General features: G+C 39.4%; 1 protein-coding gene across 1 annotated transcript; it reads right to left on the minus strand.

Moving 5' to 3' along the window:
• Window positions 1–31640: 31640 nt before the first annotated feature.
• On the minus strand, window positions 31641–58792 carry LOC114456626 (SLIT and NTRK-like protein 3). Its single transcript, XM_028438515.1, has 7 exons — window positions 58363–58792; window positions 54373–54646; window positions 53942–54193; window positions 53396–53511; window positions 52206–53135; window positions 49716–49935; window positions 31641–34163 (listed from the first exon to the last, which is right to left on the minus strand). The coding sequence occupies exons 2-7, from the start codon at window positions 54586–54588 to the stop codon at window positions 33027–33029; spliced, it is 2871 nt and encodes a 956-aa protein (XP_028294316.1). The 5' UTR covers window positions 54589–54646; window positions 58363–58792; the 3' UTR covers window positions 31641–33026.
• Window positions 58793–66652: the final 7860 nt, after the last annotated feature.

Here is a 66652-nt window from a genome sequence, read left to right on the forward strand (position 1 = left end):
TAGTGCAGCAGTTTGCAGGAGATTGTATTAAGTCTCCTGAGATTTCTCCCAAGACAGTATACTTGTATTATTTTAAAATAATTCTTCAATATACAATTTTATTTCATAGATAAAATCCCCCCTGCTGTATCTAGTGATTTATATAAAAAAAAAGAGTACATAATGGATGTACAAGACTGAAGCCGCTGGGCTGAATCCTCAAGCTCTATCCGTCCTCCAAATTTAATGAAAACCTTTTCATCACTTTTGAAGGTATTCATCCTTAGTGAGAACAGAAAAAAAATACGAGTGAATAAAAAACATTGGTCTTTTGAGGATTCATCATTCTAAACTAAATCATAATACAGTAATAATTCTAGCAGCTTAATATGTACACACTACTCGCACTGCTTGTTAGTTCAAAGTATACGTTTGGGTGAAACTATTGCAGATGGATTTCACTCCTAATGTTGTTCCTTTTAGAAAATAAATAGTTAGAAATTGTTTGCAGAGGACTGGCTGAGTTTGCAGCAATGAAAAGGATTTTTACTTTTTTAATCTTTGTCACGCTCTCGGTTATTTCATGCAAAATTAAAAGCTGAAGAGACCCACAGTGGCACTTTCATATCAGCTCCCACTGGGTTCTTAAAAGTATAGGCTTCCTCTTCATTGACTATTCACGACCTCACGCTGCAACAGAAACCTGAGAATTCGATTGAAAAAATAAAAGAAGAAAAAAAGAGCTACTCAACTTTAAAAGGCTTGTGGGAAAACAAACACTTTGAGACAGATTGGCGCTTTCCACTGGTTGCTCAAAGTCAGCCTTGAGCTAATATTACTGTGGCACTGTCAGACATGTTTGGTTGGCGTTAATGTTGTTCCGTAATGTACCTTTGACAGGCTGTGAAATGTTTAGTCATAAATATCTATTTATGAATAATGTCATGAATGGGTTTTCTCTATCTAACTGGCATCACCTGAAGATATTCTCCTGTGTATATATAGCGCTGACAACTCCGATGTTTCACAGGTTGGGTGTCAGAACGATGGCTCAGTGGAGATGTGACAGAAATACTTGTTTGAGTGGACAGGTTTCTGTGCAAAATTTAAGAGCTGATTTTTAGCAGCTTGAAACACGATACAGGTGTCATTTTCTAATTATTTAATAGCAACATGTTATTATCCCCCGTCACAAAGCGTGAAGGGAGATATAGGTTTGAGCTCTGTCCGTCCGAGTGAAAGGGGACAGCTTTTCTCAGAAACTGTTTAAGATAGGATAACCAAATTCGGTGTGTGGCTTCAGGGTATCAATACCTTGATGGAGTTTGAAAATGAGAAACGCGCCATTATTTTTTTTGGACTCTGTTCAAGGTATCTTCAAAGGGGACAGCTTTTGTTAGAAGTCATTTAAGATAGGATAACCAAATTTTGTGTGCGGCTTCAGGGTATCAATACCTTGATGGAGTTTGAAAATGAGAAGTGTGCAAATATTTTTTCCAGAGTTATTTCACTTGTGCCGTTTTTTTTTTTTACTCTGTTCAAGGTATCTTCAAAGGGGACAGCTTTTCTCAGAAACTGTTTAAGATAGGATATCCAAACTCGGCGTGTGGCTTCAGGGTATCAATACCTTGATGGAGTTCAAAAATGAGAAATGCGCAAATATTTTTTCCGGAGTTATTGCCCTTGTGCCGTTTTTTTTTTACTCTGTTCGAGATCTCTTCTAAGATGACAGCTATTCTCAGAAAGTGTTTAAGATAGTTAGTAATTTTATATTCATTTAGTAAAAGGCTGTGAGTTATAATGACAACCAATCTCACTGGTGATTGTGTGTTTATATTATCCCTGCCCTATACTGTGTTATCTCCTGTGTAGATGTGTAAGTAATAACTAAACACTTTTCTTTAATATTGTAATTTGGTTCTTCACTATTCATCCCAAGGTTACATTCAAAGCTCTGGACAGGCTCGTCTCCACTCCTCCACCTGCTCCCTCTCAGGTCTCCATTAAAATCACCTACAAACCAATCTTGCTGTTGTCTGTCAGTACCTCTGTTCCTTTGGAGATTGTGCTTTTAGTGTGAAAAATCTGTTCAAACTGACCTTTAATTTCTAATTTCACAACAGATTACATTACTGATACTGCCATTTACTGTATTTGTTTGTATGGGACAGAAATCTGTGAGTTTACAGAGAACAGCTGATCAGCTGCTATATTTGGTTAGTATGCCTGTGGTTGAGAACCCGAGTTTGCTTTCTAGAATATCACTAATGACCTGTTTGATTAAACTACAAACAAGAAAATAACACAAGTGCATTTTCAATCTCACTCAAAGGGAAAATTTGCTTGGTTATTATCTGCTTATTTTACCAGTTTGATCAGAAAATGGCCAACTGATGGCCCGGGAGCCACGTGCGTCCCTCGGCCTAATTTTGAATGACAGAAAATGCACAAAACAAAACAATAACACACTACATATACATTACAGAAAAAGACAAGAGAAAACTGAAAATACTACAGAAACACACAAAACCGTTACACAAATGAACAAAACGACAAAAGTAATACGCAAAAAATCCAAATAACACAAAAAGACAACTAAAACACACATAATGACTCAAAATACACACAAAATGACAGAAAAATACAGAAAGACATACACAAATTAACAAAACAAGAACAGTAATAACAGTAAATAACACAAAATGATAAAAGAAATACACAAAATACTTCAAATAACAAAAAAACACAAAATGACTCAAAAAATAAACACAATGACAGAAAATGACAACAAAAGAACACTAAAAGACTGCAAACCTGTACTAAAAACTAACAAAATGACAACACAAACACACAATATGACTCTAAAAGATGTACATTTTACAGTAAAATACACAAAAAAACAACAGAAATGCACCAAATGACTTATAACGAGCGAAACAATACTAAGCATACGCAGAATTACAGAGAAACACATAAAAGGTACTCTAAAAACTTTTGGTTCTGTCATGTTTTAATGCTCAGATCGGTTATTATTCTAAATGCTGAATGTACATAATGTGGCCCTTCCATCAAACCAACACATTATTGTGGCCCCCGCTGTGATTAAAGTTGCCCATCTCTGCGCTAGATTAATTGGTTCACTATCCTTAGTCTCTGTGTGTAATCTTAGTCATTAGTGTTTGTTGGCGCTGTGATTGACCTGTTTGTGTTCATTTGATAAACGCTGGGACCGACCCCGTCCCTCTGATCTCAGTCTGGTTGGCACAGAGGAAGAATTGTTGTCAGAAGTATCTTAGAGAATGTGCTGCAACCCTTCTGTGGTTTAGTCTGTCTCAGTTGCCTCCATTGTGCTTATTCATGTAATCCAGACAGACACCATGCTGTTGCGATCGGGGCCCTGTGGGGACCCAACCATCTGTTGCTGGGCTTATCGCCACTGGTGTGATGACAGACAGTCGTATATAAAACTACACCCCAGCTTTCTGTTCTGTTGTGGATTGAGCGTCTTATTAAAATAAAGGACCCTGCTTGAATCTCATTTAGTGGATGAATTGTGAGAAACACACCAGAGCTCATTACGGCGCCTTAGTTTACGGATATTAAATACAGTAATCTTGCAAATTTTCTTCAACTTTACTCATCTTTGTCCAAAGGATCATTGCTCTTCTCGTTTTCAGTTGATTACTTCTCATAATGCTGCTATAATTAATGTAAAACAGTGTTTTTTTGTGCACGTGCACTTTAACGTATACAGCATTGTTGAACATTTCCTGGTGGTGTAAGATCTGAACAATCGCTAAAACGTGACTTGGGTCCGTTTCAGTCGAATGAAACACATTCACCACTTGTGAAGTTTTGGTGCAGCAGAGACTAGAGTGCAGGGATGTAATGAAGTAGCTGCCAGTTAAACGCCAAATGGCTTCGTTTGGGCCTCTAAATAGCAAGAGCATCATTTCTGTGGCTAAACGGAGCAGAGAAGGAATGGTTTTTCCTAAAATAAAGCCGGTGTATTGTTGCCAAGGGGATTATGAACAACATTTAAAAGAAGATGAGTTCAGCCCTGCCAGCTAAGTGTGAACACTTCACCTTTAAATCAACAGCAGCCGTTGTGAGTCGAGCTCAGGTGTTTTATCTTTCTTTTCTGTTTGATCTAGAGTGAATGAAAGCTGGAGAATAAACCGGGGCCATAAAACATATAGTGAGCTGAATATAGTGAGGCAGATGGGGGTGGGGGGCGAGATGTGGGGTGGGGGGGGGAGTGTGTGCTTCAGTGTTTCTATGAGACTGAAATAAGAGAGGCAGAAGGCGAGCTGGGAGGCACTCAGGTGTAATAAAGCCATGATCGACTGAACAGAGAGACAGGTTGAATGGTAACAGCAGGAGAAAGAAACACTCTTATTTGACAACTGGTTAAACTAAAGCTCTGTGTGGGTAGGTTATATATACACTGTGTGCGTGAGCGTGTGTGTGTGTGTGTTTTGTGTCATCAGCCTATTATTTATAAATCAAAAAGCACAGACTCGGGGCTCTAAACGTGCTAATGCTGCATTTACATTGCAATAGAAAAAACCCTCGTGGGCAGGAAAGAGAAGCACAGCGCAGCATATTTTGCTTCACTGGGTCGGCTCAGCTGTGCAGTTTTTTTTTAATACAATTCAACATTTGGATAAGCGCAACCCTTCATTCATATTGTAACATTTGTCATTCAGTTACGATTTAAAGTAATCATTACTATTATTACAGTTATTAAAGCTGATATCCGTAGTTTCTGAGAAACGTCTCCATGTCCCGCCCGAAACAGCCTCACTTCCTCCCACTGCCTCTACCAATCTACCAGAAACCACGCCTCTACTTTTCTGCACGCGCATCGTGGAACATGACAAGGTTGCATTAATATAATATAGGTCTATGGGTCAGGTAAGAGACAAAAATATAATTACCTGTTTGCTGTTGTGACGCGCGGCCTTGTTTCAGTGCACAGTTCCTGGAACGCCAGGTCTCCTCAGGTTTTACATTTAGTTCTTGGGACCTTTAGGAGACCCTGACCTGAAGACCAAAGACTGCGCCCCGAAGTGTAGCGGCACAACAAGTCTGAGATATATTGAGGGGCCTGACCATGTAACGCTCAGAAAGTCAGAACTAAGATTTTACGGTTTATTCGAAATTTGACTGGAAGCCAGTGCAGAGTAGAAAGAATGGGGGTAATGTGGGATGTTCTGGGAGCACCAGTTAAAAGTCTGGCAGCAGCGTTCTGTACAATCTGGAGTCTGTTTAGGGTTGACTTATTAAAACGAGTGAAAACAGAATTACAATAGTCAATGAGAGACGTGCAGCCTTGTTTCCGTGCACAGTTCCACATTCACTTTGATTGACAGTCTCAAAAACAGGAAGTCGAAGCCTATTGGCTGTGCGTACTCGGCGATCTTTTCCATTTGTGTAGGGGTCCATAGGACGTAGGAGGGTCTTATATACATTAATGTATATGAATGACCACCAGCAGTAGACCATAGTAAAAGACTAGTTAGGTTTTTTTTCACATTTCAAAAGAATGATACATAAACATTGATTTCTCAGAAACTCCGGATATCAACTTTAAGTTGTCTATAATTCTCTTAAATGCCAGAGGAGCCTGATGAGCATAGCAAAACCATATCTTATGGTAATTGTAGGATTGTTTATACTCACGTTTCAGTCCATTATCAGAAATGGTTTGGACTTATGAGTCAAACCTTCTATAATTTTCTACACAGTACGTCCCATATTGCTAAACATAGTTACACAGCTTCAACAACGAACAAAGAGACACTAAACATGGAGTACGTACTGATGCTGTCCTTTATCTACACATTAATTACGGCAATATTTTCACCAGCATTTATTTATTTAGTTGTTTGTCTTTTAGTCAAATTACAGTTAGTTAAGTATCTTTAACCAAAGATAGACTTTACGCCATGGAAGATCCCATTAAACTTTGTAGGAGATCCTGGATCAGTTTAAAAAAAACTTAAAGTCCCTACTCTCATTATTGACGAAATATCACAAAGTCATGCCTTGGTTCGTAATTGACCAAGATAAATTTATCCATTTATTGAATTTATTTATTATCTGAGATGTATCTGATATTTGGCACTTGGTGGAGGTTTGCTCTCTCTGACTGTTCTTGCTGTGATGTGAAGTCTTTTTGCTATATGCATTCATCCAGAAGTGCTAATGTGGCAAACAACAGTGAGAAAGGGCAAAGATGTGGAACAAAAAGAGGCAAAATGTGGGGGAAAACGAAAACAAGTGGTATTTAATGGGCAAAAGTTAGCTTATTTGGATGAAAAGTGGACAAAAAATGGACAAAGATTGGTAACCTTGCCTGCAAGATGGATTCCCCTGATGTTTAAAAAAAACAGAATCCATCTTGTGCTGTACCCGCCTTTGCCTTTCGAAACCGAACTGGACCAATTAGAACCAATCATGAGGCAGTGTTGTGGTTTGGGGCGGGATATCCGGGTGTGACAAAGGCAGAAGCGCCGAAGCAAAACTGGCACATGTGCGGGGAGAGGAACTAGCTGGGCTACTGCTATTAGCATAGCGTTAACCATCCTCCTGCGTCATCTTTCTAATATAGAAAGATGACGCAGGAGGATGGTTAACGTGCCCTTAACTCGCATACTCGTGTTGCAAAAATGGAAAAAGTCACTCAACAACATAACAACTGCAGCATTACTATCACAAAAGAAAGCTTTCACCAGCGGAGCCTTGTTGTTGTTGTAGTAGCGTCTCTGCCGATGACGACATCATCATTTGTAACCGTGTGATTGGCGAAAACAAATCATGGTGAACAGGCGCTTCGCCCAATCAGCTTTAAGCATTCTGTTAACGTCCCTCCCTGGTTCTGAAAGGACTCGTCAGACACAAACCCAGATCGATGTGGAGAACTAGAGTTAGATGGAGGGCTACACATTAATCTGGCTCTTGCCAGGTTAAAAGATTGGATAAAAGTGTCACATTAACTTGCAAAAATTAGCAACAAAAAAGGTGTTTATTGGCAAAAGGAGATAAAATCTGAAAAAAGTGTCAGAACTTTTTTAAAGGGGCAAAATGGCCAAAGGAAAGAGGTTGAAAGGAGTTAAAAAGTTTCCCCTTTTAAGTTTTCTGGGGAATGATAATTGAAATTAGGACACAAAGAGCCACATGTTGAGCATCACTGACTTAATAACGGCTTCTACATGGTGTCACTGATAATGTAGTGAGCTGGTCTGGACAGAAAATACCAGAGATGAATTTTTGTCCCAGTCTACCCGTCATTAGCTAACTGTTACGTGTTAAAGTACATCCCATTGTGCTGTTAACATGATTAGTTGAATAGTACTTGGCATAGCGTTTGGTCCAAGCTGTACTTTCCTCACCACAACAGAGGAGGAATGTAATCTGTTTGAACGTATTCAGTCCCATGTGCACCAACCAAGCCTGTGTTAGCCACACCCCCTTCTTCTCTCTATCTTCCCAGGTTAATCTGCGTTCTGGTAAAGTAGAGAAGATGAAGTGCAGAACACTCATTCATGCAGCGTGCAGGTCAGAACACCTCCTGTGGAAAAGGAAGGCAAAAGCTTGCTTGATCTGGATTTTTACTCGAAACATGGACTATGAAAGCAGAGCAAAATGTAAATAGCGCAATAAAAACTGGTAATGGAAACTCTTGAAATTTGAAAAAACACTCAAATATCGCAAAAAGGTTTTTATGCTTTCATGAGGAGGAATGTCAGACTTTTCGATAATGAAATGTGTCGCAAAAGCACGTTGGAAACAATTTTTCCGCACATGCACGTCAGAGGACGTGACGTAGCTGGTGACATGACCACTTTTCTTTGGGAAAATATGGCGCGGCGCGTGTAAACAGAAGCGGAGACCGAGTCATTTCTCAGCATTATACTTTAAAATTATTACTGAAACATTAGACGTGAAACAACAAAATAATACAAGCTTATAAGTAGGTTTGGAGCATCCGTCTTCCTGCAGCGAAGTCTCGTGGGATAAGATTTCACACGAGTTACGAGGCTTCTGCCCAAAACAGCCATTAATGAAAATAGATTCAAAGCACAATTATGCTTTGTCGACATTTAGAAATATCACTTTTAATTTGCTAATATCTGTAATGGAAACCCAGCTAGTGATTGTGATTGGGGTTGATGTGAAACATAAACTGCAGTTCATCCATTCATATATTTTTTTACATCAGGTTTGCAGGTATTCATTCAAAAGGCAAACACATGAAGCCAATCGCTCGCACGTTCTTACTCCTAAGCAGGCGGCCATGTGTAATGTGTAGTGTGTAGTGTAGTGATTCCACTGCTTCACAGAGGAAAAGCATGGACTGTGTGAGATGCAGAGAAAAAGCAGAATGGTCCCTAAAGCAACACTGGGGACAAATTACTGAAATCATTAGAAGTACAGGGTCACACGGTAGAATAACAGCACAGACCTCTGTGTAACAGTGGGTACATGTACAGAAGAATAGTATCTCCCAAAAGCACGTTTTTAATACTTTTGCAAACATCCATCGTGTGTAAAACAATGGTAATAACGTTGCATTGGCTGCCTGGGAGATACGACCTGATAAGTGAACGTTTTTTTTCTTTTTTTCAAATGGAAATGAGGAAGAAAATAAAAACAATTAACCACTCACCATTAGCGTTTCTCTTTGATGGAGATAAAAGCACAGCTGCAGGTAAAGAGATGCGTTCATGGTCAAGTACTCTTCACCTCATTGACTGAAAAACTCAGTTTGTGAAAGGAAGCCCTTATTGCAATTGCATATGACTTACAAAAGAGTTCACTGAAATCACACGTAAACATCCATGCAGCTAACCAAAAAAACTAAAAAAGAGAGCATTTAAATACATTAAACACAGCGTAAAAGCATATTTATTCTTGAACATACGTATGTACAAATGTTTACTAAGAGTGGGACAATCGTGCATAAGATAGTTTTATATATTAAAGGATCATAGGGCAGGTTTTTTGAAAAAATAAACATTCATTTTAGGTCTTTTAATGCTAATGGGTGATGAAGCATTCGTAACCAAAAAGAATGAGCCCACACACATTGCCTTGAATAAACTGTGTGATGCATTTTGCACTGCAATTCCGGTCCCGAATTTCAGGCGCAGTCCTGCAGACGTGATGTCAAATGACGCTTATGCGCGTTCTTGACAGCTTGGAGAGGCGTCCACTCTGCCCGAAACAAAAGGAAAAAGAAGAAGAGGACGCCTTGGAGACTGAAAGATGACAAGCACGGTGGACCAAGCTACTGTTTGGTTCCATGAAGGCATGCAGAGGCATGAGTGGAGGTCTTGCAGTTAGTGCAGATCGCGATGCATTTTTTTGTCCGATTCCGACTCTAACTCAACAAAGCAAAATCTAACTTAACAGGCACTCTGTATATCCAAGCCTGATCTGAAACCGACAGTTAAATCTTATATTTTTCCTATACAATTTACATATTTACATTTGTTTTAGTGATAAGCCCACTTTTATTAACAAACGACTATGTCAACAGAACAGATCAGTGCACCTGGTAACAAGCAAATGTCATACACAAACACAGACCCATTATATATTTAAATTTGTCATGAAGTGCATTGCAAAGTCAGACTCAGAATGCAAACCAATCTCCTCTTTGCCAGTTATTGGCAGTTATCTGGATCAGTGATTCTGAGGCTGACCTGGGAGCCAGTGTAAAGACCTTAAAACTGGACTAATGTGTTCTGACCTCTTTGTTCTGGTTAAGACCCGAGCTGCAGCGTTCTGAACCAGCTGTAGCTGTTTGATGCTCTTTTGGGGGATTCCTGTCAGAAGACCATTACAATAGTCCAGTCTGCTTGGAGATAAAAGCATGGACCAGTTTCTACTTTCTGAGTCATTAATTATTTCACTCTGGATATGTTCTTTAGGTGGAAGAAAGCTGTTTTTGATCTGACTGCTGAATGTAAGATCTGAGTCAATCAGAACACCAAGGTTTTTGACTTGGTTTTTAGCTTTTAAAGATAGAGACTCAAGTTACTCACTGACAGCTGTCCTCTTTTCCTTGTTTCCAAAGACAATCACCTCCATCTTATCATGATTTAGTTAAAGGACGTTTTTACTCATCCAGAAGTTTACTTTTTCTAAACAGTCACACAACACCTCAATGGGACCATGGTCATCTGGGTTCAGGGATAAATTTAGTTGTGTCATCTGCGTAGCTCTGATAATCAACCTTACAGTTCTGTAAAATTTGTCCTACAGGAAGCATATTAAGGCTAAACAGAAGGAGTTCAAGAACAGAGCCCTGAGGAACCCCACAGGACATTGGTAATCTGTCAGATTCAAAGTTTCCAATGCTTACAAAATAACTTTGCCCCTCCAAGTAGGACTTGTAGAGATGCTAATATTGTTAAAACAAGAATGTGTCCATATCTTAAATCTGCACTGTGTAGACTGATTTAGTTTGATAAATAAAAAAACTTACTATGCAAAGTTCATGCATCGATACGATTTATTTTATTTTATTTGATTTTATTTAGAAAGACATGAATTGTCAGTCTCTGTTTTTTTCTTCTATTTGTAAGGTTGCACTTTTTGCACTTTAAATAGGGAAATAAAATGGTCTAATTTATGTTATTGGTTATTTTATTTTTTAAATTTACTTTGAGTTGAAAATGTTATACCCAGAGCATACTGTATGTAATGTTACCAGAGGTAAAGTCAAATGAAAGCATGGATGTTTTTCAAACTTTATTTTCATATTAATTTATTTTTCCAAATAATATCGCCCCGCATTGTTATCGTGAGCCTGGTATTGTATATTATGTGAACTTTGAATATCGTCCTACCGCTAATATATACTCTTTATTTCAGCCCAATATGACAGCTTGAACCGATAACATCACCCTTTTTTAAATAATAATAATAATAATAATAATAATAAAAAAAAAAAAAAAAAAAATAATAATAGTAATAATAATAATAATAATAATAATAATGATAATAATAATTATTATTACTATAATTATTATTATCATTATTATTATTATTATTATTATTATTATTAATAATGATGATGATAGTGATGATGATAATGCACTTTATTTATATAGCACTTTTCAAAACACATGTTACTAAGTGCTTTCCCAAGGCAGCATTGCTTTACCATGCTTAGCTAGCGCTGCTATCTGCTAAGCAAACCAAGCATGTTAGACTTACCTTCGTGTAACAGGGGAAGTTTACGCTGAAGCCAGAATCGCAATGTTTTAAGGATGTCCAATTTCCAGCAGACTTACAACCTCCCATTCCCAGGAGCCAAACTGGGCTCAGCTGTGGCAAGCCCTGACCTTCAAACTCTGAACACATGCCAAAAATGCATGAGCGAACAAAAAACGTGCAGGACTTGTTGCTGGTATAGAGTTCCTTTAACACTCTCAGAAAAAAGACACCACAAATCCTTCATAAGAGTCTTGTATTGACTTTTTTTACAGAATAAAAGAGGAAAAGTGACTTGTTAAAGCTTTGTTGCCTAATACGTTTTGAACTGATTTACAGGAGCATTGTCTAACAGTGCAGACAACATCAGCAGCGGGCCGGCCTCCCATCGTCTCTCATCATTGCTGGAATGAGTGAAATTCATTTTGCCATCAACTGTCCACATGTGGCTGAAGTAGACGGCAACTGTTCTTATACAGGCAGTAACAGCAGGAGAGAGACAGGAGAAGGATGTCCCGTGGAGTGAAGAAATGAAAGAGGAAACTAAAAAATGAGAGCAACCACAGCCAATTCAAAGATATTTTACACCTCCCCAAAGACACCTATGGCATCACTCGAACCCCTTCGTTCTAATCACTGTAATCAAGCCTTACATAATCCACTGTGCTTGACGGCACTGAAAGAGAAAGCTGATTAGATCATTAACAAAATGAGCAAATGTTTATTCCAACACCTGTTTTGATTGTGAGTTGAACGGTGTAATTAATTCCTAAAAATGGTTGATTTCCAGCTTTTTCGCTGTGCTAAATGTTGAGCTTTTTCCAAGGGACTGTTTTCAGGTTTTTATTGCTCCTAAATTGAACAATCTGTTTGATGACTTCACTCCGAGCCCCGAAAATTGTGACACTATTTTCAGACTTTTTATGGACTTGAACCAGCTGTTCTCAAACTGTGAGGATCGACGATAGAATGGAAGAGCGTGGCATGGATTAATCGGTTTCACTTTGAGAAATAAACAAACAAGAGAGCTGCACCGCAAGCAAATCACTCACCACTGAGACTCCACGGAGCACTTCTTAAGGAACTGTGGGAGAGATTTGCTGAACTTTGTTCTTTAGTCAAAACTGAGGTCAAGAGATTAGGGCAGAACCTGCCAGAATCAAAGATCTGGTTGGCTTTCAAGAGACAAGGAGGGAGATGCAACGCTGACTTGTTTATGTCAGAAATCTGCCTTTAGAGGAAAGTGCATCCACTCCAAACAAGGAAACACATTTCACTTTCAGTCTAAAATAGATTGGATTTTTTATTCATTTAGTTGTTTTTTTTAGTTATACATTTAAATTTGTCACAAAATGCAATGCGAAGTCCGACTCAGAATGCAAACCAATCTCCTCTTTGCCAGTTATTGGCAGTTATCTGGATCAGTGATCCTGATCATGGTACCATGGTCAGTCACACTTTAAAGGCTTGGAAGAAATGTCTATCTCCATTAATAACCATACAGTAATTCCAGATGTTTGATCTGGAGCTCCTCTAAAAATAATGGAATCCTCCATGGCCTAAAGTCCAATAGCGCATTCACACCAAATGCGTTGAAAGCGTCAAAAGCAGCAGGTTTACATTCACAATATATGGTGGACACACTTCTGGGAAGTGTCAGAGGTCCCGCTGCGCGTCCCGCGCCTCCTGTGTGGCGCGTTTTGAACCTTTTCGCGCGGCGGACACTTTTGACATGTGTCCGGAGCTACCAACGTGGCCGACGCTAGAGTTGGGATTGTTGAACTTTTGGGGCATATTGCAGCGCGTTGACCATTCAGGAGCGTTCCCTAACTGTGACGTATTCAGAATAATGACAACAAAAAAAACACTAACCAGAGGTGGAGCCAGATGGACAGGCGCTCTTCTGCTGTAATAGAGCGTCTGCAGTTGGTGTCCTGGTAGGAAATGAGAGCGATCATGCCGGTCAGCAGGTCGTCAAACTGGGTACGGGAGAGAAGGAAGTAGCGCAGCTCTGGTAAATTCAGAAATGGCGCCGAGGCCACTCTCTAGATCAGGGGTCCCCAATCCTGGTCCTCAAGGGCCACTATCCAGCATGTTTTAGATGTTTCCCTCTTCCAACATGATTGAAATGACCAGGATCGTTATGAGGCTTCTGCAGAGCTTGATGATGAGTTAATCATTTCAATCAGGTGCGTTGGAAGAGGGAGACATCTAAAACATGCTGGATAGTGGCCCTTGAGGACCAGGATTGGGGACCCCTGCTCTAGATAATGTAGAGCCGATGAACGGGGGTCGGAGGTGGCGTGTTCAGCAAGGAACTCCAAACTTTATACTCCACTCAACCACACTTCTCTAACATCACAGTGCACACACTGAGACACCAAAATACATCCGACCGGAAACACCGCCTCCTCAACACAATGTTCCCCACCATATCACAGTCACTGGGTCAATTATGAACGCAACTGATATCATCCATTGTATGAACACCACCGGCAACAGAAAAGCCCCTCCCCTCGACGCGCTCCCTTCCCTACGTGTGAGGACGCGCGTCTTTGACGCTGGTGACAAGCACCCGATTCAGTGAGCACAAGAGTCCAACTACGTGCGTGAGGCACGATTTTGACGCCCGAAACGCTTTTGGTCTGAACGCAGCATAACTTTGATTATAAATTTTGTCAGAATCCTTTCAGTACTTTTGATGTAATCCTGCTAAAAGATACAAACAACAAACAGATAAATAAATAAGCGCTGATGTTAACATTATACCTCCTTGGTGAATGTAATGAAGAGATTCAACTGTAATATTTTAATAATTATTCATAAAACTATTTAACTCCATAAAATATGCTAATCCCAAGTCTATTTGTCAACATTTAAGTAAAACAGAATGTGGTGTTTTTTCAACCTGCTTTACAGTGTTTCTCAAACTTTTTTGGCTTTCTCTTACTTTTGAATGCATCCCCCTTATGCCTGAATACTACATGTTGCTCAGTGAAAAGATTACTTTTGAGCATAATGGTGGAAACACACATTTTAAAGATTCTCATTTTGTAAATAAGTGAAACAGCATTCAGTGCCTCCTGAATAGATTTATTTCTATAGTTTTGTATCATTTACGGTAATCTCCCTCCTGAAGTGCGGGACCAAGACTGACCTTTGTATTTTCTGTTCATTATCTAATCATCATTGTGTGTGTTTTTGGTGTCATTTTGTGTACTTTTGTTGTTGTTGTTTGTCTGTTACTTTTATTATTCAGTATATTTCTCTTTTATTTGGTGTGTTTTTGTGTGTTGTTGGTATTATTTAAGTTAGTGTTTCCCAACCAGGGGTACGTGTACCCCTAGGGGTACGTGAGCACATTACAGGGGGCACGTGGGAAAATGAAGAATTTATTTCCAAGATATTGAAAAGTCCGTCAATAAAATGGTACATGTGCGCTATGGCTTGTTGTTAAAGTTTAAATGCCTGTTTAAAGTTGACATATTCAAACAAGCTCCTTTTGTGGTAAATGTCATAAACGTTATATATAATACAGGCAGGTTAATTATTTGTTTTATATTTATTTATTTATATTACTTATTTTTTATTTTTTTTATTTTTTTCCAATTTCAACTTCATTATTTTTCTTTAAAAACAATGTAATCATCATTAATTAGTATTAATAATACAAACGTTTACTATAATATTATTTCTAATATTTATCTCTTTTTTTATGTATCATTTTATGTTTAATTTGAGTTAAATAAGAAGATAATGCCTGAATATTACTTGTTCAATTTAAGAAGATGAAATAAAATGAAAATTTCTTATGTCGTTCTGTATGTTTCTCTGTTATTTTCTCTCATTTAGTGTGTGTCGTCGTTTTGTGTGTTGCTGGTACTATTTTAGTATGATCAGTTTTAACAAAAAATAAACATTATAAAACCCCATATTTGGAACGCTTTCATTAGTTAATTTTCTTCTCTCTCTCTCTTTCTCTCTCTCACTCTGTAGTGCCGTCACGTATCCTCATTTGAGAAACGCTGCTTAAGAAGAAACAAAATTTGCTACACGTTGCCTTCAATAAGCATGTTTTATTTTTCAAACAACCAGGGTCTCTTCACCAGCCATGGGCCGTGCTAAATCAGAGCCAACTCTACAAGCAGCACAACGTGCAGAGATTCAGGAGGTTTTCCTGTTTCTCCATGAAGATTCCCAACCGTTTGTGCATGCTTTGCCACTGCTGTGCTGCTTTGTACATTTGCGGTTGTAAAAGGGATTCAAGTGCAGTGAGTGCTCGCAGTGCATAATAAAATCCGCTGGAAGAAAACAATAACCTTTATTGCCCAAGGAACTAGCAGTCCAATGGAGCCGAATGAATCCATCAGAGTAGAAAAATGTGATTAGTTGACCCAGGTTCAGGATGCAGGTGCGTGTACAAGAATGATGGAAACATAGGACAAGATGATGACATTGACCGGATCCCATACAACCTCTTCAGCAAATGAAATTGAAGAGCAACTGGTCAAGCAGGTTAATGCTGCTTAATTAAGACCTTTATAATGACTTGATGTAGCAGTTTGTTAACTTCCTGAGGAACCTTCACCTATTGGCCTCTTATTCAACTCTGTCCTGCAAAACTAAATCCCTGCGCAAACAAAAAAAAAATTTTCAATGTCAAAAAACTTTGTAACACTAAGCTGAAAAAAGAAATCGGTTTCAGCTGATGCACTGCTGCACCGTACACGGTATCTAAACATCATCATTATAAGGACGCCCAAGATCATGTGGTCTGTCTGGCCACGATTGCCATTTCAAAAAATAACTCTGAATCAAAAACATTTTATTTGCTCTCAGTTATTTTAAAGTATTGTATGGAATTTTCCGATTGTAAAGTTGTGCATGCTAAACTTTTAGCAACAAACCATGTTTAAAAAAAGTATGTGAATTTTTTTCATGTTAGTTTTGACCAGATTTTCAGCAGTGTTTGTGAAATTTGTGATATTTAATTTATATTTTTACAGGAAAAGTAAATATCACAAATTTCACAAACATTGCTGTAAATCTGGTCAAAAGTAACAGACAAAAAATTCACGAAATCTACAAATCTGCGTTTTTGTTGTCAAATGTGGAAAGTTGCTGTTTATTTTATCATGCGCAACTTTACAATTGGCGCCTCGTAGAAATCGTCATTCCTCATTTCAGTTCACTAACCGGTTATGAAATGTAGAGGAAACACTAGGCATGAGACGTTTTTTGGAGACCAGTTTTTACCCTCATCTACCCTACCAGACTCCAGCATTTTTGACCGTCTTATGCTGCGTTCACACCGAATGCGTCAAGAAATGTCGATCCAGATTACATACAAAGTCAATGGATAGATGCGTCCCAGATGCTAAATCTTTCCTGGGCGCCGGTGCGGTCCGATCCGCACGTCAAGTGCGCTAGCCGTGCGAGCGTGCTCCCGATTTTACGCATATCCGCACATTTGCACATTCGCAAGAGTTGAAAATATTGAACTCTTGCGATCGCTTTGCATGACGAAAGCCAATCAGAGTCTTTGTTGACGATGACGTCAGGTTGTCAACACAGACACCAGTCTGTTCACCCATTCAACCATGGAGTAGAAGCTATGTGTGACCACCTGGAGCTGTATGACACGGCCTTTATAACCGGGACCAAACCAGGAAGGATTTGGCGTGGAGGAGAATCAGCGAGGAGGTGGTAGTAACAGGTAAAAGTTCTCTCTGTAGCACTGAGCTAGAATAGCATTAGCCGCTAACCACACCGGCTTTTTTCACTGGTGGTTTATGTTTATGAGAAGCGAAAAAGGAGCGCAGCTCCTCGCTTCAGCAGGCAGTGAAACTCACCGAGTTGGATGTGTCGCTGGTGGGCGGGGCTTCCCTTCAGATGTGCATATGAAGCAAATGGGGACATTTTTTGACCCTGCGGAACCTGCGGTATGTTTTGTGCGGCAGATGCGTCTGGTGCCGCAGAATACGCATTCGGTGTGAACGCAGCATTATGAAGGAAAACCAGTGTTTTCTGCATTTTTTTTTGTTTTTGAATTATAAAAATTTTATATCTGATTTCTTTTTGGACAAACAGCCAAACACACCTCTGCCCTCCGGCATGGTGAAACCTCTTCTGTTATAACGGGATACAACATCTTGTTATAACCCAAAGAAATATGGCGACAGCGTTGCTAGGCAGATAAATCACTACTTAGCTGCATGCCCCACTTCCCGAATGAAGAGATGTGACAAAAAAGTTTGACAGTCACTGCATAAACATTCAACTAATTGTAAAATAATTACCAGGAGAAGAGCCATGGTAAAATAAAATTAATCAGTTGTTGCTGCAGTACAATACATGATCAATGTGGAATGAACACGATTTCAATATTGTGATTCGGGGTGTAATCAACTCGTCAAATTAAATCAATCGCATATTTGTAAGTAAATTGGTAGGAAAGAGTTTGGAGCCTGAGGATGAGATCGGTCCCAGTAGCAGCATCAGCATCAGCATTAGCAGCATCAGCATCAGCTCAGTGTCGTGGAACAACATGAACCGTGCACACTCCTGGCCTCTGGGCTGTGTTTGCTATTTTGGCCTCTGATCCCATTGTCCCACAATTGTTAATGATAATGTCATTGGTGATTGGTGTGTCTCCACACCTGTGAGTATGCACGTGTGTGAGTGTGTGTGTGCACACAGAGGTGACCCAGGGGCGTCCCTGCTGGTCCGGAGCTGGGATAACACCCTCTGGAGGCGACACTCATTAATCATCCCATTCAAACTCTTTAGAAGACAATCCATCCTCCCATCCTCTCCTCTTTCTTCTCCTCCATCCTTCGCCTCCTCTTCCTCTCTGCAACACCAACGCTCCGTAATGGGGTCACTGCTCCCATTTAACAGAGACAGACAGAGGAGAGAGAGAGGAATAGTGGCAGAGATGGAGAGGGAATGTGGGGGCATTGTAAAAATGAAGTGAGATTAAATAAGAAGTAACGAAGATAGAAGGACGGCGAGGGAGGGAGAAATAATAAAAAAAAAAAAAAAGAGGAGGAGGGAGATGGGGTAAGGAGGAAAGAAATAATTACAGATGGAGGTTTTTGAAAGTAGGAGCGATTAAGAGTAATGGTAGGGGTAATAGAGTGTGGGAGGATGAGTTAAGAAGAAGCAAAGGGGGCAAAAAAAAATGCACTGAGAAACAGTAAAAAAAAGTCATTCGTCCTGATTAATGTCGTGCCACAGAGAAGCAAAACATTGTGTTCTTTGGAAATGTGAAGAGTGTCTGTGGAAAACGCTGCTGTGGGGACTCGGTGCTAATTATGTGACTGTGTGTGTGTGTGTGCGTGTGTGTGTGTGTGCGCGTGTGTGTGTGTGTGCGTGTGCGTGTGCGCGTGTGTGTGTGTGTGAATCATTCTAGTGCTGGAGGACAAGCATGTGTACATAACTAGCACGTAGAGGAGCACAAAAGCTGGCAGAGATACAAATACACACATACACACCAACGGGTGAGCGAGCGATGCCAGGGGACCTGTGTAGAACTGGGTTCCTCCTCCTGCTGCATTATTCTCTTTGGAATGTTGTTTTTATTTCCTGGTTTGAAACTGTGGTGCATCGCCTCCAGTTATCCAGCATAAACACACATTTACATGAACACACACACACACGCACACACACACACACACACACACACACACACACACACACACACACACACACACACACACACACACTAGATGGAGAGCATCACTCATCCTTGTCTCACTACAACTTTTCAATAAAACCGCCTCTGACAGTTGTCCTGAACAGAAAGAGGAACTGTGGGCCTAACCACATGAGAGCCTGTCAAAAAGAGTCGACTCTTCCGCTCGCGTGTCACCTCAAAAAAAATAACAAATTCATTCTGTTTCCTGGTGGATAACAGCTAGGCCACCCCTGCACAAGTCAAAGTCCTTCTGCACTTAAAGAGGCGGCGATTTAGGGAAGAAATTGTCTATTCGTACGGTTGTTGTACGGACAACCCCTGGTGCTATTGGTACGTTTACCGAAGTACTTGTACATAGCATCTTAGGGGTTAGGGTTAGGGTTAGGTTATGTTATGACCCTATATCGCAATCATTTTTAGGGTTAGGATTAGGTTTACGGTTAGGTTTAATTTTAGTCATGTGACCTAAACTGGCCAATGACTGACCTTTCATGGCCAATGACTGACCTACCACGTGACCTAAACTGGCCAATGACTGACCTATCACGGCCAATGACTGACCTACCACGTGACCTAAACTGGCCAATGACTGACCTACCACGTGACCTAAACTGGCCAATGACTGACCTATCACGGCCAATGACTGACCTACCACGTGACCTAAACTGGCCAATGACTGACCTACCACTTGACCTAAACTGGCCAATGACTGACCTATCACGGCCAATGACTGACCTACCACGTGACCTAAACTGGCCAATGAGGGGTGCTGCATACGGATGGAATGTCGGTGTATTGATACGTCAACCGTACGGATAGACACTGCCTTCAGGGAAATACTTCTAATCGTTTTCAGGCTGAGTGCGAGATGAGAGAAGTCATTCTACCTTCCTCTCCTGACGCAAAATGTGAAGCTCAGCCTGTACTCAGCTGAAAAGATGGCAAACTGCGGGAAATTCTAGCAGTGAGAAAATCTGCCCACCAGCATTTGTGACGCCTGAAAATTAACTTGGAATATTTTCTTTCTCGATTCATTTGTCAAACTGTGAGGAGAAAGGTCTGAGGAATAGATTCAGCGTGAGGTGAGAGGAACAATTGTCTGCTGCTGTGTCACGAATAACTACAAATGCACACATTTTCAGTCAGCAGCTGCTGCAGCATGAAGGCTACGGTAAGGTTTCTTTTACATGAAACCTTAACCTTATCATTGATATTTACATTTAGTTTTCTTTTCAACTTTATATCAGAACAATTCAGTCCATATAAGAGGTACAAACTACAATAAGTACAATACATTAACTTTGCATAAAACCAGAGGTGTAAAGAGTACTGATATATCCTACTGATTGAAATTGTACTCAAGTACAAGTGCAAGTAAGTCATACATAAAATATTCAAGTACAAGTAAAAAGTAGCTCAATTAAATAGTACTCAAAGTAAAAGTTACTAGTTACTTTCACCCTCACATTAATTGTTGGTTCCCTTGCATACAGTAAACATCTCATGTATAAACTTAAAAGAATGAAGAGATGAAATCTTGCACAATTGGAACTAAATGTATTTTCCACAAAGGCATCTGTAATAAAAGGTTTGTCAGAATGTTCAATTATTATTTTTTTATTTTTTTTAAACAAAATAAAACCAATGAATTGAATTCAAAATAATAAAAAAAAAAAAATAAAATTATCATGGTGTATAGCTACATTTAGGACAGAAAATAACTTCCATTCAATGTTGTTTTGGCGACGTACATTACGTTTAATCTGATTGGTCGACTATGATGTGATGCATTTGATTGTTGTCTGGTCACTGAATTTTTGTCTGTTGATCATTTTAAAACAAAAAGTAATAGGGATGCACCGAATTTTAGGTAACCAAATATATTTCGGCCGAATATTGCAAAAAAAAAGCCACATTCGGCCTTAGGCGGAGTGAGTTAAAAGCAAGGCCAAATAGTAGCGTGTGACGCAATAAAATTAATCAAACAATGTGCAGTGATTTTGAGTTTACTTTAAAAAAAAAAAAAAAAGAAAACATGTCTAAAAATGTTTTCTGGGCTATTTATGCACTATTAAAAAAAATAGTGAAAAACTTAACAACCGAAACTGATTGTGAGCAGATTATCTTTAAACTGATTGTAAATATATTAACTGATATAATAACTGTAATATCAACTTGCCTTCTCAATGTTTGTTTTACCTGTGAGGTAGTTTAAGAGGGAGGAGCCCAAAATCTTATGTAGGGTAGGGGGAGCCAGGATTGTCAGGAGGAGGATTTTCCCCATTATGATGTATTATTGGGGGAATAATCCAACTCGCCCATTTGAAGCTGACTTTTTATAAAATGTGGGAGCGAAGAAACATAATTTTTTCAACTTTGGCCCTCTGAATGAGGCTTAAAGAGTGTATGTCACTGTAGCAAAACCATTATAAAGTGATTTTTTTCACAATACTGCCCTTTAACGTCGTATCGTACATGAATTATTGGGTTATCTAACGCAGAGAAACAAACAACAGGCTGTGGACCATCACTGTGTTTCAGGACAACTCTTTGAGTGGGCTGTTTACACCAATGTTATATTGCTGAGAGTTTGGGATCCATCTGTCAGGCTCTGACAGGAAAGAAAATGAAGAATATTTCCTAAAAGGTTCATTCCAAAGCAGCAGTCAAAGGGAAAATGGTGGCGGTGGGATCTCGTAGCGGTGGTGATTTCTCCCAGCTGACGACAGGCAGGTCGGGGCCTTTAGCGGCGGCACAGAAAGCTCCGACTGTCACAGACGAAGAAGCTAATTTATTTAAGAATGGGATGAAGATTAAGACCTCTGAGGGTATTATGGATTTGGGGAATTTAGCATAATGAATTTCATGTAGGCTTTCTTTTACGAGTCCCCCGTTGGAGCGAGGTGCATTAATTCATTCCACAGATGGAAAATTGGCACACATCTGTGAATTAGTAAAACATATTCACACACATGCATTTGTTTTGTCCTCATTCACGTAAGCAGTACGGATGAGCTTATGGCTTCTGAACTGTGTGAACTAAATGAATTTGGTGATCACCAAGCGTGCATTCTTGAAGATTTGCCGCGTCTATTTTCCACTGCTGGGATTTTTGTTTGTAATCTTCAGCACTGTAAACAAATGAAACATACGACACAGCAGGCGCCTTGTTATGAGAGACAAAATAAAACTTTCAGATTCAAACATCAAGCAACACTTTGTGTAAAGTCTTCAAATGATCTCATGCCTCTAATAAAAAATGAACATGTTTAAATTCCAGCAAACATGCACTAAAACCATTATGAACATCAATGACAGCAGCCTAAATGACTTTGAAACTGTAAGTATTGGTAATTACTGTGGGCTGTGATAACAGGGACACTGTATTTATTATGGCTAATACATCTGATTAATGGGTCGGGACCTCGCTTTGTTGTTACAAGGACACTTAAACCATTAACTGTGCATTTAATTTGGTGTTCATTCATCCATCCATGCATCCATACTGTACATCCTCACAGCTTTGCTTTCTCATGGTTCCTACTTTATATATATAATATAATGCAATATATATTAGGGGTGTAACAACATACTCAACTGATGATATGATATAAAATACGATAGACCCTTTAGAGCTCATGATACGAAATACTCACGATACAATATAAAAAATGACAAAAATTCCCAATGAAGAGTAACAAACGTGTACCAAATCTTTGCTGATGAAAAACAATTTTAGATTATATATATATACTGTATATATAAGACTTTTGCCACCTCTGGGAAACACACTGTCGTAAGCAGGTGGATCCAAGTGTTTGCCACTTTGTTGATGTGAGTCTTCACTGTGACCTAGAAGTCAGGCGTTATACTTTTGGAGCCGCTTGAGGATAACTTGGCAGAGAAAAGAAGAAGCTTAACATCGACTTATCAGCTGCAGAGTTGAGCCATGTTTATGTCATTTTTCACAAGCAACAACTCCCCTAACATTGCACCTCGTCCTTTAATTGTAAATATAGAAATATTGACCAAGACGGATTTGGAGAGTGGTTTTCTACATGATGGTTTGTTAATTGATGTTTGGTGAGGGTTTCATAACTCTTGGCAACATCAATATTAGCAGTCGATTCACTTGCTACAACACAATGATGGATAGGTTAATGAAACAGCAGCAGCCCAAACAATGTTCTTCTTGCACTTTTGCACTGACTACATTTAAAACCTCATCAATCTAACGACTTTGAGTTTACATACATGTAACAGTGAGAGTGTTTGACATTTAATTACTGAGCTCAGTGCATCATAACATTCAAAGTCTCACAAAACTTCTCGTTGACAGCCTCCTATTTGTAACCGTGTCAAACTAAAAGCACAAAAAGAAAGAAGGCCTAGTTTCAGTTTAATATGGCATCAATAGTTGGATCTAAAACATGTCAAACTGTGAACAAAACTTTTATTTTCATTCATCTGCTGACCGTCGTGACCCTGAATATTAATAACACGGAAGATGAATGAAGGATTTCAAGAAAACAAAAGTGTCCATGTTATGCTGAATCAACTTTTCTGTGCTTTAAACATCATAAGGTGTTATATGGGCTTCATACACATGCCCAAAGTGTTTTTTTCATTGATTCCCTCAATCGTTAGTTAGAGGGTGATTTGCTCCTTTCTTACTACAGGGTGAGCCCAAACACCTCGCTCCAATTTGATGACGCGTTCCCACTTTGATGATGAATTTGATGCGTCACTGAGCTGGAGAAGCCACTCCTCGAGGAAGATCTCTGCCGTGATTGACATGTAACCAGACACGTTTACAAAGGTTAGCGTGTCAGCGTCCTGCGCGCAGTGCTATGTATGTATTTTCTACAGTCTATGTATGTACCAGCAAACGCCCCGCCCCCACGCTCTGTCTCGTGTTTATAAAGCAGTATGAGCTCGGCTACAGAGTGGGTGGGAGGAGGAAGTCAGCGACCTGTCTATAGACACGCCCACTCATGAATATGCATAAGTAGGCCGCAAATCAGCCTGTTTGTGTAGAGTTGCTCAGAAAGTGACTTTTCAGAGGCTAAAACTCTGGAAAACAGGTGAGTTTGGGAAAATAAACCACAAATACTTTTTTTGAGGTTCTTAGAACAAATGGAGATGGGTGAATAGCATGATATGGGAACAACATCCGGTAAAAGAATGCTTCCAAACTGCTGTTATTTTAACTCACACACTAAAGTTACAGTGACTGACACTCAGGCCTGAGCTTGTGTCTGAGTAGATTTGCCACTGAAAGGTTATCAAGTGGACACCACCTCCATTCTTTAGAGTTTTGTACAATTAGGCCTAAAGCACTTCCAGGATCGAGGATCAACAGTGAGCGCCTTCGTCCCAGAGCGACACCCCCACTAACTGCAGCTCCCACTGTCCATCACACTCAGTATCACACACTAACAGAAGGAAGAAAGGTGAAAGATGTGAGGAAAGTAAAGCCCAGGCTGGATTAGACTGTGTGCAGCCACCACAGACGCTCAAACTCTATCAAAAGACACTGTGACACCAGATTTTCTTAATGAGAACACTTCAATTTGAAAATCTAAAACCAGAATATCGAACAACATCAAAGAGGATAGAAGGTGACTCTAGGATGAGGAATTTCAGGCAAATCAGTAAAAGTGCCACTCGAGGTTTGAGTTCATATAACAAAAATATCTCTTCTCTGTGTTGGATGTGAAAAACAAATCAGGTTTAACAGACTTCTGTCTCTAATTGGTTTAACATTCTCTATCACAGTGGTCTTTTTTGACTCAAGTACCCCCTTTCTTTTGCTTTTGAATCCAAGTACCCTCTTTGTCTGGCTACAACTTTTTGCTCAGAATTCTGTGAAAAAACAACTATAACGTAAATAAGTGGAATGAAACAATGTTTAGTGCCTCCCGAATAGATTTATTTCTATAGTTTTTATCATATATGGTCATCTCCCTCCTGATGTGGGACGATGACTGGCTCTGGTATTTTCAGTTCATGTTCTAATCAAGATTTATCATCTATGATTTCTATCATAATTTTGTGTTTTTTTGTGTCATTTTGTGTATTTTGTTATTGTTTGTTGGTTTCATTATTCTGTATATTTTTCTTTTATTTTGTGTATTTTTCCAAATGATTCTCTCTCAGTGTGTGCGTTTTTGATGTCGTTTGATTGTTTCTTGTGTCGTTTTGTATGTTTCTTTGTTATTTTTGTTGTCGTTTTGTGTGTTGTTGGTAATAGTAAGTATTTTTCTCTCTTAATGTGTGTGTTTTTGGTGTAATTTTGTGTATTTTGTTGTTGTTTGTCTGTTCTCTGTATTATTCAGTGTATTTTTCTCTTTTATTGTTGTTGTTGTTTTGTGAGTTGCTGGTAATATTTAGTATGATTATCATTATTTTAACTAAAAATAAACATTATAAAACCTCATATTTTAATGCTTTCATTTGTTTAGTTTATCTCTATGCATTATCTCTATGCATGTTCTGTAGTGCCAGTGCGTACCCCCTTTTGAGAACCACTGCTCTATCGTATGTTGAAAAGCAGACCAAACCAACTGACACAGTTTAGCATCAATGGTTAATGCTCATGTTCTACAATTATAAAACTAGTAGTAACTATAATGAATGGTGCTAGGGAAAAAACTAACTATTTTTAAACTGTTCCTTTATTTCATGCAAAAGTTGTTCTTGTGCTGCGTTCTCACCGAATGCGTCTTCTGTGGCACCGGACGCCGTCTGCCGCACAAAATGTTCCGTAGGTTTCACAGGATCAAAAAATGTCCCCATTTGCTTAATATGCGCGTTTGAAGCGAAGCATCGTCCATTAGCGACACATCCAACTTCAAGGTCAATATTTTCAACTCTTGCGGATGTGCGAGTATGACAAAAAACTGGGAGCGCGCTCGCAAGGCCAACGCACTTGACATGCGGATCGGACCGCACCGAAGCACCGGAAAGATTTCGCATCTGGAACGCATCTATCCATTGACTTTGTATGTTATCTGGTCGCACGAACATTTCGTGACGCATCCGGTGTGAAGGCAGCGTTATCCACTAGTGATGCCATTGTCTCCACAAAAACACTGTTCAAAGGGACATTTCTGTGTTTTAATGAATTAAAAATAAAAACAACAACAGAATTGATGTTGATATAATTGTTAACACCCAAATACGATCAAAATGTAATGTCTTGCAGAGTCATGTAACATTTTGTAATGATCTGATGCAGCATTTTTATGCATTTATTCTTTTTACTTTCCACCTACAAAGATTCTGAAGGCCTCGAGGCAGGTTTATTTAAGTTCTTGTAAAGTAAAAAGTAGCTTCATTGTACAAAAAGGTAAACAAAACGTGCTTTATTTCCTAAATGAAATATGCAAACACTGAATAATCTTCTATCTTAAAGATTCTGTTTAATTCATGTTTTTATAATCATCTCTAAAGAGTGTAATTAGTCATTTGTAATGAGCTGATGCCACATTTGTAAACGTTGATTCTTTTTACTTTACAGATAAAAAGCTTCTGAAGGGCTCGAGGCAGGTTTATTTAACCCTGTCAAACACTCATAGACCAAATGAATGTATTAAAGTTCTTGTTAAGTCATGCCACTGCATTTGGCTGTGCTTCTTCCATGATGAACCACCTTTTGCTTCCAAGGAATGCAAATTTGGAAAATAAATATATCCCACAGCACCAGCAGCATATTCCCTTCAAACAATGCAAAACAATTGAAAACTTACCGCAACCAGGCTTCCTCTGACCTCCGGCATTAACAAGAGAGAACTGCTGCTCACTGGACAATATAATTTGCATTTTATGAAAATTTATGGCCGAAATGGAAAACCAAAAATGAGAAAACCAAGAAAGAACACCAAAAGAAATGATTCTGCCAAATATTAGTACTATTGCATTTATGGCTCTGAATATGTACTAATCTCACTAAAAATAAAGCATTGCAATTGCATGAATTAATGCAAATGCTTCAAAGAATACATTAATCAAAAACATATGAAAACATTTATTTAGCATTGACATCCCAAAAATGCACAATAAAAAAATAAAATAAAATACTAAATAAAATGTTTAACCTCACCACCTTAATGTACAGGCCTATAACTGACTGAGCTGCTAGAAGAGAGACAAATGATCTCACAGAAACACAAAGAGCGTTAAAGTTGTTGATGATCACAGTGAAATCTGTTCCTGACAGTCTCTCACTGCACATTTCTGTCTTCATGCATGTTCTCCACATCCATTGTGACGTGGATCATTTCGTGTGCGCGCAGCGTTGCTTTAATTCCACATCCAAGCAATGAATGATCTTTATAACGCAGACCGAGTACAATCGCAATGAAGTGCAGAAGATCTCAGTGAAACGTGTGCTGACAGACTCTAAAGCCCAACTCATGCTGCTGATGATGCGCAGTCAGGATTTTTCGGAGCCATGGTGTAGGAGTCCATGTCGACACAGAAGGCCACACGTAGCTACGGCGTTGACGTGACACAGAAACGTAAATCCTACTTGAGAGTGAACATTTCATTGTTTTCACTCCGTGCTCCGTCTCAACCTCTGCTTAGAAGATGCTTAAGCGCTCAGAGTTACGACCGCTCCACGGACACGGTGGCCCGTTTCCAGAAAAAGCGTGTACTGACCGCGGTGTTTAACATCCTGTTTCGGAAAGGATGTTATAACAAAGTATTGGGGTTGAAAAACCAAAAATACACATTTTGAAGGTTGAATTTTTGATACATCACTACTTTTGATGATTGTGAGTGAAAACACCAGCAGTTTCCAAAATAGACAAACTTGTCCATTTGGAACCATTAACCATTTTTCGGATCTTTGGTTCGAACTCCAGCACATCACATTGACCATGTGTGTATACGCTTATTGCTAATATAAGACTGGCTGATTAACTATTTGTGTTAACAAGCAGGTAATCAGGTGTACTTAGCAAAATAATTGGAGATTTTTGTATAATATCCTAATTCAAAAGCAAGGATGTCATTGGTGCGCCACAGATCATTCCATTATTGAATAAGAAGTCATTCTTATATTCTTAGATTTTTGTTGCATGAAATGGAATGTTTGTGCAGTTTACGAGATGAAAAAGTAAAAAAATAATCCAGAGTTCTTGTCACTGCATGGTCCCATAAATCTCCGTTACAGCCCTGCACCCCATCACAAAAAAAAACACAATTACGTTCCAGTTTTCGAGCAACACTCAGAAAGGGACAGAAGCTTTCCGGGTTATCTCTATGAACGCTGCTTTCCCCTTGCTCTCTGATAAACATGTTACAAACACTGGTTCATCACACAAGTGGAGATACTTCAGTTTTTATAGATGAGGAAATTAGACTGTTGTGCAAGCCTTGCTGGACTAAAATCCACTAACTGTAGTTTTCAGGAGCTGAAGGGAGGAATGCAATAGCAGCCACCAGGCACTCCTGTGCTGAGGTAGGCTCTAATCCTCTGCTTCTGCTGCACGCCTGACCAAAGATAGAACAGCGAGGAGACAAATTCATAAATCAAAATTTATGTTGCCATCATGACTGTCTTTTGGCTGTTAGACAGACAGTGATCCCCGAAGTCTCAATCCAACAAATAATTGGTATGTGGGCAAAATCGAAAAAAAAAGGGCAATGTGATATTGGAGGGAAAATGTGATTTTAAAAAGCCCCTGTTGGCAAAAAGTGCTGTAGTTAAAGTATTTATGTATTTCTGCTTTATTACGTGAAGGAGGAATGCTCGATCAGCACTGCACATCCCCACTGAAGAGAACTATTGCTACTTTCTAATAGAGGCAGCGTTTTCCAAAAGTTACAAGAAACCCGAGGTGAGCAGCCTCTTAATGCGGCAGGAAACTCAACACCTTTTGGATGCATGGAGGCTCCAAATCTGAGAGCAAATCTGTTCAAAGAGATCTTTTTCTCTGTGACAATCATCTACATTCTCCTTAGTCTCCCTGTCTCTGATCTTACGCCCTGCACAAAAACCTTAAAACTCACTTTGGGATTTAAAACTGCTCAAACACACGCACGCACGCACACACACACACACACACACTCACACACACACAACACAAGGCATGCAAAGCCTGGGGAGAAGCTTTCAACGTCAAACTGGGCTGGTCCCTGCCATCTTAGTGTCTCCACTCCAGCTTACTTCCTTGCCAGAATGACACGGTAACAGACACATTTCAGCTTACTATAATAACACCCAGCTACCACGTTGAGTAATCCACCATTTTGCATCACGGCACCGTAAATAAGTATTGTCAAGCAACACTGGAATGCGCGGCGCATCTTCATCTTTTCACTGTTTTGTCAGATGTGTATATTGAGCTCAGGAGTGTGCACGGGGATAATGTGGGTGGTGCCACGTGCACGAGAGCAGACACGCAGCTGAGATGGCCAGAAGTGTGTGTGTGTTTGCGTGCATAAAGGCGTTGGAGTGTGTTTCTCTCATCTTCTGAAAGTTCTTGTCTGTGTCTCACTACTATCCAGCGTAACCCTCACACAAATGAACACGTCCTGCAGCATCCCTAAGCCTGCTTCACCCACAGGCTGATCTTTCTCTCCTCCTTTTCATCTCCTCCATTCCTTCCTCAAATCTCCCCTGTCCTCTTTAGTCCCTCTTTCCCTCCCTACCTTCTCATCATCTTCCTTCCAGCATCCGCCCTCCCTCCCCCCCATGCCTCTTGCTCTCTTTGTAGGTATTTCCCTTGCTGATGTTGTCCATTGAGAGCCAGTGATTGTCTGTGGGTGAGAGCAGGGTAGAGGGGAGCTGATTACTGCAATGCAGAGCAACCAAACAAACCACGGCGCTGCAGCGTCCATGCGCCTGCTTATATGAGCACGTATCAAATCCCACTGTTTGCTCATGCCTTTGTATTTGCCGGTAAATAGTGTGCACAGCTATGCAGCACTGATACAATGATTTAATGTTTACATCTCTGTATGTGTTTGTGAGCGACGACCAGCTCGGACACAACTGTTTGCTCTGGCCAAGCGCCAAAGCATGTGCAGCTATGCTCCGTGACTTTTAAATAGATCTCCTTTCACTGACATCAAACTGTGGCCAAGTGCGTATCTTTAATACCCGACATGTTTATGCAGAGAAGAATGTGGTTTCATGCCTTAAAACACACACAAGCGCGCGACACGCACACACGTGCACCCACGGTTCCGCCTTGTGCAGCTCAGGCTAAATTGATTATGCGAAATGTCAGTGTTTTAATCAGTCTAATTGTCCAGTGCCTCACCATGTCTCTGCCATCTCCACTTAACCACAGTCCTACTGTTATTTTTCCTCTTAAGGAATAAATGACACGGTGGTGGAGGAAGAGCGAGAGGCAATCTAAGCCACAGAGGCCCACAGGCGTTTGAAGTCTAAAGACTCTTTCATCCTCGACTCTGGGAAATGAATGAAGTTTTTTTTTTTTTCCACAGAGTGACAGGACAGCTCTGACAGGACCTAAACACATGAACCATGGCAAAGCTGTCAGATAGTCAAACACACGGAACTGGACACACAAGGAAACACAAGACCCCTCTACTTACATATACATGTAGCTGGAACATGACCGGGGCACAATGTGCTGGGAAAATATTATGGCTTTGCAGTTTCTTGGCTACGACAGTGAGTAGGAAGTGTTGAAAATGAGAAAGAGACGATATAAGACACAGAGAACGCAGCTATAATTAGTCGTTTGTTGCCTTAACTGGCATTTAGTTTTAACCAAGCTTCTTTGTCTGTAGACACAATGGGGCTGATGTGGCATGAGTGAACTACACAGCTTAGCGGATTAAGGCTGGACTGAGGCTGTGCTGCCAAACAGAGTCTCTCCATCACACACACACACACATGCACACACACATCTATAAAACAAAGACACACCACTCTAAAAGAACACACACGCACACTGTGTGCTGTCCTGAGCGTGTGCGTGCACACAAACACACCCACAGGGGATTATCTGTGCAACAGAGTTCTGAACGCTGAGTGTGAGGAGGCGTCTCAAGAAGTGCACTCATCACCGAAGGATGGAGAGAGCACGGAGGAGAGAAACAAAAAGAAACCTGCTCTCACACATACACACACACTTCAGTGCTGGCTACCTGTGTGTTGCGCAGCATATAGAGCAGCATTTTTCCATATCCATCCTGTGAGGCTGAGCTGACAGCCAGACCAATGAGAGGGAAGGGGAAATAGAGGAGAGGAGGAAGAACAAAGAGAAAGGTGGGAAAGAGAGCTGGAGAATACAGAGGCAAAGAAAAGTGGAGAAGAAAACTAATCAGATGAAACGATATGACAGATGAAAAGAAAGAAGAAGGATTATTACAAAGGAAACACTCGATGGAGAGAGATGGAGCAATTTAGGCCCCTTGGCCTCAGGGCCAGCGACCGAACATGTCCTTATTTCACAAATAGACCGTATTGATTTTATACCATTAATGTTGTAGATTTCATGCTTTTAGATTCAACCTCCGCAATTTAGTGTGTGTGGGAACCCTGCGGGCATTCAGCTTTGCTCAGCTCTCATCTGATCTCACCAACACGCTGCATGGCCAAGCTTACAGGCTTAGCACACCTCAAGCCGTTCCTTTCATGGACTATTAAAGCAACAGAGAGTGAGTGTGCATTTATGGGGGTCAGACCATGCAAGCATGTGTGTGTGTGTGTGTTGGATCTGTCACGAAGCAGCTGGTGGAGCAAAGATCGGTTTCTTTATGTAGCACCCTTTATTGTATTTTGTGGGTCGGCGGTAAGAAGGCTGAACCAGATGCAGAATCATCCTATACATTAATATAACATGATCCCATACAGGAGAGTTTCAACACGCAAAAACTAAGAATAAATATATTCACAACTGCCTCTACTATTGGTAGGAGATGAAAGCATAAAAAGGTTTCTCCATAAAAGATAATAATCGATAGTTGACAGAAGTCTATCTTTTTTGTTGTCAAAAAATGCCTTTTTGTCCTTTTTTTTGTCCATTGTTTTTCATCCATTCAATTTTTCCTCTGAGAAATACTTCAAAATCAATACAATAACCCCTGTGCCTTTGTCCGATGAAAGAAAACGGGAAGCAGAGGTCCTTGTGGCCCCATTAAGAAACCCAAAAAGCATCCATTGCAACATTGTCCTTCAGTCGGCCTTTCCTATTTGTTTTTGCTAAAGAAAATAAAAAACAAAGAAAAAAACTATAGAAAATACAACCTCATTTGTTGTGTCCTTCCATCAATACATCATTTTGAAAAATAATTTCACACAACTAGTCAGGGATAGGTTTCTCGTCATAGCCATGTAGACAAAATCAACTGGAGAAACTAACAAAGTGAACTGGATGAGGTGAGGAAAATGAAGAGAACTGCATACAAATAACTCTGATGCTGACGGGGGATAATATTATTTTTGGCTCATCCAGGGAATGCAATTATTCAGCGGGTTGGATTGGTTTCATCTTAGTGGTCTTTCAGCCTCCAATCCATTGGTAGTCAAACCTCTTTGTTTAGATAAATAGATCTGTATTCATAGAAAAATAAGCATTGACCACGCTGCTGGCTGTCCGTAGCTAAGGCACTTGGCTGTTTTCAATGATTCCACTTCCTTATCCGGACCACTCTCTGTGTTCGTCCAGCTCCATCCTCACCTTACGGATGCCACAATTTATGACTTGCTGTTAGATGTGGCAAATAGATGACATGTTTCAACTCCACACATGTTTTTCATGCCCACTGCCTCCATCATCCCCGTGCTGTCCTCTGATAGATGCGGTGTATTGTGGAATGAAGAGAACCAAGCATCTGGTACTTTACAACTGTCCAGGAAATAATATTCCATATTTGCTTGAACTGCCTTCAGGCAGAGCTGTGGGATCAGATAATCCTCGCCAAATACCAACCTACTGTATATACCAGGGTAGGGGAAAATACAAACTGACCTTAGCTCGGTATCCAGGAATAAACATACTGTGTAGCGTAGTCCCTCTTCCTCACACAAAACCACGCCAATAACTGTACAGGAGTCATTGTTACGGAATGATTCATCTCCAGAGAGAGCTGGAGAGAAGGAGGAAGAGACGGAGGAGGAAGAAAAGGATAGTTAAAACTGATAGGAACGTTCCAGAACCTCCATGTAGTCCGGCGTGGTCCTCAGTCTTGCCCTCTGCTCTCCCGCCCCCTGCTCGCCCTGGCTGCTGTGGCCACCACCCACTGGGGTGCTCGCAGTGGTGACCACAAGTGTCTGTTCAGATCTTGGGTCCTGTTTTGAGTCCTGTGGATGCCGGTAGCGAGGTGGAGGCCTTGCATACCGGTCTGGCAGATCTCTAAACTCTGTGGTGGGCAGTCTGAAGAGGCAGTCCACGAGTTCAACCTTCGGGGTTGGGCCCTGGCTGTCAATTACTGTTGGGCAAAGGATACTGTTTCCATGGAGGCCAGCAAGTGGCCCCATGGCTCCCGTAACAGTGTTGATTGGAGATGACGACACCTCCAGAGCCCACTCCCTCTCCTTTTCCACCGCAGAACAGTATACGCCCTCACTCTTATTGGGAGCTACAAATGTCTGTTTTTGCTGCTGATGCTGTGGCCGCTGATTCACTGCAGCATCTGGCTCTTCTTTGTAGATGGGGTTGCTACACATGTGCGCGGGGGAAGTCGGGTTGCCTGCTTTAGATGCAGCCTGTGGGGGAAGGATGGTGTCATAGACATGGTTGTGTTCGGGCGCAGGTAGAGGGGGTGTCTCTGGGAGGCCATGATGATGGTGATGCGTCTGCTCAGTGAAGATCCCACACTCCATCTGGATGCCAGCCAAGTCTACTTCTCCCTGGCGACGAAATGGCAGCTTGTCCCTCCTCCTCAGGGCATAGGCGATTAGTGCCGCCACGGCAAAGAACGCAGAGACAAACAACACCAGCAGGCTGAGCACCAGCACCGACAGAGGGATTGAATCCTTCCCCGGAGGCATAAGAGGTCCCAGACCTGCTCCAGGGTAGCCAATTGAAACACCTCCATCGGCAGCTGTGGAGGTGAATGTCTGCTCCTCCTGTTTTTGGTCCTCTAAGGGTTCCAGCTCAGGGCAGAGCAGCTCCATGGAGAGCGAACGCAGGTCTATGCCTTTGGTCTTGTCTGGAGAATGACACACCACCTCTCCCACCACAACCACTGCACTGAGCCCCTCCAGCCAGCGCTTCAGTGGTGCTGAGTCACAGTTGCACTCCCATGGGTTCTGCTGCAGGTCCACCTGGAGAAACACACCACAGTGTATCATCAGTGTGTGGGCGCGTGGGAATTACAATAACACAATGCTAAATTTCACATCACTTTATGAAATTTTTAAAAAGGACAATGTGGTGACCTGATTTTATTCATTACTCACTAACCATAATAAGCAGTTTGCTACAATCCTACGTTCTGTTATTACTTTCTTTTTTACCTTCCCACACATCCTTTATATCAATGTTTTCTCAGCATTTACAATAAAAAACCTCCCTAAAGAATACCTCAAACACACAAATGATGAATGTATGGTATTGATAGTGTACCAGGGTTCTCACCAGGAATTTTTCTGTGCATTAGGGATTGCATGGAACGTGAGCGAGAGTCATCGGCGCAGAAAATTTTAAAATGTATACCTCTCTGAGGGTCAAATTTAGGGAAGTAAAGCTGAAGTTGGGTTTAGTTTTGTTGTTCTTTTTATCTTTGTTCCAGCCTTACTTTAAAGCTAAAAGTTATTTGTTGAATTGTGATGATGAATGTAGTTAGATAGTTACTCATGCTTGGTATACAGTATATACTGTATATATATATTAGAGCTGGGATAAATGATTATTTTTTAAATGATTAATCTCGCGATTATTTTTTTCGATGCATCGATTAATCTAACGAGTCATTTTTGCAGTTCGATTCGATTCGACTCGATTCTATTATCGATTAACTCCCCATTAATTGACTAAAAGTAATTCATACAAGTTGATTTACATATCTAAAATGAAAAAAAAACATGAATTCCTTAACACTGAAATATGTGTTTATTGCTCTTCAAGTCAAAATTCCAAAATAAAGTTCAAGTTAGAATACAAAAGTACAAAATAAGTCAGAAGTAGCATTAACATTTCTGCTGCTGCCGCTGATGTCACGGCGATTGTTTCCTCCTTGTCCCATTGACGCGCTGCCGTCCAGTCACACCCAAGATAAAAGACAAAGGTTACGGGGAACAGCTACCTTCGACGAACGAGTGTGTGCCTTCACTGCCTTGCACTTTTAAAATTTGGAGGAGCCACTCGCATTAGTTATTCTCCGGTGCCGCCATCTTTGTTTTGGTCTGACGACGCATTGGCGCGCACATTTTGTGTCGACGTATTTTTTGCGTCGACGTTACTGATTACGTCGACACGTTGTCCCGGCCCTAATATATCTGTACATATATATATATATATATATATATATGTCCTCCACTAATAAATACTCACACACACTGTATAGATAAGAAACAATATTTTATTCAAAAGACAGCTTCCAACACACGCTTTAGGTATTATGTGGGACCTGCAGTAATATTGGAACACACACACACGCGCGGAGGATGCACACATTTTACCGGGCTGAAATAAGAAGGCCCAAACCTGTCTGACCAGAATAAAGACGATGTCTCTTTAAGTCAGAACACGTTATAATCAGACGGTATTCACGTCCGTGCGCGCGCATGTAGAGTTATCCGTGAGCAGCTGCAGCTTCATGTGAGCTACACACAACGTCTGGTTGAAGCACACTGTTTATATTGGACAGTACTTACAGTTACCAAGTGGAGTAAGTACACAGGGCAGGCAGCATCGGGGGCAGGGGTCCTCTGGGTCCTAAGGTAAAGACAGGGGCATCCGAGCAGATCGCCTGTATTAAATAGACGGTGCGGCTGATGTATGTGTTTCTCGATGACGGTACCGATTAAAAAAGGTAAATAAACAACAGAAAATCCCCACTACATTGCTGAAAATGGAGCGTAGGGGGCGCCATTGCTCCATAGGGGTGCAAAATTACAACCCCCTACACTCAACAGCGCTGTCGAGAACCCTAATGTACAACAATGTGAAACATGGGTGAGTGGAGGCTATTTTTTATTTATTTATATTTAATACTCATTCAAACAACCCACAAATGCTCACTTCCCACACTGCTCCACAGTAGGCTGTAGGACAGTTTACAATAAAGACCACTCATAGGAGTGGGTATTCACCAACCTCACAGACTTGTTTGGTGTGTAAGATAACGACATCACTTCTGTCCTCAGCTCCCCCATGAGCTATAATCCAATAGGAAATACAGGTGGAATCCATTTTCTCATTGCCAGCTATTAATTAGGCGCTCAAAAACTAGATCAAATATTTACTTTGCCAAAATCAGGAAAATCTAAAGCAGATTAGGGATGGAAGGAAATCACTGTCTAGTATCTGACAACATGACTTGCTCTGTATGTTCTGCCATGACATTGAGAATAAATGCTGATATTCTCACCGTCACACATCCAACGTTCCTTCACTGTTGTCATGGTTGTTATGCTAATTTGCTAAAGCGGTCTTCGTGGGTTTTAGATAGAGATGAATATTTCTGCTGATGTTTCACCTGCAGAGGCTACCACAGTATGGGCACTATAGCAATCACTTTGCAACACTTGACACGCTTTTATCTTATTGCTTCCACCAAGGAGATAATATCATATAAAGTACTTTATAGAAGTCAGAGTAGTAGTAGTTAGTATACAAACTGTAGTTACAGTTAGCTGCCACTGCCAAGACATGCAAAGATTGATGGATGGATGGATGGATGGATGGATGGATCTGGTTCTGTTTTGATTTGACTCTCATAATTTGTTTCTTTTTGAACAACCAAAGGTAAAATATTTGTGGGTTTTTTTCTTGTCCAAGAAAAGAAAAAAAAAGCAAGAAAAAAGAGAAAGAAAAACAGAAAAGAAAAGAAGAAGAGAAAAAAAACACCAAAAAAAGAGAAAGAAGAAAAAAAGAAAGAAGAAGAAGAAAAGTACTCAACAAATTCTAACAATAATTTTAACCAAAGATAGACTGTACTCCATGAAAGATGTCTTAGAAAGCAGTGAGAGAGCGCAAACCTCTCTCATAGCAGTCCTAAATGTTAGATATGGGACATTTATCCGATTTATCCTTAAAATTTAATCACTTGTTCCTCATCCCATTTGGGATATTTCCTGAAAATTTCATCAGAATCTGTTGGTGGGGGGCCTTGGGGTTGGGGGTTGGGGTCGGTGGCGGGGTGCGCTGGGTCCTCGGCTCCTTGGTGCTTTCTCGGGTGTGTGTGGGGGGCGGTGGCTGCTTCTCAGCTTGGGTTCTTAGGGGTGTCTGGGGGGTTGCTCGGCCATGGGGGGTTGCCTGGGTTCCCTGGCCCCCGCTCTTTCTGCTAGCCTGGTTGGATCTTCGGGTCCGGGGCAGCGCTTGGGTTTGCAGTGGGGGTTTCTTGCACATACATCGGTCTACGATGCACTGACATGCCTTGGACTGTGGGATAAAACTCATAGTGGGCTTAACTTTAGACACGTTGATCCCAAATACGTGTTTTAGGTATTACCACTCACTCCTTCCCCCTGTCCACAGCCACCACCATTATAGCTAAGCTTCACCAGACTGGCTTGATTACACAACACAATAAGGACAATATGCAGAACTACAACTTCACATGGGTCAGTTTTTCTCATACCTACTGTTGCTGACAATTGTTCTCTGTTTGAGTAACACCACTTCACCAAGCCTTTTCAAACATTCCACACTACAAAATAAGTCATTAATATTTTTTTTAATAAAGAAAAGAGAGAGAGAAAAAAAAGTATGTATGATTCATGCTGATATCGGACCAATATCGGTATCGGCCAAATACGCATGGCTGCAATATGGGTATCATATCAGAAATGAAAAGTTGTATGGGGACATCCCTAGGCATTAGCAAATTTCATTGTAATGTTTCTAAAAAATGGGGGTACCGATACATTTGGAGCTACTGTATTTTTATAAATGTGGTTATACATTTGTTACAAAACTTTAAAATGTGAATGATCATTGTACAATAATCAGGATTACTGATCTAAATAACTGCCAATATCAGACAAAAAAATTAAAAAAAGCACTTGCAGTAGGTTTGCTCTTGCACTTATCTCTGTTTTTTACTGATGGGTATTTTTGCGATACACACAGCTGTGATTTTAACCAAAAGGCTTTCACTTGCTTTTCTGTGGCACACCTGGGTAATGAAGAGGCATGGCTGAACAAAGTGACAGTTTAAACAAAAAAACATATTCTTTTCTATCTTTCATTTGCATTTCTTACATCTGAAAACACATCTTGACGCAGTTTGTGTTGTCTATCCCTTTCTCTTGAGCGAGCATCTGTCCAACATACTGCATCCAACACTGTTAACAATTTATACGGCTGGTCACCTAGTGTGGGATTCGCTGTCAACCTGTCAATCAGACCTGTGCCGCGACAGAAAATTACCGATCTTCTGTTGGTCCGACAGCTGCTTGCCGCAGTACAAATATGGGGGTATGAGACAAGGATGTTTTTTTTGTTAACTGACTTCACTGACAAAGCCACAAGGAGGGTGTTAATTAATATTTTCATGGGAATCCTCTGGTTTCAATAGAAGATGTTTTAAACTGAATATGCTCTATTCAAGCTGCAGTAAAGCACATTTGCTCCAGTGGGTTTTTATCATTACGACCAAGATCAAAGATCAAGCAATAATTGTTGAAACTTTACTTAAGGGGTTTAAAAAGAAGTATACCATGGGAGACATTCAGTTAATCTCAGTGAGCTGTGTGTCTGTTAATTGATCACTGTGCCCAAACAGCATTATTCTGTCAGTCATTAGTATGGCTACGGTTAGTTCACACAAATATAGTCAGTAGAAGCAGGCTTGGCTCCAGTGCTGGGAGTTTGCCGTAGTCTCTGGTGATGAGACGCCCCTGAGCCCCCAGCTTGCCAAGCTTTCTACATACTGATGAATGCGCTCCATTGTCTTCTGAATAATACACAGAGTGAATATGAAAAGAGTCCATTTGAAGTAGAAAGTGCAGTAGATGCAGAAATTGTTTCTTCTCAGAACTATGCAGATTTGCTTTCCATTTCTATGTTAATAGGCGAGGTATTACACACTGACATCGCAAGTAAATGGACACCATTGATTTTACCTCCACTACAAAGGCTATTAGACATATTAAAACACTGATTACAATCCTGCAAACTGAAAGGGTGAATGACATATAAAGGTAAATGTAACACACGTGAAGTTATCCACAAGGATGTACAGTCTGAGAGTGCAACGTTTGATCAGATTCCTAAAGTGTATTCAAGATGATTTCCTCTTCTTCTCATTTGAGAAGATGTGATTTACTGTGTACTTGAGCTCCCCGATGTCTGCATTGTTGACTTCTATCTCTGATAGTGATTTCCCACAGCAACTTCAACAACCTCTCAGAGCATGAACTTGCACTTCCCGGCAATTTGTGTTTCATGAAAGTGAAAAGAAAGAGAGAGAGCAGCAGTAATAGTGTGGCGCGGGAGTTCCTGGTCCAGCGAGGCACTGTCAGAAATGAAAATGGCATCTGTGCCTGGATATGATTGCTGAACATCAGTACGACATGGTGCTGAAAGCCTTTGATCTTTGATTCGAAGGTTAGAATAACACTGACCTTTTAGTGTTGCTGTGCTTCTTTACCCTTTAACATGGAACACCTCTATGTCAAATGGAACTTATTTTATCTGTTATATTCAGAAAAATACTATTATAAACATCAATCATCCTTCATATTGCTTTTACTGTCTATCCTTTATAGTTGTTGAGTACTGGATTTATCTCTGTTTGCCATGGTACAACATGGACTGGTTGTCAGTCAACCATTGGGTTGACAGGCGGTCTATTCCCTTTTCAACCATTGTAGATTAAACTTGCTGTAATGGGATGTCAAAAACAATTTCAAAATTGCAGATTGAAGATAAAATCCAATTTACCTGCACATTATAATGACTAAACCCACTGTATATCAAAGGCGCTTTGCAGTCATGTGGTACTAATTACTGCATACAGTGTTATATCCATTCTTACACATAATTGGATAGAAGTGAATATTAACACTGCATTATGCTTATCTAAATGGTGGTAAAGCTCTGCTTTTCTAAAAGGCAACTCATCCTTCAGAGCAGTGAGTGATGGAGTGAAGCGGGTTTTATACTTGCTCAATGTGAAAACACCAAGAGGCTGTCTATTGCATAATTGTCTATCTTCCACGTTCAAATAAAAACATACCGTATTTGCATTTTCCAAACCAGGTGATGGTCAGAGAGTTCAAACACCGTCAGCCACAAGCTTTACTGCCCAGTTTTTATTTCTAAAATAATCTAAATGATGGTTTGAAAAGTGGAATCATGGTTAGTCAAAAAATAATTTAATATTACAAGATATGAGACTTTTTATGGATGGCAGCTATCCTCTATGTGCACTATCTTGATGAAGCTTGCAGTGTGCCGAAACCGATCAAAGCATACTTAAAGTTTCAGAAAAAGACACCATGGACAGGTCACCAATCTATTGCAGGGCTATCACAGAGAGATATGTGATCACACACACACGCACACACACACACATACACACAGAGATAATATCTACGGTCTTATTGTCCTGAGATAGCTAGGATCTGGTACATTACCCAACCACTCGAATCACAACAAAGCAGTGACGTGTGGTTAAGGGACAGCCTCCGCTGTCATAATGACAAGTGAAAGAAACAACATTGATTAAAATAAAAATAACAAAAGATGTTAATTATTCACTAATAGGGATGTAACGATTCACTCAACTCCCGATACGATTCGATTCACGATACTGGGTTCACGATACAAATCTCTCAAGATTTATTTTACAAAATGGGACTGTAGACAATTTTTTTTTTGGGAAAAAAACTAGAAAATACTATACTATTTTCCTTTTGTTTTTCATTGTCAAAAGTATCCCTTGATAAACAATTCAAAACAATGCAATTTAACTAAAAATAAATCTTGAATGAAATAAATAAAGGAATAATACAAATGAAAATGAAGCCTATTAATTTAAATTCTGGTTCTATGATAAACAATGCAAAACTGCATAATAGTTCTTTTTCTTTTTAAAAGTGCAACTGAAAATTTATTTTGTGCCTTAACAATTGGACTTTAAAAAAAAAAAAAACGTGATTGCACTGATTTACGTCATATTTGTTTGGACCAGCAGAGGGCGCTGGTAACACAGTGGTCGGTTGGCATGCAGATATCTTGCAGTGAAGAAGAGAAGCTATGCTAGCAGACAGAGCTAATAGAAAAACGTGACTTTTACAGATATTCAAGTAATATTACAGATATTCTTTAGTTGCTAAAGGGGCAATGAATCATTTATTAACATATTTAAGAGTAGAAGGCAGCCAGAAAGAAAGTATTAGCAGACTCCGCCCGCCGCCTACACTTGTGGATGGTTAAAAAAAGTACTGCGATTCAATTTTCAGAAAATCGATATCAACCGTGATACCTATGAATCGATTTTTAACTGCCTTACGATTAATCGTTACATCCCTATTCACTAACATGTACAACAACTTTAAATGGTGTAAAGAGTACTGATATATCCTACTCAATTAGAAGTACTGTTACTTGATTGTAATTGTATTCAAGTACAAGTACAAGTACAAGTAAGTCATACGTAAAATACTCACGTACAAGTAAAAAAGTAGCTCAATTAAATAGTACTCAAAGTAAAAGTGACTAGTTACTTTATCTTCCACAAAGGCATATGTAAAAAATAAATGGTATGTCAAAATGTGCAATTATTATTTTTTTAAATAAAATAACACCAATAAATTCAATTTGAAATAAATAAATTATCTGACTCTAAGTACTGTTACATTTATAAACTCTAAAACTGATAAAAAATAACCAGCATTCAATGCTGTTTTGGCGCCGTGCATTACAATTAATCTGTTTGGTTGGCTATGATGTGATGCATTTGATTGTTGTCTTCATTTTTTTGTGGTTTCACAATGTCTGTTGATCATTTTAAGACAAAAAATAATAATTTACTCAGTAACGTTGGATGTAGAAATGTAAAGTACAAGTAAAATGACTGATTTAGAAATACACTGAAAAAGTAGCGATAAAGGTAACGCAATTACAGTAACGTGAGTACTTGTAATTCAATATTTTCACCTCTGAATTTCAATCAGATGGTTTCTCCTTATCAAAATAATTTTAGTGATCAAAATTCAAAACATGAAATGTGTATTTCCTAAATTGGGCTGAGTGCTGATTGGTTGCACTTGGCAAGTCTTTTTTTTTCATGGTATAAATGAATTATTCTGTGTATATTTAGTGTTGTCGGTCTCCTGTTTTCCCTATATAGTACAGCAAATGCGGTTTTCACTCAAAAGTGAATGCAGCGTTTTTCTGTTTTAAAATTAAATCTGTTTGTGTGATATTTGGATATTTACGGGAAAACTATGGACGAGCGCTTCAGGTTTTAATCTCACCAGTCAGAGGGGACCCACAGACGGGAAGAAGAACTGGAGAATTGAAACGTTATTACATAAATAAATCAAAACCAAAAAAATGGATGTTTCGTAAAACATGCACATGATACGTGATTAAAGGAACCAGAGGTGGTGTAATGAATCTCAATGTGCTCCTTGTTTCTTGTCATCCACCACTCTGTATTTCTCTATTGTTTTTAAGTCAGTAAAACTACATAGCCCAACTGTTTATTTGTTATTTTGATTTGGTTTTAAAGGTCATGCAAATCAACTTTTTTGAGTTTTTAACCTTGTTACAACGTTAATTCCTTCAAAAACACCTGCATCTCTGAGAAATCCTCAATAATCCTGCTCTCTGAGTTGCTTCTCTGCCCTCTTCTGAAAAATGACACACAATGACGTCACGAGCATTCCGAACCATCCCCTCCAGGAAGTGCCTGCTGCTGGTGCCGCGCCTCCACAGTGAACATACACGCCCATTCTCTCTGGTGCTAGACGAGAATAATGCGAGAGGCCGAAGAACATCTGTTTGGATGGTTATTGTCCTTTCTTATCCAGTCTGCACAGGAAAAAGAAACAGACTTTTGTACCAAACGATAATGTCTGGTAACCAAAAATGCGTGTTTGACTGCGAAAGTCAAGAAAGAGTCCACTCGCTAGAAGTGGTTGGAATTTATCTCTGGGAGCACGCGACACACCATCCATTATCCATTAGTCTGTGACCGTCACTTTACAGAAGACTGCTTGGTGAACCTTGGCCAGTTCCAAAGTGGATTGTCCAGTAAACCTTCAAACTGGAGCGATTCCCACAATAAAACCCACTGAAGGAGAGGCCACAGCCGTAAGTAAAATAAACCTCTTAAATGTTAGCCATACTCACTTCTTTGTCTTTATATTTGAAATACATTCTCTGGAACTGTTGTCAAAGTTTTGTGGGCGTGCCTGTTGCCCATGCTGCCAGGGCTTGAGGGCTACGTCATGAAATGGGAGGCACTCACACGGGGAGAGGCGGCGCTCCGAGAATCCGTGTGTCTCAACTTCCGGGTTGAAAGAAAATAAGTCTTATTTCTTAATAATTATGTAAATATCACCCATATGTGGCTGTAGTTGATTTTGGAAGGTCTTAACATAGAATGATAAAGGACCTTTAAAACAAAATAACCAAAGAACGACGAGTACACAGATTTGAATGGATGAATGAATGATATCAGCTGATTCACATACAGTAACAAGGCCATCAAGTCTATCAAAAGCCTAACACAAAGAAAGACAAGGTGGATTTCACTAGCGATGCTCAAACACACACAATCCTTACACTGATGGTCCGTGTTGTTACTATTCTTATCTCGTCCTGTCTTCCTTTTGTTAAATCAATACTTACATGTTGGAATTTGAACCTTTCATATGTGAGACAGAGTTGGCCTCTTTTCTACTGTGCCTGATTATTTTTTTCTTCACTATAATACAAACCAATATTCCAGTGAAGAGGTAGATGAGAGGGTTATAACTGCTGTCATAAGTAGGCTCAATTATCTCATCTCTCATGTAACTCTATTCCTTTAATAGCACAGCCGCCACCTTCACATAACTGTCTGTTGAAGAAAGGTTTTAAGCAGCAACTAGCATACAATGATTAGCCAGGGCAGAAAGCAGGACTTCCATTTACCTCTGAGAGGATCTCCACTTATAAGACCTGCAGTGTCAGAGACTCCAGGAATTCATGCAATTTGCCAGGAAGAAGTCAGACTGTCTTGGATACTGAATGTACTTCTATATTACTAAATACAGCCAGGATAAAACTGCACCCTTTAGCTGTGTTAAAAAAAAAACATATACTTTTTGTTGATGCAACCACGAAGCACTTTTTTGAGGGACTAAAAAAGAACTGATAATTGGATTAAACAAAGCTCCCTGTAAATCCCATGTTTTTCTCAGCAATTCCTGTCAGACAATGGTTTTTCTACTGGATCAGTGGGGATGTGCTGACAATCCTTTCCTACAATGTATCACAATAAGGCCAACTACAGTTGTGCATCATTTTGGAGAAGATTCAGCAAAAGCCTCTCGTAACAGAAAAGTAAAGCTTAACATTATGGCCATCAATCCTCAGTGTTTGGACGTTCATATAACGAGACAAAATGGGCTAATTAAGTTCATGCGAAAAACTCAGTCATTACAGTAATGCACATCTCAGATTTTCTTTTTTAAAAAAAAGGCTTAACTCAGCAAGAATCAATGGGGAGATGCTGGTGTAGCCTGAGCCCTTAACGCATTAATACTGAAAGATCTACACAATATTGAGATGCTGCACTGCATAGCAAAGGTATGATCAAATACAAACAAGACTTGATATTAACTGAAGAGGCTTATCATTAAATTCAAGTCATAGACACTTTCACCATGCTGGATAGCAGCCCTCCAGGTCCAGCTCGGGCTACCTGATGCATAATATGTGACTGCAAAACTGAAGCAGAAAGATTTTTGTCACAATTATTTTTTATTTTGCTTTGCAACATACAATATAGTAGACAGGAACAAACAACAATGTGATAACCTGACAGCATACATCCAGGGAAAGACATTTACAGGGTTTTCTTACAGTACAGTATTGTGTGTGTGCGTGTGTCAGAAACAGGAGGGAAGGGATGAAGAAAGGAAAAAGTTATATTAACACATCTTCTGTCACAATTCTGAGAGCTACAATTTACACAAAATAGTCTATTTAACGTGTCTGTATGATCATTTCTTTTCTTTTTGTTGTTGTTGTTTGCTCATAAACTGTTTTGATCTTTAAAGGTTAACATTGTAATAACTGGGCCATTTCAATCACAGCCTGGTGCAGGACCATAATTATCTTTCAATAATTTCTAAAATAAACTTAAAGTACATTCAACATGACCTTTAACATCAAACCATTCTTAATCTTTTAAGATCAAATTTGATGTGCCACTGTTTGATGTGACCGACATGTTTACTTGCTGCTCAGGGGTGTAATAACTCTGCCGTCCATTTTTGTATGCACTGTGAGATTTCAGTTAGATCGAACCAAATAGTCTCCAATCATCCCATTGTCTCTGTTAAATCAATTTAATGTGCATTTTAATGCCGCTTTTCCGATTACATTAGATTAAAATTGGCTTGTTAATTACTTATGTTGGTTTATCATTTGGCTTAAGGGCATTGGAAAATATCCAGACCAGCTTAGGTTGTTAGTTTTAAAATCAAGCCAAACTAAAAATGTAAGTGAACAGCTAAGCTTATTGGTGCCCTTAGTGCAAGGGTCACCAACACGGTGCCCGGGGGCACCAGGTAGCCCTCATGCACCATGTGAGGGGCCCTCAGGGGCTCTAGTCCCCAATGAGCTCAATCTAAAATCTGATTTACTTTCTAGGAGTCAAACTCACAAAGATAAATACAGATGACAGATGTTATTAGTACTTAGTAGAGTTTTTATCTTTAATTGATATTTTCACTGAAACACTGGGACAAATGTTTTTAAGTGTTGGTGTATGGTGGTATGTTATATATAATATGATGTATTTTCAAAAACGCAAGGTGCACTTTCGTAAAATATGACACAATTGTTCAATTTTACATGTTTCACGATTAGTTAAGTTGTTTGTAGTGGCTAGTAGAATAGGAACATCTATAAAAATGAAACTGAGAAAATGAGAAATAAAGTGTTTCATGTTGAAACCGCAGCATTTTCTACCTTTTTAACTCTAATTAAAGTGAAACCGTGAAGTCTTAGTAATTAAGAACTGGTATGAAGTAGCAACAGTTTCAGAAATGTTGGTGACCAAGTGGTAATTCATAACTTGATTGTTGTAAATATCTAAATCATATTTGTAAATTTGTATTATTTTTGTAAATATATGTATCATATTTGTATAGAATTTGTATATTATTATTATTATTATTATTATTATTATTATTATTATTATTATTATTATTATCTATTCTACTTTATTTTTTACTACTGTAATGTGTGTGTATCTGATCCCTATTTGTTATAGTCTTTTACTTAATTATACACTTATTTAACATTCATTCTTTCTTTCGTCTTTGTTAACGTTTTTATTCTTTTATTTGTGATTTTTTTTTTTTCTTTGGCTGTAACATATGCAATTTCCCCCTGGGATTAATAAAGGAATTCTGATTCTGATTCTGATTTAAATGTCTGAAATACATTTTTGAAAGCCAAACAAAAGAAAAGATTATAGTTGAACATGTTACACGCACGTGGGTACGTATGTGATGATGGGTGCATCGCAGTCATGGAGAGGAAAACTGCATCTCACTATGAGGCCAGTGACGATTCATCCTCTACCAATCAGCTAATGTGAGACATGGCCGCGAGCAACTTTGTTTCATTACATCTGACAATGTCGAGAGAGGGATGCTCTGATACACAACATGTACTTTGTAATTACTGAGAGACATATGTATCCCTAAACTGACGCCATATTCACAGCATCCCCCTCTGATGCTGAGTCACAAGCTTGATTTTGTACATTTGCTGTCTTTGGTTTCAGGCTCAGTTGCTCTTATGTAGCTTTTACATTTCAGGTTGAAACACATTACACACACTACCAGAGCAATTTTAATCTTCTCTCTAATGTCTCGCTAATGTTTTTGTTTGGGATTTTTAAATGGCGCTGACATCTGGGAGGTATTTATCATAACAGCGTATGTACAGTAAATGGGTGTAACTGTATAATCCGCTTCTTGATAGTGACAGTGACTCTAAGCTATACATGCTGCTGTTTTACGGGTATAATAACAGGCTGTTTTTCACAGCGGTTGTGCGCTAAGCCCTGCTTCCATCTGCATTAGCCTTTGATTTTACTCTGGCTCCAAAAACACACGCCAGCCCCCCAGAAATCCCACTTCTCAAGCTTCGAACAGTCGGGCAGTAAGTCAACAGGTGATATCATTGTCACTGCTTTTTCTGCAGTCCATGGGCAGCGCTAATGTGGCTTTGTCAGAGTAATAACAAGCCAAGCAAATGAATGAATTCAATTACTGTGGCACAGAGTTTAGGCAGTACAATGGGTTAGTGCTGAGCTTTTTGAATATGGACCACTGTGTTCCACCATTCAGTAACAGCTTTAAGCTTTTGGACGTCAGGGGTGTATGGGAGCACGAAAAAAAATGTAATTCACTTTGATTTCCTTCATCCAGCTCCATAAACCACTGACTTTCTTTCCCTGAGCAAACATTTAGAAACAGTCCACAAGCTGCCAGCCTCACGCCTGCCGCAGAGAATGTGGAATTTTTCATCAAGCAAAAAAACAAGGAAATTTACAAAGACATTCAGACTAATCTACACCCACCTTTCCTGGTTTTACTCGGGCTTTCTAAGAAAAGCGATACACTAAATACGCTGAGGTGAGAGGAGGCAGAGAAGGCAAAAAACGCCATCCTTTAATACTTAACATCTCAGGGCTTTGTGTACAGAAGCGTGAAGACGACTAACAAAAAAAAAAAACCCCAGCAAATTTAACAGTTTTACTTTACACAATCCATTAACTGAAAGGTGCATTAATTACAAACATGCACAAAAAAATGGAGGGGTTCTGCTTTTCTACAGTTCAGCTTCTGATTTATTAAGGCCACTTATGCAAATCAAGTCAATTGCAATTTTCCCAATTTGAATACCTGAGCTGCAACAGTCTCATGTGCCGCCAAAGAGCTCCCAAAACAACAGGACGCAGATAACAGTGTAAGCTGCAGCTGTGGCAGAGACCTGGGGCCTGGTGTGCTAACACATGCTTGGAAAACGTGGGAAATTACATAGAAATAAATCTAGAAACTGGTGCACTCACAAAATCACATCGAGACGTATCAATCTTTGCGTATACAGATAAATGCACACACATTTCCTTGGTAAAGGCGACTCAGTGTGGAATAGAGCGCACATGTTGGAGTATACCCAATGTTTTTGGAAGGAGCGAGGAGAAACCACTCCATAAAAAAACTATCTATATGTCAAAAGCAACAAATATGAGAAAACCTTTTATTTGCCATCTCATTTAACTTTACTCATGTTTAAGGCAAGGCAAGGCGAATTTATTTGTATAGCGCATTTCATACACAAGGCAACTCAATGTGCTTTACATGATAAAACATTCAATTGTTTAAAATCAATAAGAATATTTAAAATTATCAGTAAAATCAATTAAAATCATCAACAAACACATTACATCAACAACAGTTTAAGTAACATTTGAATGTTTTAAATTAGACAATGAGAGACACCACTTAGTGTACAAATTAGGGCTGGGTAAAAAAAATGATTAATCAAATTTGTAGGTAACAATGTTTTTTATTTTGCAAATTCGAGTTATTCACACTATGCTAAGATGCTAAGGGAAGAGTTTTTTTGTTTTTTTTTTAAATTGTAATGTTATATGTTATATAATATATAGTTATCTGATTTCTTAATCAGAAAATTTAAGCTACTGTGAAGGCGCTGTTGCACTTTTGCTTAAACCTGGGTTAAAGCTTGAACTTGTTGAGTGACAGAGCCTCATTTACTTTTTATTTTGGGATTGTTTTATGCATTTTAACTCTTGAGGACAATCACAGCAATAAAGTTGCACTTTTGACAATATATCTGATGTCTGCAGTAATTTTTAAGTGCATTAAAAGAAAAATAGAATCGAAAACTCAAATTTTTCTTTAAAAAAATTTTTTTTTTAGGCAAAATCGTTCAGCTCTAGTACAAATATCCATACACATTTCCACATTCAATTCCCTTTTGTTAGATTACATCATGATCTGAACATTGGCATGGAAAAGGGATTTTAAATATAATACACAACTTTAGTACACAAAGCTCCTGGAGTTCAGGAACTCTCTGCAGTTTAGGAAGCAACTTAGTCATTAAAAACATCTGTATTTAGTCTGTCTCAAACTGTGGAAAAACATCATTTTACCAACTCATTCATTCTGCCATTGTCATTGTCTGAAATTAATTATGTACATTTTTGTTTAGTGAATCAATGCTGGTGAACCAATTCAATAATCTCCATTTTCCACCCTGCTGCCTTTGCTCACAACTAAATGTAAATCATTTAACCCACGTTCACTAAAAGCTCCATGCTAGCTTTGTGACTCATTTCAAAGACAAATTTGTTTAAAATAAATCATAATTAAAAAGCACCACAAGCATCCAGTAAAGTTGGAAACCACACGTTCAAAAAATAACAACTTTACACCAACCTGCACCAGCCCGGTGAGATGCTCCAGCACACCCTCCACTGGAAGATGCACAAGACGATTGTCTCTCAGGTTTAGACGAGCCAGATTCACTCTGGAGAAGACATTTAATGGGAGGTCCCTTAGCAGGTTGGCATTGAGAAACAGCAGCTGAAGGGAGGGCATTGAATCAAAGGTGCCGGTGTCGACCTCGTGGATTTCATTGTATTCGAAATAAAGATACCTGAAGACAGGAGAAGAGAGACACAATTATCATGAAAAAAACAAAGATTTTCCATCCATCAATCTACAGACAGGCGCAGGCGTGTCTCACCCGTGGAGGATGTGGGGGATGCGACACTCGCACTTTCATAAAAACTAAAATTCATCCCCCTCACTTTTTACTTAGGGATTCATTGTTGAAAACATATTGGTCCAGTTAGATTGACTGAATGGTCATCAAGCCAATGACAGCCAACCAAGAAGGTAAATTAACAGCGATGTGTAATTAAAGTGACAAAAAAGAGTAACAGGTGGCAAGAAAAGAGTGAAAAGTGACTAAAATAGGCCAAAAGCAGTCAAAAGAGGCAAAAAAAGTGACAAAAAAGAGGAAAAAAGTGGTATATAATGGCAAAAGGTAGCTTAAAAGAGCAAAATGTGGCAAACAATAGTAAAAAAAAGTGCAAAAATGTGGAACAAAAAGAGGCAACATTTAGGGAAAAAGGAAAGAAATGCATATGTTGGGCAAAAGGTAGCTTATTGGAATGAAAAGTGGCAAAAATTGTTTAAAAAAATTGACAAAAAATGGATAAAAGTGTCAAAAAAAACTTATATTTATTGGCAAAAAGAAGTTCAAATCTGAAAAAAGAAAAAAGGGGCAAAAATGCTAGAAAGGAAGTTGCAAAATGGCCAAAGGTTTTCTGGGGGAATAATAATTAAAATTAAGAAGAGTATCACTGACTTAATTACAGCTTTGTCATTGTTTTAATAAATTAATTTAATAAACTAAATTCAGAGATGACGGTTGCCCTACCCTTAGAACACCCTCACCTGTCTCTCACCTGTGGTCAATGGAGGAACTCCAGTTAATCTCAAGTAAAAGTCATTTAAACTTCAAAACACTTCAATGTTTTTTTAAATATATATTCAGTACAGTTGATTTCTAAAGTAATTGCTCTTTGAACCACAGTCTAATGGTATATTTCTCTCCTTCACTCCAGAATTACAATAGCTTGAATTTAAATTCATGTTACAGAGTCATAACAGAAATCTAATCTTCTCATTCGCAGCTTATAGCCTATAAACTGATCCATATCACACTGTAATTTTACGCTGATGACTGCTCTCATCGGCCTCCCTGATTAGCATGGAAACATCATACTTTCAAAATCCTTGAATGCCTTTTTTAGGGAATAACTTCTGTTCAGAAACTTTCCCATGCAAGCCCGTCATCCAATATGCTGTGAGTGCGACAAATTACTTGTCCACCTATTTCTGTCATTAAGTCTTTAACAAAGGCAAACTAGAGGTTAAGAGGTGGGAATTTTGAATGTCCAGAGAGGATCTTTATTATTGACGAAGAGTCAGACTGATGGTTCTGTAGGTGTGCTGAACCTTGTCTTGAAATACTGGTGCAGTCGTGCTGAAAAGCACTTTGCTGAATGCTAAATGATCCCTTGATTCTGAAATCACATGGTCAATGTCCCGTCCTCTCTAATAACTTTGCTAAACAAATTACAGTGGTGTGACTGTCAGTGTTGCAAATATCATGTAAAAACCCATTTTTGATTAAAGTTCAATATAGAGAAAGACACTGGCTGAGACTTCTGTTTTTATTTATTTTTTAAAGCTGACACTGCCCCCACTGCGGGGCATGATACAAACTGTGGGTCTTCGTAGACTAGAAAAAGAAACATGATGGAACAGGTTGCATACAGAACTTTGACCATTTCATATTTTATCTTAAAGATAAATTAATTCAATCACATCAACAGCCACACATCCACAATTATAAGTATGAGGTTTTGTATATAGTATAGAGATGAAAGCGTCTGCTAAATGAAAGTAAATTGTAAAATCGTTCGTAAAACTAACCTTGAAACCAATCTTACAGCGAAAACAAGTATTTATTATGAGTGCTTTTTCAAATCAAAATCTCCTGCATCTCCTTTTTTAATCAACTTCTCCATATGGAAGCAAAAAAAAACCCATTAATGTTAATGTTTTCACTGAGACCAAGCTCACACCTTAACTGGAGCATGCTATCAGACATGTCACTCCTGGAGGAGAATGGGCACCTTTCATTTTATTCACACTGACATACTGGTAATAAAAATGTTCTGCCTTGTGCTGCTGCTCTAACGGTAAATTTAATTTGCACACACTGAAACTTAAATACCTGAGCTGACATGTGATTTCAGTTTATGAATCCGTCTGACATGCAGTGAAAGGAATGTGTTCAAATCCATGTAAGTGATTTTAAAATTAAAAAAAAAAAAAAAAAAAACACCCTACCTTATATTCTGCAGCCCTAGAAACATGTGTGGGCTTAGTCTTTCCAGATTGTTCCCATTTAGGTAGAGGCTTCTCAGGCTTGTCAGGCTAGAAAAAGCTCCCTCCTGAAGATAGGAGATGCGGTTGTTACCCAAGTGAAGCAGGTCAAGGCTAGAGAAATTCCAGAAGTCTGTGCGGTAGATCCTTTGGATTAGGTTCCCGCTCAGGTAGAGCTTGCGGCCGTTCAGAGGCCGCGGCGTTAGCTGGGAGACATTGTAGAAACCACTCTCTTTACAATTAACAGTCAAGCCCAGGTCAGTGATGTGAAGGTTGCAAGTGCAGCCAAGGGGACAGATAATTGGGATAGGTGGTCGTGTTTGGTAGCCAGCCACCGGAGGATTCTGGTTGGGCATCAGACTGCGGGGTGTGGGCGGCGTTCGGGAAGGTCTCGGCCTTTTCGTCGGCCTTGGGTGGCGCTCCTTATCTTTACGCTCAGTTGAGGAAGAGGATGATGAAGGCGAGGAAGTATGAGTGTTCTGTCTGGAGCCGTGCACCATAGAAGAAGGCTTTGTTGGCCTGACCCGTCCAGGATTGGAGTTGGGTTTAGAGTTTGGACGCAAATGATGAGGTTGTGATCCGGGTGAAGAACCACCTCCCTCTCCTTGTACCTCCTTGTCAGGCAGGCCGGCACACAGCTCCTTGCGTGGGATTTCCCTCAGGTCTTTACCGTGAAGGTGGAAGGGATATTCACAGGTGACATCTCCAACTACAGCTGTGTATGGGATCTGACCCAGCCACTGCTGCAGCTGCACTGCCTCACAGCCACAGTTCCATGGATTCTCCTCCAGCTGCAGCTCCATCAGGGAGCGACCGACATACTCCAGAGTCCCTGCATATGCCAGGCTCTTCAGTCGATTTCCCCGCAGGTCCAGATGAGTCAGAGACACAGATCTGGTGGAAAACAACAGAGGGATAGTTAGCTGGGAGAGATGAAAGGACATTATAATACTAAGAGAAATGTTTCACTCATTCAACTTCTGTAAAATGTGCTTTTTATTGGGGGATTAATTCGTCTTTTCATTTTGTGAGACTGTATGCTATTGAAATATTAATTCTGCAGCACAGAGTGACTAATTGTGCCCGACGCGAATAATTCTGCATATCAGTCCCAGAATAATTCAAAGGCTTTGTCATCAAATAGACAGAAGTACCTGAAAAGATGAGCAGGCAAAACGGGGATCAGGTTGTCATTAAGTATGAGAACTCGAAGCTTGTAGAGGAACCTCAGAGCACCGCTGTCGATTCGTTTGATCACATTATAGTCAGCCTGCAGGTAGAAAATAAACAAAGAGATTGAACATGTAATTGATTTAAATGTGATTTGAACAGAAGGTGTAAGCAGTCTTCTTCAAAAGCACAAAAAAAAAATGGCCTACTCTACTAGGCCAGTGGACACTTTTGTTGATCCCCCCACCTTTATTGTTGGCCAGAAAAAATGCTTCAGACAATACTGGGACCATTAAAGCTGTGTTTTTTTATGCATTAATGTGCCAACTTGAATAGCATTGAGGGTTTTTAGTGGCCCATAAAGCTGTGTCTTTGCTATTTGTGCCTGTAACAACTTTTATCGGTATACAGAAGCTCAATAAAATCTTGGCATGTCTTGGGAATCCAGTAACTTGCTTGAAATTAGTTGTTATGTTTCCGTTGTAGAGTGTGCTTTGAGTTTTTCTCAAGGATGTCCATCTCTATCTCACCTGAAGGTATTCCAGAGCCTCCAATCCAGCAAAGGTGTCGTTCCTGAAGACCTCCAGCTTGTTCTCGTGCAGATACAGTCGCCTGAGTTTGGCCAACCCGTTGAAAGCTCCCACTCGGATGTCCTGGAGTGCATTGTTTCCAAGGTTTATCGACATCGCGTTGCCAAGGTGCTGAAACCCGTTGCTATAGAGACGCCTTAGAGAGTTTCTCTGGAGGTTGAGTTTGAAAGGGCGGACCCATGACTGTGACACCTGAGTGATTAATTAGAGTTCTGATTAGTTATCTTATTAATTACATGAATTTAGCTGTTGGAAACACCAAGAAGCCAAATTGGAGAGAGGAAATGAGACTCAGAGATACTAGATTTAATGAGGTAAACGACAGCAGTTTGTGTGCAGCCAGAGAGATGAAGAATAAACCGCATACGTACCTGGCTGGCATTAGTGAAGCCCCGGCCATCGCAGTGCACGTGCAGCACGCCTTCTTTGACCTCGCACGTGCACGGCTCAAAGCACGGCTCATCCACTTCTTCCTCAGAGTTGTCAACCAGAGGGGTGTGTGTAGAGGTGGGGGTCGGGGTGGGGGTGTGCGATGCCCAGGACAGACACACACACCCCAGGGTCACGGCCAGAGTGACCCACTGCATCTTCTCCTTCTCAGCTCAACAGCCAGAGGCTGCAGCCTGGCATTGGTCCTTCACCGCACTACACGGCAAGGCGGAGCGCAGGCATACACACATCCAGACAGAAACACACAAACGCACAGTTAAAAGAGGGCAAACAGCCAGGCAGGCAGCAGCAAAAGTCAGCTCAAGATGAATCAGAACGATGATACATCAGAAGCATACTGAAGCAGTCACAGAATAAATGTTAAATCAGGGACTGTTGCGCTCCAAGTATTACATTACAGAGAAACAATGATATAAAAGGCAACGGCAGGTCACGGTATGCCATGTTATAAGGTGAATGATGAAACATGTACTACGGCTTGGGTGAAACTAGTAATAAAGTACAAAGCTTTTACATAAGGATTACAATGATTTAAAAACAAGAAGATTAAAGCTGCTACCTCTGATCATTTTTTGTATTGATGAATCCCTAGTGTATGCCTCATAGATCAATAATTGTAAGAAAAAAAACATTTAAAAGGTTGAAACTGCAACTTGAAAGTAGGGCTGGGTGGTAAGGACCAAAACTAATATCTCATTAATTTTTCTGGGAAAAAAAAAAAATGAAAATGGCAATATGTGATGTTAGTCTCCATATTTTTAATACTAAAAAAGTCAGACCAGAAAGGCAATTCTGGGTTACATTTTCTGAAGCAAAATGCCACATGGGCACATTTATTAACAAACAGCTGCACAGTATGTGCCACTTTTGTTTTTTTCTCCTATAAGGGACAGCACGTGTGAGTGAGTTACGGTCTGAGTAGATGTGGGTTAGGATGCATTCAGAAATCAGTCTAACTGTGCTTTACATGCTGTTTTGAGAAGCAGTAATAGCAGCGACTCCTAAAAGGAGTATTTTAATTCAAAATAAGCTATTGCAAAAATATACCGATATAGGCAATATTGTAATTTTCTATATTGCCAAAATAGAAAACTTGATATATCTTTAATCTCAATATATTGCCCAGGCGTACATGAAAGTAAGTTTTTATCTTCCCCGTAAACATTCAAATTGTAGCCATTTTCATGCACTGCATTGTGGGATGTGGAGTTGTGACGACGCGTATATAAAAGTGTTTTTGCTGTTTAAAAAAAACCAAAATTTCTAGCTGTAATTTCCAATCATTTTCTTTTCTTTTTGGAGTAAATGATGCTTGATTCATTGAACCATGAGGCATACACTGTGATTTTATGAAATATAATTTTTTTTAGCAGTTTTAACAATTTCTCTCCCAAAACAATGTCACCTTTTGACAGAAAAATTAGACAGTGCACGACATAGGCACAGAAGTGGGCCGTTCACCTGTGATTCACATTTCATCCTTTTCATAACAGCTTTTCGGACATGTTGGGGGGGCGTGATGAATTAATTCATCCGTACTCTCAAATGCCCTGTGAAGCTTAAATGTCACGCATGTGTTGTTTTAATGTATGCACTATGATTATGTGTTGATGTAAATCAGATTCACAATGCCTCCGTCTAATGAAGTGCTCCATTTGATAGGAGGAATGGCAATCAGAGACGTGAAGGATTAGATGCACAATAGCCTATGTTATCAATCAGCAAAATAGGTTATCAACAGCCTTCCAGTTCTGTCATAATCATTATGGTGATAATAACAGTGGAGTGAAAGTATGGCTGCGGATCAAAAACTCTTCGGCACAATCAAAAGTGCTGATGTGACGGCAGCAGGGGGACGAGCAGCAGCATGGACTGATGACGATAAATGTGATGCTGATGATCCGAGCAGCATGGCAATATCAACAGAATGAGAGTTTAGGAGAGAAACATGCACACACACACACACACACACACACACACAAAAAAAAAAACAAGGAAGATGAAAATGAGTGGAGAAACTGATGAGGGTGTGAGTCTTGCATGGGGATATCTCCTCTCAGGTCTTAATGAGATTTAAATTGGATAAAGCATCTCGATCTGTTCCTACACTGTTGAACACTGCCATGTGGAATGCAATAATGATCATGATGGTATGGTAGCTGTAATCATATAGCAATAATCTAGCATCAGCGAGTTAGACAAGGAGGCAGCGGTGAAAACATCACCGCCCGAGAGAGGAAGAGCAATCACAGAGATGATTATGACGACAAGAGATGAAGAGAGAAGTGGAAGCGAGAGGAGGAGGAGGAGGAGGAGAAGAAGAAGAAGCACAAATAAATAGGAGGTAAAGGAATGGAGCACGGATAAAGGAAGAGGAATGGGCAGGGAGTGGGTACAAAGGGAGAGGAAATGGGTGAGGTGGGAGAAAGCATTGGGATTGCGTAAGCAGTAAGAAGTCAGTCAAGGCTGCCACTCAGGATGAGAGCTCACAGTAAAACAGCTGAAATATGATATTGATTACATCAAAGCCCTCCTCTGCCCTGCACACGATGTACACTCGCCTCATAGAGAACAGAGCTGGAGCCAAGTGTGTGCGTGTGTGTGTGTGTGTGTGTGTGTGGAGTGTACTTTGGAAACAATCCCAAAGGTCAAACCTTACCTAAAACAGTGTACTTTTGTATCCTGCCATCGCTCTACGATGACTATGTGCTTTGATAACAAACTGTTTAAATGCTGGGATACACACACACACACACACACACACACACACACACAATAAGATCATAGTTAAAGCGAGTTTCATTTCGTCTCCTTTTTGAATAGTATCTTAGGTTGAGGTTTCGTTATTATTCTTCAAAGGAACCATCAAAATCCTCTGACAAAGACTGCCAGTTGACAGTCGAAACATGTTGGGAGAGGAAAAAATTCCTGAAAAACCTTGTCTGTATAAACGAAACCTCAACCTAACAGACAATAAGATCGTGCTAAAAAAAAAAAAAAGAAAAAAGAGCCAAACATTTCCCAGGGTTGGATGAGGATTGTGCAGAGCAGTGAAATCTAGGCCAACATGCTCAATAGTGTTTTGACAAATTGGAAAACAATGTAAAAATACAACCCATTCAGTCAGATTCCCAGTTGGTCTTCGTTTTGGATCCAAGAGAGACATTGTTTATTATTGGGCCTGAAGCCCCCCCGCCCCCCAAAAGGAGGAGATCAATACCCAGTCCAGATAGACCACTGGGATCCCTCCTGTTAAACTCTGCTTTGGTGGACGTCCATAATCTCCTTAATGAGAAGAAACACAGTCAACACTCCAGTGCACTCGTCAGCAGTCAGCTTGGCTCTGCATCATTAAGGTATAGCAGGAACAGGAAGGACCAACATGTCTTGTGGACCACGTCCATGCTGTGTCTGTCCTCCTGTCCCTCTGTCCAGGCCTGGCACAGGTGTGGCATCCTTTATAGTCCCTGAGTTTCCCTCTGATCTCTCCTCCAGACTCGCTCACTGACGCAAGCGGACTAGAGATGACGGTCACTGCCTATTCTTCACCGTATTATTCATGTCACATAATTCCAGTGTCTACCTCCCTGTCCTCTCTGTCAGTCAGGAAACACACGCACGCACACACACACACACACACACACACACCAAGCTTTCACACAGTCTTTTTTTTTTTTTTTTTACATGGGCCCCTGCACTGTGAAGAAGGCATAGGCAAGCAGCAGCATCACTGATCAAATGTATTGGAAAGCTCACAGCCCTCAGAGAGAATCAATTAACACTACTGCACACACACACACACACACACACACACACACACACACACACACACATAGTCTTAACTGTTTAAAGCAACAACAAGCAGCACACTCATTAGAAGAAAAAAAGAAAGACACCATTAAAACATTTACCAGGCTATGTATGAAAATCCTTGGCAGAGTAACGCAGTCCAATTCCGCTCCTCATTGTGCGTCTCCACCAGCAGCCTCTCTCATCCACACAGCGACGCTCAGCAGAGCAAGGATGCGGGAAATACTCACTCAGTCCGCGGCCAAAGAATTAGGGAACGACCGAGAAAACACTTTAGAGGCTGGCTGCCGACATGTCGTTCACATTCAGCCGCACTCCTCTCTCTCTCCTCCTGTAGCGGATGGGGAGGGAGGGGGACCAGAGCAAGAAGAAGGGGGGGGGACGTGATAAGACTGCAATGAGGCAGTGGATGGAGAGAGAGAGAGAGAGAGAGAGAGAGAGAGAGAGAGAGAGAGAGAGACTTTAGGATGCAGGTCCGTTTCTCCAGCGCAGGCCCGCGGAAGCTGCGGCACCGCACCGTCAAACAGGAGGGCAACGCTATGCTGCGCAATGATGAAGAGTCTCCTCTCTCCATCTCAAACACCAGAGGAAGGAAAAGTGCGGGAATTTGATAACCTGTGAGTTTAGGAGCCGCTTTAATCCCTGTCCTGCAGGGTTGAAGATTGTAAAGATGCACATGCTAAAATAACAGCAACTTTTTACAACATTTAGCAACATTTAACGTTTTACCAGATTTTAAATTTGTGATATTTTTTTTCTGTTAAAAATGTAATGTCATTGTTAAATATTAAATCTAAATGTCAATAAAATCTTAAATCTAAATGTTAAATCTAAATCTAAATGTTAAATCATATATTTTGCTGATATGCGAATTCACTGTTAAGATTTAGCATTTAACATTTAGATTTAACATTTAGATTTAGATTTAACATTTAGATTTTGATTTAATATCTAGATTTAACGTTTAGATTTAGATTTAACGTTTAACATTTTTGATTTAAATTTTGATTTAACATCTAGATTTAACATTTAGATTTAGATTTAACGTTTAACATTTTTGATTTAAATATAAATCATATATTTTGCTGATATGCGAATTCACTGTTAAGATTTAGCATTTAACATTTAGATTTAACATTTACATTTAGATTTAACATTTAGATTTTGATTTAACATCTAGATTTAACATTTAGATTTAGATTTAACGTTTAACATTTTTGATTTAAATTTAACATTTAGATTTAGATTTAACATCTAGATTTAGATTTAACATTTATATTTTTATTTCACAAATATAGCTGTAAATCATGGTCATTACCATACCATAGTCCCGATTAGCAAATAGCAGCGATGGTAGGGCCCAAAGACTTTGCCCTGCATGGTTTAGGATCACTTTGGTTGTGTTTAAAGTAAAATACAAGATCTAAACATTTAAAACACATTTTATTTTAAATTATCAGCATAATTTATCTTTTGTGCTACATTTGAAAAACTCAGGCCAGTGTACCAAATTAGTCCTTCAGCATACAAACTACACGATGAAAGTATTTTGAGTAAAATAAACAAATAAATGAATATTTTTTTTCCACTTCAGAAGTTCATGTTACCAAATGGTTTGTTCTTGAGCAAATTCTGTATCTGTAAGTCAATTCATATCCAAAAGATAGACACAAAATGTAAATAAGTGTCCGATCACCCTGCATCAATTTCTGTGAATGTACCAAATTTTTCAACTGTTGGCATTCAAAATTTCCTTGATTTTGTGAAGAAAAAAAAAAAAGAATTATTAAATTTGGAGAACTTTTTAAAAAAAAACAATTTCAGTAAAACTACAGGATTTTTAAAAAATAATTTAGATTCCTTGCTACATGTTGCTTTCCAGATACTTTGGTGTGTTAATGTTGCTCCCCACTGAGTCCCTGACAGCAGCATCATGTGTTTTAAAAATTTAAATATTCTGAAGTAAAAGCAAAGAACAGTTTGTTTAAAATACTCAGAGTGAAAGTTACATGATAATTCAAATGGTTTTCCTAATATTATCTGGGGAGACAAAGAGGGAGTGACATGAGTGTATTATTTTATGGATGTCGGCTTCCCAAAACACACAAAATTTAGCCAAAATTTCAACAAAAGTCCAAAACCACGAAAATGCTGCTCAGAAGTTGATGAAAAGCGAAATCCCAATGTTTCCTCCTGAGAACATGCAAACTGCAAGAGAAACTGTGCCACAGACTTTTTTTTTTCTTTGCACAATTTTATACCTTAAATACAATCCATCGGGAGCATATATAGCGAGTCTGGGAGGAAATTGTGCTAGAAGTGCTTTTTTTTGTTTTCGGTGCTCATGTCTGTTACAAGGACTTTAAAAGAAAATATTATAAATAAAATATTAAGTATTATGTACTTTTGATAGAACTTGCAGATCAAATGCCCTATAGGCTTCTATTTAACTCCTTACTATAATGACGTATTCTGAGTTGTAAAACTAGTGGATAAAGCATTATGGCAGCATGTATGCACATGATATTAGGCTAAAAGTTGTTGATGGCTCGGCTGCTTGGATATCAAGAAAATGGCAGTTTGTGATGCTAGTGTTCCATCAGTCACTATGAATTACCTTTAAATGTAAAAAAACAAAACACTGAATAGATTTGTATCTCATTGATGAGCAAAATAGCTCTATGTCAGTTGAAAAGATGAATCATGTTTACTTTGTTCTGTTCCTTCATTGACAGCTGACAACAGAGTGATATTAAACTTTGTTTTGTGAAGAAAAAGTAATGTGATGTGGGTGAACAGATCTCCTATCTGTCCAACTGGCAAAAAAAACACATAAACGGGTGTATTTCAGGATTTGATTCGGGATTTCATCAGCTAAATCTGGCAACTAAATGAAAAAACTACAATCACTGTAACTATTTCAGTATCTTTAGTCTGTTTTTTTTAATTTTATTTTTTATTGCTCTTGCCAAATTATTTTATTAATCGCCAAAGTGAACACGGATGTGTCTCAAGGCTATAGATAGGACTATTTATGTGGGTTTCCAACACTTCCGTGACTAGAAATGATCATCTGGCAACAGTGGACCCCATCGAATTTCTGCTCACGTTGTCCGCGCAGCTTTGGCTAAACGAGCCCGACTGTTCAACTATGGCGACGATCATTTACGATCTCATTAGTTTATTCATCTCCGCTTGTGCCCTTAAGCACCGACGGATTTTGTCAAACCGCTATACGTGTGCGTTACCATGACGACTCGTGCCAGCTGGCTGCCGTCGCGAATGCGCGCACGCCTGGGCTCGCGCCCGCTCCACGCACAGGCAGGAGGGAGGAAGTAACGTGCGCTCTTTACGCGGCGTGCACGCGCCTGGACGACCTGCGTCCTCGTGTCTGAGCATCATACGAGGTGAAGGACAACAGGAGGTGCGGAGGATGAGAGGAAGACATATCAAACATTACAGATAGAGGTGGGATGACATCAGGGTTGGGGTCAATTACAATTTTCAATTACAAATACGTCTTCAATTATCCATGTTCATTTACCTCTTAATTATTATTTTAAGGTTAAAATTACAATTATTTCTCCACTGAAAGTCAATAGAGTGTTTTCACCTACGTCACGTTCTAGGCGGTAACCCAGATGTGCGGCCATATTGGAGGCACTCGGAGGTGAACACTGCAATTAGGGGTGTGTATTGCCTGGCATCTGGCGATATGATTTGTATCCCGATGCATAGGTCACAATACGATACAATATATTGTGATAATAAAGTACAAGGTGATTATTGGGATTTTCTTTTTTAATACATGACTTAAGAACAACTAATCTGTAAATGTGTAATACCTTCATGAGAACATTATGTATGTAATATATTTTATTGCCATATTTTACACTCAAAACATTGGCTTTAACATGCCATGTGCCAACAACTAAAAAAAATAAAATAACATACAATCCGCCCATGGCTTTTAAACCAACTTTGACTTTAGTGCAACTTAACTGAGGTATATGCCTAGAACAATAAATAAATGCAGAAAGTTGGTACTTTCTTTTTAGATTTTATTGAAAAAACACAAGATAGTCAACATGCCCAGGTTTCAGCACTTCTTTGTGCAGTTACAATGTCTCCTGCAGTGGAAAAGACTTTCCTGGTTAAATAAAGGTAAAAAATAAGATAAAAATAATAATAATAATAATATGGATGCATTTTGAATTGATCCGAGAATCGCGCGACGGAATATCGCGATATATCGCTGAATCATTTTTTTCTAACACCCCTAACTGCGATGGATAAATGACCACAGAAAAGATGATCAAAATGTTTTATAGATGCAAAGGCAAGCAGGAAAGAACTTGGAAAAGTTATGTTTTTTTGGTGGTGCAGATCCATATGAGTTGGCTCCCTCATCTTGGATGAATGATGACCCAGAGAGTCTTCCGCCTATTGCAGCAGTCTGCAACCTTTACTCTCAAAGGAGACATTTTGCCTAATCTCAGTTACATAATTCTTTTCCCACACAAAAAAAGTCTGTCTGAACTCAATTCAATTATGATTACAACAGCAACGGATTTTTTTCAATTACAGTTACAATTATAATTATGCAATGATTGTAGTTATTTATCAATATGCAATTACAATTATAATTGACCCCAACCCTGGATGATATGTCTACAAAGTTCACGGGATGGCATGATATACAATACAGGGCTCACAATATCGTTACAGGATTATATACTGTATATGGTGAGGATAAACAGACAAATATGCAGTTTGAAAAATTACCAAATTTGACCAGGCTTACTAATACATACTGTATTTACTCTGTACGTTACCTTTTCGACTCAAGTGAATATAAAAGGTAAAAAATATGAGTAAGACCAATTTTTCTTATTTAAAGTGCACAAAGCGCCCCTGCAAATGGAACACAAAAACAGAGTGATCATTCAGGCCAGTCTAAAATTAAAACCACATGTCAATTATTGAAATTATTATGTCATCATTGTGACATTCTTAAAAAATATACCTATCTCTGAATTAACTTTGCATTAAAAAAAAACTAAAAAAAAAACAGAAAACTAAAACAGTCAACACAGCCCAAATTTAAAATATGGACATGTTCTTTTTCAGCCATATTAGCATGTCTATTGACTGTCCACTGCAGTGTGAGTACATGGAACACATGTACTATATTTTGGTTTACTGGTGCACGAGTAGACTTTACTAGTGAAGCAAACGTGTCACTAGTAAGCATTATATGATAATAAGGGGGCGGGAAAAGCAAATTTAGGATTGCCATTTGCTTTAGAAAACAACACAACCAATCAGAATGTTGGATTTATTTAAACTCCTATACTTCATTTTCATTAGATCTACCAGTACTACCAGGGAGTATTTTGGCTTTATTAGTATTACTAGTTGACTAAACACAGTCTACTTGTCCTGCTAGTGAGATTTCAAGTGTACTAATAGTAATAGTGAACAAAAATGTTGTACTACTTCAAGAAAAATGTTTTGGCGCAGTAGTGCACTAGTGGACCTCACTCGTAACGCAAAATTGTGTACTACTAGACAGTTTTGTGTTACTAGTAGATAGGGATGTAACAATTCACTCAACTCCCGATACGATTCGATTCATGATACTGGGTTCACGGTACGATTCTCTCACGACTTATTTTACGAAATAGGACTGTAGACAAATAATGGCTGAAAAATATTCCTTTATTTTTTTGGGGGAAAAATACTGTACTATTTTTCTTTTATTTTTCATTGTCAAAAGAATCCTTTGATAAACTATTCAAAACAATGCAATTTAACTAAAAATAAATCTTGAATAAAATAAATAAAGGAATAATACAAATGAAGAAGAAGCCTATTAATTTAAATTCTGGTTCTATAGTAAACAATGCAAAACTGCATAATAGTTCTTTTTTTTTTTTTTAAAGTGCAACTAAAAATGTTTTTTGTGCCTTAACAATTGTACTTAAAAAAAAAAAAAAGTCATTGCATTGTATTTACGTCAGATATTTGCTGGTAACCCAGTGGTCGGTTGGCATGTATGCTATGCGCTAGCAGAGAGAGCTAATAGAAAAACGTGACTTTTACAGATATTCACGTAATATTACAGATATTCTTTCGGTGCTAAAGGGGTAAGGAATTATTTATGAACGTGTTTAAGAGTAGAAGGCGGCCAGAAAGAAAGTAGTAGCAGATTCCACTCGCTGCCTCCACTGTTAAACTGTTTTAAAAAAAGTACTGTGATTAAATTTTCAGAATATCGATGTGAACCGTGATACCTATGAATCGATTTTTAACTGCCTTACAATTAATCGTTACATCCCTACTAGTAGACTTAAAATATGATAATAGTAAAAAACTGAAAGCTTCACTAGCACTACTGTAAGGGTCTACTTATGTACTTGTGCGCCAAAATTGAGTATGTGTACTCCAAATGTGGGCACTTATAGAGCTTAACTATTGTTGAAGTGTTTTCATTTGCTCTTTTGTTTTGTATTACTCTAATGTGTTTTTAAAAAAAAGCCTTCAATCATTGATATGATTGATTTCAAATGTCAAACTCCAACAGCTTTCCATACACCGTCTTTGTGTCCACGTCCATTGACTAATCGCTGACTGCTCGGTGTCTCCTTTAACACCGCCTAAGTCAGGGTGTCAAACTGCAGGTCCGGGGGCCAGCTCAGGGCCACCGTCTTCTGTTTTTATGATGTTGTGGTGTTGAAAGGACGCATTCGATTCAGTCGGGATTCATATCAGTTAGTTTCAGGGCTATAGAAAAAGATTTAATAACAACATGTCTTCAACGTTACGGAGCTGAAAGCTCAATTTTCAGTTCAATTTCACATTGATTCCAGCGTGCATTAAGGTGGATCAACTTGAGGAAATGGAGAGGTGCATCCCATGCAAAGTCCCCTTCTCTCTCTCTTTATTTCTCCCTCTCTCTCTCTCTCTTTCTCTCTCTCTCCATTCCTCCACCTTCAGCAGCAGAGGGAAAGCTCTCCCTGGAGATTTCCTATCTAAAACAGTAACAGAGATGGTTCCAGTAATATCAGAGAGATGTAGAAGATGGTTATAGATTTCAGGGCTCTCAGGTGCATTAGTCTGTATTACAGACTTCCCACAAGGCAACTTAATGCTCACGAGCAGTGGAAACAGGCTGGCAAATGCAGGACATGTATGCACCAACACACACATGCATTTATGGAGATTGCTTACGGAACCATACACAAATTTCATTTGATTATGATATATGCTAATGTATCTAAGCAAGGTTTAACCATGTGTGTGCTTTGGCATTAAGATGTTACCCCATTTCTTGTGAACAGGAAAAGCATATATGTGACAGGTTAATGGTTTGACTGGGTTAAATGATCACATATCTGTTGTTAAACTGAGTTTTTTAGCCCATGTTTGAGATGAAGGATCTATTAAAAAAAGTGTTTACTTCTCCCGCTGTCGTCTCACTCAACCATAAAGGCTCCTGAAATTAGGTAAACAAACTGAGAGGAATCAAGAGAAGATGCTTATCAGGTGTGGCGGTTGTCTTGAGGCAGAAACGAGTCCGAGCAGAGGAGGAAAGATACTCACTGGGAGTGTTGGTGAGTGCTCTGAAGCATGAGGGCTATCTATTCTAACCCAGTGCTGTCTGTGGAGCTGTCCAGTGCTGAAAAGAAAGGTGGGATCAGGCTTTTTCCTTTCAGCTTCTTCTCTATTCTTCCTTCTCTGCCTTTTGCTTTTCCAGTCTCTCTTTTGAAATATGGTTGTTAGATAATACATATGCTACATTCAGACTGAATGCAAATGAGGCCCAAAGCAACCTGCATTTGATCTGTTAAAGACAGTTTGAACAGCACAAATCCAACACAGGCCACTTTCATGTGCTCCTAAATCTGATACGCATCTGATTATTGGCAATGTGACTGCTGTCTGAACAGCCAGGTTGCATTTATCTGACCTTTTCGACATTGAAATGTGATGAACGTCACAATTCTAATTACCATGTTGGAGAACGGAGTGGAAAATGGACAGTCTTAGTTTACCAGTTTGCAGATTTTGGTTGTAGAGAAACTTCATCAAATCCACACACGCACAGACGAGATACCTCCATAATTAATTCCGTAAAAACGGTGCGTGCCTGCATGGTCATATATTACCTCTGGACCTCTTTTGCGCATCACTTCAGGGTCACATTCCATTCACAGAAACAGAAATCGCATTTATTGTGAAATATGAATGAGCACACACAAAAAAATCCCAATTGTGCATTAAGACCTGCTGTCTGAACTAGAATTTGTGTTCTTAGAGTTTTTGTATTTCCAGACTCTACATTTTAAACGATTCCTTTGGGGACTTTTATCTACAAATGTTTTTTTT

This window comes from Gouania willdenowi, chromosome 22 (genome assembly GCF_900634775.1).
Source record: "Gouania willdenowi chromosome 22, fGouWil2.1, whole genome shotgun sequence".
Classification (NCBI taxonomy): Eukaryota; Metazoa; Chordata; class Actinopteri; order Blenniiformes; family Gobiesocidae; genus Gouania; species Gouania willdenowi.

Excerpts from the sequence above, each read along its gene's own strand:
- LOC114456626 (XM_028438515.1), bottom strand. The coding sequence starts at position 54,588 with ATGCAGTGGGTCACTCTGGCCGTGACCCTGGGGTGTGTGTGTCTGTCC. Across the intron at positions 49,936-52,205 it reads CTAGGGCTGCAGAATATAAG|GTATCTTTATTTCGAATACA; the intron begins GTAGGGTGTTTT and ends TCCTGTCTTCAG. Across the intron at positions 34,164-49,715 it reads ATCTCACCGGGCTGGTGCAG|GTGGACCTGCAGCAGAACCC; the intron begins GTTGGTGTAAAG and ends GTGTTTCTCCAG.